At 38.1% G+C, this 72,089-nt stretch overlaps 5 protein-coding genes and 1 long non-coding RNA gene across 12 annotated transcripts; 1 reads left to right on the top strand and 5 right to left on the bottom strand.

The window, feature by feature from the left end:
- Nucleotides 1-22,156: 22,156 nt before the first annotated feature.
- LOC141617131 (E3 ubiquitin-protein ligase SPL2-like) lies at nt 22,157-24,466 on the bottom strand. The gene is made up of 5 exons (XM_074434330.1): nt 24,016-24,466; nt 23,160-23,222; nt 22,813-22,950; nt 22,565-22,701; nt 22,157-22,412 (listed from the first exon to the last, which is right to left on the bottom strand). Exons 1-5 carry the CDS (start codon nt 24,346-24,348, stop codon nt 22,253-22,255), a joined length of 831 nt encoding a protein of 276 aa, XP_074290431.1. The 5' UTR covers nt 24,349-24,466; the 3' UTR covers nt 22,157-22,252.
- A 745-nt stretch (nt 24,467-25,211) lies between these two features.
- LOC141613732 (uncharacterized) lies at nt 25,212-28,385 on the top strand. Of its 6 annotated transcripts, XR_012529272.1 has the most exons (6): nt 25,225-25,476; nt 26,376-26,479; nt 27,116-27,248; nt 27,816-27,910; nt 28,018-28,069; nt 28,173-28,385. It is a non-coding gene; the product is annotated as an uncharacterized LOC141613732 (long non-coding RNA). The 6 variants fall into 6 exon arrangements; XR_012529273.1 differs by adding an exon at nt 27,639-27,718 and having other exon boundaries at nt 25,212-27,248; nt 27,798-27,910; XR_012529270.1 differs by having other exon boundaries at nt 25,220-25,476; nt 25,983-27,248.
- Nucleotides 28,386-37,496: 9,111 nt separating this feature from the next.
- Nucleotides 37,497-41,866, bottom strand: LOC141617071 (E3 ubiquitin-protein ligase SPL2-like). Its single transcript, XM_074434264.1, has 5 exons — nt 41,436-41,866; nt 39,031-39,117; nt 38,719-38,856; nt 38,056-38,192; nt 37,497-37,858 (listed from the first exon to the last, which is right to left on the bottom strand). Exons 1-5 carry the CDS (start codon nt 41,769-41,771, stop codon nt 37,708-37,710), a joined length of 849 nt encoding a protein of 282 aa, XP_074290365.1. The 5' UTR covers nt 41,772-41,866; the 3' UTR covers nt 37,497-37,707.
- A 734-nt stretch (nt 41,867-42,600) lies between these two features.
- LOC141613723 (E3 ubiquitin-protein ligase SPL2-like) lies at nt 42,601-46,536 on the bottom strand. Of its 2 annotated transcripts, XM_074432470.1 has the most exons (6): nt 46,137-46,536; nt 44,559-44,642; nt 43,863-44,054; nt 43,638-43,759; nt 43,012-43,131; nt 42,601-42,920 (listed from the first exon to the last, which is right to left on the bottom strand). In XM_074432470.1, the coding sequence occupies exons 1-6, from the start codon at nt 46,452-46,454 to the stop codon at nt 42,824-42,826; spliced, it is 933 nt and encodes a 310-aa protein (XP_074288571.1). In that variant the 5' UTR covers nt 46,455-46,536; the 3' UTR covers nt 42,601-42,823. The 2 variants fall into 2 exon arrangements, with proteins under 2 accessions (XP_074288571.1, XP_074288575.1); XM_074432474.1 differs by lacking the exon at nt 43,863-44,054 and having other exon boundaries at nt 46,137-46,517.
- A 3,608-nt stretch (nt 46,537-50,144) lies between these two features.
- Nucleotides 50,145-50,612, bottom strand: LOC141589328 (interactor of constitutive active ROPs 3-like). The gene has a single exon (XM_074410266.1). It carries the CDS (start codon nt 50,610-50,612, stop codon nt 50,145-50,147), a length of 468 nt encoding a protein of 155 aa, XP_074266367.1.
- An 11-nt stretch (nt 50,613-50,623) lies between these two features.
- Nucleotides 50,624-51,136, bottom strand: LOC141589312 (interactor of constitutive active ROPs 2, chloroplastic-like). Its single transcript, XM_074410265.1, has one exon. It carries the CDS (start codon nt 51,134-51,136, stop codon nt 50,624-50,626), a length of 513 nt encoding a protein of 170 aa, XP_074266366.1.
- Nucleotides 51,137-72,089: the final 20,953 nt, after the last annotated feature.

The raw sequence follows: 72,089 nt of genomic DNA, 5'->3' as shown, positions 1-72,089 counted from the left end.
TATACTTTGACTTTCGCCTTGTCCAGCCTCAGTCAAAGTGGGGGCTCTGTAGATACCTTATTTCTGCACCTCCCGCAAACCACCCGGTGATGATTGGGCCGCATGTTTGGTACGCGGAACGATTTGTGACAATTCGTAAGATTATCGTCAAGTGATTGCTCAAATATTAATGTCTACCTCTTAGTTGTCATCTACGTCCCGATACGGTCGTTTTGACAGTAATTTGAGTACATTCGGAGTCCGGGCCTAAAACCGTCTCCATTTTCTGATAACCGCTAAATCCCGAGTCAGAATGTTCTGGAATGTTCCGGATATTTCTATTCCATATTTCATAAATTTTATCTTTTAGTAAGCAATTTCCCGTAATATTCACATAAGATATTAAGGAAAACCGAATTATTTCCGTCCTACCAAAACTCAAACACGGAGATCTTTCTTCTCAGAGGAAACCACTTGGGAACAGACGCGCAGCAGTGTGCGCCTCTTCCAAGAGACGCAGTGGCTGCTGCGCCTCTTCCCAGTCCTTTTCTGCATATTTCTCGTATCTTTTTCATATCTTTCCGAGATTCACTTCCAAAGAGTCTCCGAAACCCTAGTTCCTTCACGTGATTAGTATAAATAGGAGCCTTCGCTCCTCATATTTCTCACGCGAGTGTCCGCCCTTCTCTTCTCCCTTTGCATTCTAGACTTTGTTCTTACTTTTTGGCATCTACGTGCTTGAACTTTCGACCACGTAAGCTCGGATCCTTCTGAGTACCAGCCTCCCCGTTTGCATGACCGACCAATTTGAACAACTACACAATAATCAACTTAATTAATTAATCGTTTTCCTTTTACGAGGACACTTTCTTTGCATTCGCGTCGAGCATCACTAATCGATATCTTAGTCCTTCTCGTTTCGTTAACATGTAAGTCTGAGGGTGTAAATCTCTCTTTTATTTATTGTATTTACCTTTTTGTATAATCAAATGTAAGGTTTATGTCGAAAATACCATTAAAACCGATTTCTAAAACCATGTTTTAAAATCTCTTTTTTACGGATTTCCAGTAGATAACCGTCGAGAAAGGACGCAGCAACTGCTGCGCCTCTTCGAAGGAGCGCAGCTCTGCTGCCTTTCGTGAGGCTGCCGCAATTCCTGCTTCCTTTCTTCTTCGTTCGTCCTCTGTTATTCGTCAAAATCCTTTTGTTTGTTTCGTTTATTTGTTAATTCTTCGTTAGGATAGCATATAGTTCACATGTATTACATTAATCATCATCATTAATATGTTTTTATTATTCAAATCCGACTTAAATCCCAAATAATCTCATATTCGCGGGTTTTTCGTCATTAAATTCAATTCCGGGTTGTAGAGATTCAATTCGTCAATATTGGGTTTCTGGGATTCGTCTTTGATATAGTTTTCATCTGCTTATTCACATGTTCATCGCATATTCGTCATTAAACCATCGTATCTAACTTAATCAATTGAATTAATTTGTTTAGTTTGTTAATATTTTTCACTTTTGTCATTATTCCATCTTGTGTTAATTCGTTCAATTCCGTCTCACTCATATTTTATTGATTTTATGACCCATTCATATGTTAAATAACCTGCTAATCACTTTCATCCGAGTAAATAATTTAATCGATCCTTAAAATCACCAATCAACATTAACGACTTGCAATTACGGCTTCACAGCCCGAACTGAGCCAAGGAACAGACGCAGCGTCTGCTGCGCCTATTCCAAAGGACGCAGCTCTGCTACGCCTGTTCCTGGCTGAGTTATGTCCCTGAACTCCATTTCTGCCTTGACCTAGTTTGTTTAGACTACGTATTAATTAACTATTATCCGTAATATCACGCTAATTCCTGTTCGTTAATTTATTTCTTTCTTTTATCCTTTTTATCAAATTATCCGTTTTAAAGGTATTTTCGACATAAATCGCCTAATCCATTGTAATTAATGTAATTTTCATTATTGTAATTTATAATTATTGTATTTCTTTTATTACTTGTATGTTTTCACATGTAATTGAACTTAAATCCTACTTCGACCCAATTGTATGCTAATTACGTGTTTCACCGACTTAGCCTAATTCTCACATGCTAGGATCAAAACAATGGATGTCGCATTGCATGCATACAATCGACGATATATCGAGTACGAATAATTTCCCTAATCATTAGTAGAGGCCGCTATCGAGGCGGGCGGGATTAGGTGTTCGATCAAAAGAGCTTCCTAATACGTACCCTCACCCCTTACTCCAGATATCTGTGAACACCCGTGTTCATTGGCATCCACGAGAGTCATTCTAGACATAGAATGTTAAGGGTAACGATTGCCTAGTGTTCATGTCTTTACTTTGTGTCTTGACATGACACGAGGTACTCGAACGGTTCCAATTTCCCATAAAAATTGGTGGCGACTCCATACAAATGCAAACGCTTGTTTCCCAAGAGCCCCCGTGGCCCCCGCTGTCCACAGTTTGGCGCAGCTCATGCTGCGCCTTTTCCTCAGCTTCACTTCCGTGATTTTCCGCGTTGGATCTTTCCTAATTCCATGACGAATAATTTCCTATTCCTACGGGTTATTATTTTGGTAAATACGGGAAGATTACCATGTTTCAAGTTTCCTAAATTTCGCGGGCACGCATTTTGAGGCGACATCGACATTTTCGCCATTTTTACCACATGTGCACATTTTCTTTTTAAGAAATAAATTTCATTTTCATTTTTAGGAAATAAGTTTCATTTAATTCGTTTATTTTAGCGAATCTCAACATGTATATATTAATTTCTATTTCTTCACTTCATTTCTACATTTTCCCTTTTTTTCCTTTTTTTTAGGGGGTAACCCTCCCTACCGTCCGGTCATTTTCGGCATTTTTTTGCATTTTTGCATTCTTTCGAATCTCTCATTTTGCGCTAATTAAGGCCGTATGTATATACAAATGTATGCTTTGCATGTTTTCTATGTAATTTTCGGCAGCATGACGGCGTAAACCGTCATCTACCAAACCTGTTCGAAATTAACCTGCAGGTACAAGCAACACAATCCAGCAGCAAAGGCACTCAGGCCATCGTATATATACCAAACGAAGGAAATGTACAACAAACTGGGGGCTCGAGCCCCAAACGAAGTCCAAAAAAAAATGTTCAAAATCAATGTACAAATGTGCAAAATACGACGAAAGCTACACGAAATTACTGCTGGGCGCCCTCCAACTCTGCAACTCTTGCCGCAAGAGTGGCATTCTCGGCATCCCGAACCTCGAGCTCCCTCAACAAGCGAGCCGTCTCCTCCCGGGACTGGGCCAACTCTCGCTCCAGCTCGCGGTCACCCTGTAAACAAGAAAATTGGCTCGTGTCAATCGTTTCAATCAAAATCAGAAAGTCAAAAAAAAATCAAAAAAGGATAGGCGTAAGGTTCATACCTGACGACCTCGACCGCCGACAAGTGCCTCGACGGCAGTAGCTCCCATCCGGTTGGCCACCCTCCACAACGCCACAAACCGAGACGGCGCAACCTGCATTTTCAAAAAAAAATCTCAACACTTGAACAAACTCAATCAAATGTGTTCTTACACAAAGGTTATACAAGTTAGAGGCTCACCCTCCGAATCAGATGCTGCCAGTCGTCCAGGCCAGCATCCGTCACAGCTACGTCAAAGTCACGCAGCTCGGAGATCGTCGTCCTCCCGGTCGCGTCAGTGTACTCGAGGGTCTCGGGGTACTCTGGGGGCTCGATGCCCGCCGCCTCGACCTCCTACAAAGACAAATGGTTCCCATCAATCGATGATCTTTCATCATGATTCTCAAAAATCAAATCAAAGGGAAAAATAAAAGATACTCACCACTACCGGCCAGTACGCCAACTTCCCGTAAAGGAATGCCGAGTAGTCCTCGCCAGGAAGAAGAAGGGCGTCGCCACTGGCACCAGCCAAGTCCGCCTCCCTCTCAGCCTCAGAAGGCTCCCTAAACATCGTCCCGGGAGGATCGACGGGAACCGTCAACACGTCCCGCAAGCACTGACGAGCCAAGCGCTCGCCCAAGTACCACACAGGACCCATCGACGTCCTCAACAGCAGTCGGCCCGAGCTTCTAGGTCGAAGGACCTCAGCCACAAAAGGAGGCGCTCCAGCGTACTCCGCCCAAGGACGGGGCACCCACTGAGACAAGATAAAAAGGATCATTCCTACGATCAATTAAAAGCAAATATAAGAAGCACGAGCAAATATAAGTGGGATACTCACGCTACTCAGCTGAAGAGCGTTCACGTCCCGCCGGTAGACGTTATGAGAAGAACGCTTGCTCTTCGTCCGGCACATCACCCAATCCCTCACCACGGGATATGCCCTCTCCAGCGGCTCCGTCCTCTTGGGCGCGAGGCTCGGGAAGTAGGAGTACACCCACGCCTGCAAAGCAAAATAATCAATGACGATCTTTCGTGATTTGATAAAGAAAAGGAATTTACTTTGGTCTAAAGGAAGGTTCATACCTCCAGCAGTAGTCCAGGTCCGACAGCACCAGGTGTGACACCCTTAAAAATAACGATAAATAAAGGCGTAAATTCTACGGAAAAACTGGTAGGATATGTTTGTAATTGGTTCAACTAGATAAAACCTGTAATTTCAAAAATTTTCCTAAACCATTCACAAACATTTCCAGAAGGAGAGTGTCATAACCTGCAATTTCTAACAAACTAATTTACATACACAACTAAAGACGCGGAAATATAGTAATACAAGCCAAAATTGAAGAGGGAGACATATGTCCCTTCAAAATATATACAAAACCAAAAGTCTAAAGGTTTACTACAAAAATAACCAAACTAGGTCCAAGGTTCCTTATGCTCACTAGCTCGCCCTCGTGACCCCAACTAAATCTTCAACTCACAATCGCATTTTATACAAACACGAAAGCCACAATTCAGTGGGGAGTAACTTCGAGTCCTCCCAGCCACGAAACGTCATATTTAATGTAACATGTAGTATAACATGTAAACAATATGATAAACAATGTAATTATCATGTAATCTAACCTATGACCCCTAAACTGACCAAACTAAACTATCATGTGAATCATATAACAAATAGTAATCCAAACTTTATCAACTGTAACCGGCTTACATCTCACCTATAACAGTTCATAAAGTCACCATACAAGAAAGGGCAATATATCAAAGACAGGCATAAGTTCTTAGCACCGTCAATAGTCACTCTCAGAACTCGAGTCTATACCACGAGGTAGGGAAGGTAATCGTACCGGTATCTTGGCTCGGTTTAATATTAATAAAACATGGCCAAGACACAACACAACCCTAGCCTAAAATCTATGCAGACCTAGACATGCGGATACACACCACCGCACCCAAGACCCACAATTTTTCTAAAACAAAGTGAGTACCCTAAGGAGTCCACCAAAGGGTTGGCTAGTACTTAAGCTGACCACTTACTATCAAAATAAGTAACGAGGTCATACCCCAACTTGGATATAAATTCACTAGTCAGGAACACAAAGGCTATTAGGCAGTGAACATATACTCGTCAGAGACTATAAAGACCTATCTATGACAAACACAACAACAACCTGCAAGAGATATTCACTACCCATTCCAATTCTAGCAATTTTAACAATATTAAAGGCTTTAGGGGAATCTAGGGCCATTTTTACAATATAAGAAGCTACTCAAATCAACTAACTACACATGTGAAACATAAATATAATAAATGGCCTAAAACAAGAAAAAGGCCGATTATCCAATTCATATAAAACTTCATCCAACCGAATTTTTACCCGCAACCCCACCGCGACAGTGCGGTTAAATTGCGGTGACCAATCACTCAATTAATCGACATCGAATCGATCAAAGGGACTAAGGCTCGAGTTTTGGACAATCATCAAAACATTACAATTATAACTATATAATTCATTTTGAGCCTAATCGTTACAATTTCATTTTATAATTTACCCTAACATGTGCAACTACCAATATAAACCTAATTTTTACCATTAACATAATTTTTACTACTAATACGATTTAATTCAAAAGTGTACTCATATGTAATTTATACTAACTATAACAATAATGATCCCGAAATGACAAATATTGCATGAAAAACCGTGAAACAAGCAACGGGGTGACCGGCCACCGTGGGCTCGCCTTGGCTCGCTTCCACCCCCACACCTCCATTTCTCCATTTTTGTTCAAAGATAAGACCGTCTCGAACCATAATTAATCGTTCCCAATACTAACATGTTAACTAAAACTAACAAAAATACATGGATTAAACATGCATGCAATCATTTTAACATGTGAAATTAACTACTTAATTAAAAATCACAAAAACATACAAAAATCAAAGCATGTGACGATTTTTCGTCGAGTAACTCGAAATATGTTACCTTAAGCTAGAAAATGAGCAATTAGCACTTTAAAACCCAAACCCTAACAAGCACTAGCCGCTATCCTCGACAATATACGAGTCCCCAAACTCGTCTTCCAATTCTTCACCTAAATAAACAATAAAAACACAATTATAAGTATAAATACCGAATTTGTGCCAAAATTCGTCTTAAAACAACTTCAATAAAACTGAAATTAAATTATACCAGGTTGTAGATCTCGACGAGAGGATTCCGGAAATATAAATTATGCGAAAAACCGATAAGAAATGAGAAAGTTATGGTGATTTTTAGCTTGAAATGTAGAAAAATGGTGTTTTGGGAAATGTTAGAAGGTTGAAGAAGATAAGGAAAATCAGAAAAATGAAGGGGAAGGGGGAGGTGCCGCGTGAAAGGGAGAGGAAAGGATGAAAGGTGCGGGTTTAGTCGGGATTTTACGAGTCGGTTTTGGCTCGTTTCGATAATAATTAAAACCATTGGTCAAATGCAAATTCCGACAAGACCAAAGTTCTTAAACACGAGATTACAAGAAAATTGAGTATTCATACGACCCATTTCCAAAATCGTTTGCCCAATTTTCAATAGAATTGTCATTTTTCCCCGAAAAGCCCTTATTTCGAAATAAAAAGTTTTTACACGGTTTAAACTATTTTTAAACATTTCGAAACTATCAAAATAAATACTTTTCTTCAAAATATAATGAAATTATATTTCTTTGAATTATTTTTACTTTAAATACATTAATATCAAATTTTACTTGATTAATAAATTACTTTCGCAAAATAATAATAACGGTCCAAAATTACGGGGTGTTACAATCACCCCTCCTTTTAAAAAGTTTCGTCCTCGAAACTTAGAAGGAGAAATTATAGTAAACAACATCTTAATAATATAGTTATAAGAAAATATAGGTATCTTTTCAATGAAACGGTGATACTCTCGTTGATCAGACATGAACATCCACATTCATATCAAGATATAAAAACATTTCTACACCAATAAATGAGAAAACCCATTATTGGGACGTCTCCAACAACGAGATTTAACATTCACTAATGTTAAAACCATTAAAAATCATAAAAGTATTTCCAAATTTTAGTTTAAAGTTCTATAATAAGAATAATATCTTTACTAATTATGATTAAACACGGCTTAGTAACTCGGTAAAAAAGTAAGAAAAAGAAATACCATACGGAAATAAATCAAAATTTCATTTTCAAATTTTTAAAAATAGGTTAGGTTTGCAGAAGTGACATAAACTTTTAAGAATAAATCGAAACTGGTAGCTTGAAAGTTTAGAAGTCGTACAAAAAAAGGAAAGTAACTTAGATAGCATAAAAACAAAGTATGTTAAGAGAGCTCAAACTTAACCAAAAAGAGAGCTATAATGAATTTCATGGGGTAAGAATTGAAGTCGAACCTAACAGGGTGTCAAAGATGGAGTTTCATAGGTTACCAACATCAAACTTATGAGAGGAGTATGATGAAGTAAGGAAGAGAGGTATGAGCGGTAACGCTCATGATCAAGGAAGAAGGGAGATAAGACAACAAGGAAACGCCAGACACTCTTATCTCAAACAACAACATCACTCCCTAGGGTTTCCTCAATCGCTTATGTTACCTCTTCCTAATATATTCCCTGGAACAAGATATTTCACTATAAGTGTGATCTCATCGCTCCAAATCCTCAAACATCCCGAAACAACTTTCACAAGCCTAAGGTCAAGGCTTCCAACAAAGTTATATTCGTATACAACTAGTGTCAACTATGGGTTCCTCAGATATTCTACAAGGTTCTCATTTCAAAACAAGGTAGTAACATACCAACCCCAAAATCCGAAAAATCAATAGGATCACAAGTTCCTCTATCCTTTTACTTATTAAGGATTGCCAAAAGCGGAACTACACTCAGCTACAACACCGTCCCATCATCTTAAGTACTCAATGCGACCTCAAGGTCTATAAAACTATAGGATTAACAAATTCTTCTCAATACTAAGTCTCTCTCAACTCAAGAACTCTCAAGAGCCAACTAATACCAAATCACATCACCAATCCATTATGGTCATCAACATCCCCAAGGAGTATTCTTTCAAATTTGACATCCTAAACTTACTTACCATCAAATTCTTAAGGAACAAGGTCATAATTGTAACAACACTTTATCACCTCAGAGTTCCTAAAACCATAAATTGAATTTATGTTCCTTAGCCAACAATTGGTGTCAACCATACCATTACCCTTTCCAGTTACCAAAACAAGTGCTAAAACCTCCCAATAATGTAGCTTACTCTCACTCTCATACCATACCTCAAGTAGTAATCAATATTACTCACTAAAACCAACTAATAATCCCACATTTAACATTTCTCGCACGGTAACATATACCTTATCAAACCCTCATCTCCAAAGTGATTATGGAAGCCAATCACAAACTCGACTACTTAGTCAATCCTATATCCTCAAGTCACATCTCACTAACTCTGTAAACATGGTCAACAAGGTACCAACTATACTAAGGAGATAAGGAGTGATAACGGGATAGAGAAACGGTAAAATATTTTCGAAGGGTGCATGAGCCTGACAAGTTAGGAAACTAAGGAGTCGGACCGTAAAGATAACGGTCGGCAAAAATATGAGGTATTCGAGTTAAGAAGATATCTCGGGCAAGAAGAAGACACGTAAACTTTGGCATAAAAACAGGGTTCAATGATCGTTAAAGAGAAGGAAAGGAGAACAGAAGCAGCATAATGAAAGGGTTACTGCTTACTAAACACTCATCAAAGCTTATGATCAATGTGATAAGGTTACATCACTAAGGTACTCAACAAAGCCCCAAAAGTCTACCAAATTATAAGACTAACAAGGACTCCACAATGGTAGGTATTCCTCAACTCAATTGGTTCTAAGAGCCAAAATCAATTCACCACACAAATTCATTTGTTACCACCCATGTCCCAAAGTATCTTCTTTACAATTCTCGTCATTGAACTTCACTTACTATGCCATCCCCAAGTACCATAGCTTGTCTACTCCATCATCTCACCACTTAATACTTCTAGTCTCCGATACCATAAATTGGAATCACATCTTTGAACTCACGAACTACAACGAACAATATTCCACCAAAATTCCCAAATCTAGATATGATTAATAAGGTCAGCCACGTGTTCTCAAATTTCGAGAGGTCAACAAGGGCTATTCTATACTAGATTTGGTCAACTCAAAAGGTTTAACAAACTAACTAATTTCCAAAGTACGATACCAATCCATTAAGCAACTTCAATGTCCTATTGTATTCCTTTCAAGGCCTACAAGGATTAGTGCTAACTATCATTCCTTTAATTCTCCACAGGAAACATCGAGACTCTCAAATGAAGTAGCTCAGGTTCATTCCATATTATGTGCTAAGGTAGTACCCATACTCAATCATCTATAACAAACAAGCTCTCAATAGACATAAATCCCAAGGTGTTTCTCATTTCACTAAGTTCTCATATCAAGCACAACTAACAAGACTAACCAAAGGATCCCAAGTTATATTCTCCTATACAACTCAAACCCTAAACAATCAATTTCTCAACTCGTTCACGCCCTCTCATGATACATTCTCTCAAAACTGGGTTCTCTTGAACAAGGGAACTATCCTGCGGATTAAAAGGAAGGTGTCCACAAGGACTCTTATTATAAGAAGAAAACGAACCAAGGATGAATCGGGAGAAAGAATAGAAGAGTAGTTACCAAGGCGAGAGAAGAGGAATTAATAAGACGAATAAACAACGAGATTGGAAGATTAAGGTAGGATACACTGAATACGAAAAGAAGTATCAAGAAAGTGGAAGCATTCTTCATTTGGCATAACCAATCTTCAACATTCGGCAACGGCCACTCAGTCTTGGTCACCAACGAGTAAGATCACGGTCATAGCTTCAACGGCACAAAAATTAATAACTAATTGCGTTATCAACGTTTCTTGGAGAGCCATCTTGCAAAATAGAACATTGGTTAGAACCTAACAATTAGCAATCACAAACAGACTACCACATAAAATCCTAAATCTACCCATCCTACCCATCTCTCAAGTTTATTATTTAAAGGTCAAGTGATCTTAAGTGGGGTGCACAAACGTGCGTCGGGTGCAACAAGCTCTGATACCAACGGTGACACCCTTAAAAATAACGATAAATAAAGGCGTAAATTCTACGGAAAAACTGGTAGGATATGTTTGTAATTGGTTCAACTAGATAAAACCTGTAATTTCAAAAAATTTCCTAAACCATTCACAAACATTTCCAGAAGGAGAGTGTCATAACCTGCAATTTCTAACAAACTAATTTACATACACAACTAAAGACGAGGAAATATATTAATACAAGCCAAAATTGAAGAGGGAGACATATGTCCCTTCAAAATATATACAAAACCAAAAGTCTAAAGGTTTACTACAAAAATAACCAAACTAGGTCCAAGGTTCCTTATGCTCACTAGCTCGTCTGTGACCCCAACTAAATCTTCAACCTGTCAATCGCATTTTATACAAACACGAAAGCCACAATTCAGTGGGGAGTAACTTCGAGTCCTCCCAGCCACGAAACGTCATATTTAATGTAACATGTAGTATAACATGTAAACAATATGATAAATAATGTAATTATCATGTAATCTAACCTATGACCCCTAAACTGACCAAACTAAACTATCATGTGAATCATATAACAAATAGTAATCCAAACTTTATCAATCAGAACCGCTTACATCTCACCTATTACAGTTCATAAAGTCACCATACAAGAAAGGGCAATATATCAAAGACAGGCATAAGTTCTTAGCACCGTCAATAGTCACTCTGTAACTCGAGTCTATACCACGAGGTAGGGAAGGTAATCGAACCGGTATCTTGGCTCAGCGGTTAATATTAATAAAACATGGCCAAGACACAACACAACCCTAGCCTAAAATCTGCGCAGACCTAGACATGCGGATACACACCACCGCACCCAAGACCCACAATTTTTCTAAAACAAAGTGAGTACCCTAAGGAGTCCACCAAAGGGTTGGCTAGTACTTAAGCTGACCACTTACTATCAAAATAAGTAACGAGGTCATGCCCCAACTTGGATATAAATCCACTAGTCAGGAACATAAAGGCTATTAAGCAGTGAACATATACTCGTCAGAGACTATAAAGACTTATCTATGACAAACACAACAACAACCTGCAAGAGATATTCACTACCCATTCCAATTCTAGCAATTTTAACAATATTAAAGGCTTTAGGGGAATCTAGGGCCATTTTTACAATATAAGAAGCTACTCAAATCAACTAACTACACATGTGAAACATAAATATAATAAATGGCCTAAAACAAGAAAAAGGCCGATTATCCAATTCATATAAAACTTCATCCAACCGAATTTTTACCCGCAACCCTGCGACAGTGCGGTTAAATTGCGGTGACCAATCACTCAATTAATCGACATCGAATCGATCAAAGGGACTAAGGCTCGATTTTTTTCACAATCATCAAAACATTACAATTATAACTATATAATTCATTTTGAGCCTAATCGTTACAATTTCATTTTATAATTTACCCTAACATGTGCAACTACCAATATAAACCTAATTTTTACCATTAACATAATTTTTACTACTAATACGATTTAATTCAAAAGTGTACTCATATGTAATTTATACTAACTATAACAATAATGATCCCGAAATGACAAATATTGCATGAAAAACCGTGAAACAAGCAACGGGTGACCGGGCGGCCAGTGGGCTCACGCCTGCTCGCCGCCACCCCCACACCTCCATTTCTCCATTTTTGTTCAGTATAAGACCGTCTGAACCATAATTAATCGTTCCCAATACTAACATGTTAACTAAAACTAACAAAAATACATGGATTAAACATGCATGCAATCATTTTAACATGTGAAATTAACTACTTAATTAAAAATCACAAAAACATACAAAAATCAAAGCATGTGACGATTTTTCGTCGAGTAACTCGAAATATGTTACCTTAAGCTAGAAAATGAGCAATTAGCACTTTAAAACCCAAACCCTAACAAGCACTAGCCGCTATCCTCGACAATATACGAGTCCCCAAACTCGTCTTCCAATTCTTCACCTAAATAAACAATAAAAACACAATTATAAGTATAAATACCGAATTTGTGCCAAAATTCGTCTTAAAACAACTTCAATAAAACTGAAATTAAATTATACCAGGTTGTAGATCTCGACGAGAGGATTCCGGAAATATAAATTATGCGAAAAACCGATAAGAAATGAGAAAGTTATGGTGATTTTTAGCTTGAAATGTAGAAAAATGGTGTTTTGGGAAATGTTAGAAGGTTGAAGAAGATAAGGAAAATCAGAAAAATGAAGGGGAAGGGGGAGGTGCCGCGTGAAAGGGAGAGGAAAGGATGAAAGGTGCGGGTTTAGTCGGGATTTTACGAGTCGGTTTTGGCTCGTTTCGATAATAATTAAAACCGTTGGTCAAATGCAAATTTCGACAAGACCAAAGTTCTTAAACACGAGATTACAAGAAAATTGAGTATTCATACGACCCATTTCCAAAATCGTTTGCCCAATTTTCAATAGAATTGTCATTTTTCCCCGAAAAGCCCTTATTTCGAAATAAAAAGTTTTTACACGGTTTAAACTATTTTTAAACATTTCGAAACTATCAAAATAAATAATTTTCTTCAAAATATAATGAAATTATATTTCTTTGAATTATTTTTACTTTAAATACATTAATATCAAATTTTACTTGATTAATAAATTACTTTCGCAAAATAATAATAACGGTCCAAAATTACGGGGTGTTACACCAGGAGAAGTCCCCTTCTCCATCAACTCCGGACGAACCATGACCCTCATGAAGCGGATGAGGACCGCAAAACCAGCAGTGACCCAGTCCCAACGTCCTAGGGAACTCAGGTCAGAAAGGAAGGGAAGAAGCTTCGTCGACAGCCTCTCGCCCTTGTCTCCGAGGTAAATCGAAGACAGAAACCACCAGAGCCACAGACGAGTCCTCTTCTCAGCTGTACAGGGAGGAGGAGCCGTCTCCCTCCCGTCAATCGTCACCAGCGTCGGGGTCTTCCCCGCAAAGTAGTCTCGAACGTAGGAACTGGGTATCAAACCCAAGATCAGAATGACCTTCGGCGACAAGTTCCAGCCGATCAGTCTCCTCGCCTCGGCCGAGTCCGCCCTCATGGCAGTCTCCGGCCACACCACCTCCTCGGTCCCGCACGGCAGACCATAAATCATGCCGTAATCCTCCAAAGTGACTCCCACCTCACCAAAAGGCATGTGAAATGTGGAAATCGTATCCCAGAATCGGTCCAAGAAAGCACGGACCAGGCTAAGGTTAGCCCGCAACTTCCTCTTCGCGATATCCCTCCAGACCTGAACCAAAGGACCGAACTTTCCACGCTCGATCATGGCCCTCTCCTCCGCCGACAGCCGTTCGTAGTGCTCCATCGCTGTCGTGTAACCCGAGAATGACCTGATGTTCCCGGCCTCCTATTGTGATTTGAAACAAAGCTATCTTTAGTTTTGAATGAAATTTGAAAGAAATTTGGACAAAAGAATGAAAGGGGATGAGTAGTGAGTAGTGAATTCCTATTTACCAAACTCTTCACCGTCCTGTAGGACAGGTGACCCTCTGCAGCCCACACCAGGTGCCTGCTCTCCCAAGTCTCAGCCCACGCAGGAGCTCCTCTCAGCTGACGACCTCTTCGTCCGACGTTGGCCCGTCTCGGGGCCTCCTCCTCCTCGACGGCCTCCTCCTCGTGAGCCTCGTCCCCGGCAGCCATCACCGCAGCGGTGAAGGCCTGTTCTAAAGCCTCCTCGACAGTAGCAGTGTCAATCTCCATGGGAGCTCTCCCAGAAGTAGAAGCCTCATCACCTGCAACATTAAAGCAAATTTAGGCCGCGTCACATGACGACAAGCCTTGGTTAAGGGATTTTCGAGCCTTCAGAAGCCCTGAAACCGCTCCTTTTTCGCCATCCTTGGCCATATTCCCACCTACCCGATCACTCATGTGATAAATTGGGTGAAGTCAAGCCTAATTCGAAGCCTAGTTCCGGGTTCGAGTCTAAATTTCGGCAGCATTTCGTTATAATGGCGATTATGCCCTAGAAAAGTGTCCTGAAAAAGCCGTTACGAACCAAAATTCCGAGATGGTAGAAAGTTTACCCATCATTCAAGGATCCCAAATATCAAGTTCCACCGCAAGTGGGCATTCCTAAGGCTACTTTCGAAGCGATTTACGGTTCAGCTGTAAAACCGTCTCAACACTCGAAGGCTCAAAACTTGATGAAAATTCGAAACAAATACATGGTTATGTTCCTAATATTACATACTATCCATTTCTGGTGTCAATTTGACAAGGCAAATTCATTTGGGGGAAAAACCCCAAATTTTCGATCAAAAAGGTCATAAACCCTAGATTTTTCGGCTCAAAATCGGACGAATGTGGATGATTAATGCAAGATTGAGACACATACCTCGATTAGTCATGATTAATGCAAGCTTTTGAATCAAACCTTGGCGGAAATGGTGAAGATTTGAGAGAGAAATGTGTGATTTATGTTTCGAGCAAATGAATACAAAGCCTCCTGATTTTCGCGTTTTTACGCAGGAAAATCAATTTGGGGAATAGACGCAGCAGGCGCTGCGCCTCTTCCCAAGAGACGCACTCTTCTGCGCCTCTTCCTTTTGTTCCCTCCATACGGATTTTCAAAAATTCGTTATGAATTCGTTATTTGTGGGCCCATCTTTGGTGCGCCTCTTCCCCGATGTTATTTTCATTCTTTTGGTCCGTTTGACGATTTTCTTTCGTTCCGGCCCGCATTTCCAAGCCCGCAGCAGACTGTTGCGTATTATTTATTCCATCCAAGACCTTTTGCTTGTCACAACGAACATTCATTCCTTCACAAAATTCGACACACCTTCATTATGTCTCCAGTGAGAGTAAGCGGATATACTTTCCCTCTCATGACAAGAAGAATAAAATTCCCAATCGTGTCTCTAGCGAGAGTAAGCGGACGTACTGTCTCTCTCAAGACGTAAGGATTGACGATCTACCTAAGCAGATTTCCTCTCAGCAGTTCCCGCCTGTGTCCTGCTACTCGCAATTATTTCCCAAAGACTACCCAAAGCAGTTTTCTCTCAGCAGTTCCCGCCTGTGTCCTGCTACTCACAATATTTCTTGTTTCCCCGCGGGGTTCGACAAAGGTGTCGTTCTCCAGAAGTTCCCAAACCAAAGCCTTCTTTCTTAGGTTCGTAGACCCGAAATTAGGATTTTTTAACTATAGGATCCCAATCCTTTTAGGTTCATAAGCCTTCAAGTTCCCAAACCAATAGAGTTCCTATACCCAAGCTTTAGTTACCCTTAAGTTGAACTTACTTTAGGCCTCATTCCCGCCGATGCTTTCCTTTAGGGTCCCATACCCTAGCGCCAATCCTTATGTATCCTTTAGGTCTTACCCTTAGCTCCTACGCACCTCCGGAAGCATCTCGAGAAAGAAGTCTCAGGTATGGTCTCTCCTTATGGCTGGCGAACCTCCTTACGTAGTCTAATGGACTTTAAACGACCCTCCCCGATAGTCGACAGACTCTAAAATGTTCCCGACGACAGGTCCTTGGCTCAGACCCCTTGAGCCGCCTCGCGTCGCCATAGTCGTCAGGTTGTAATCTTCGATTGACCTGATGGCTATACTTTGATTTTCGCCTTGTCCAAGCCTCAGTCAAAGTGGGGGCTCTGTAGATACCTCATTTCTGCACCTCCCGCAAACCACCCGGTGATGATTGGGCCGCATGTTTGGTACGCGGAACGATTTGTGACAATTCGAAAGATTATCGTCAAGTGATTGCTCAAATATTAATGTCTACCTCTTAGTTGTCATCTACGTCCCGATACGGTCGTTTTGACAGTAATTAGAGTACATTCGGAGTCCGGCCCGAAACCGTCTCCATTTTCTCGATAACCGCTAAATCCCGAGTCGAATGTTCGAATGTTCCTTATATTTCTATTCCATATTTCATAAATTTTATCTTTTAGTAAGCAATTTCCCGTAATATTCACATAAGATATTAAGGAAAACCGAATTATTTCCGTCCTACCAAAACTCAAACACGGAGATCTTTCTTCTCGGAGGAAACCACTTGGGAACGCACGCAAGCAGTCTTTGCGCTCTTCCAAGAGACGCAGATGGGCTGCGCCTCTTCCCGTGCCCTTTTCTCGCATATTTCTCGTATCTTTTTCATATCTTTCCGAGATTCACTTCCAAAGAGTCTCCGAAACCCTAGTTCCTTCACGTGATTAGTATAAATAGGAGCCTTCGCTCCTCATATTTCTCACGCGAGTGTCCGCCCTTCTCTTCTCCCTTTGCATTCTAGACTTTGTTCTTACTTTTTGGCGTCTACGTGCTTGAACTTTCGACCACGTAAGCTCGGATCCTTCTGAGTACCAGCCTCCCCGTTTGCATGACCGACCAATTTGACCAACTACACAATAATCAACTTAATTAATTAATCGTTTTCCTCTTACGAGGACACTTTCTTTGCATTCGCGTCGAGCATCACTAATCGATATCTTAGTCCTTCTCGTTTCGTTAACATGTAAGTCTGAGGGTGTAAATCTCTCTTTTATTCATTGTATTTACCTTTTTGTATAATCAAATGTAAGGTTTATGTCGAAAATTCCATTAAAACCGATTTCTAAAACCATGTTTTAAAATCTCTTTTTTACGGATTTCCAGTAGATAACCGTCGAGAAAGGACGCAAAGAATCGCCGCGCCTCTTGAAGGAGCGCAGTTCCTGCTGCGCCTCTTCGTGAGGCTGCCGCAGTTCCTGCTTCCTTTCTTCTTCGTCCGTCCTCTGTTATTCGTCAAAATCCTTTTGTTTGTTTCGTTTATTTGTTAATTCTTCATTAGGATAGCATATAGTTCACATGTATTACATTAATCATCATCATTAATATGTTTTTATTATTCAAATCCGACTTAAATCCCAAATAATCTCGTATTCGCGGGTTTTTCGTCATTAAATTCAATTCCGGGTTGTAGAGATTCAATTCGTCAATATTGGGTTTCTGGGATTCGTCTTTGATATAGTTTTCATCTGCTTATTCACATGTTCATCGCATATTCGTCATTAAACCATCGTATCTAACTTAATCAATTGAATTAATTTGTTTAGTTTGTTAATATTTTTCACTTCTGTCATTATTCCATCTTGTGTTAATTCGTTCAATTCCGTCTTACTCATATTTTATTGATTTTATGACCCATTCATATGTTAAATAACCTGCTAATCACTTTCATCCGAGTAAATAATTTAATCGATCCTTAAAATCACCAATCAACATTAATGACTTGCAATTACGGCTTCACGCCCAGAATCCGAGCCAAGGAAGGAACAGCGCGTCTGCGCGCTATTCCCAAAGGACGCAGCTCTGCTGCGCCTGTTCTTGGCTGAGTTCTGTCCATGAACTCCGTTTCTGCCTTGACCTAGTTTGTTTAGACTACGTATTAATTAACTATTATCCGTAATATCACGCTGATTCCTGTTCGTTAATTTATTTCTTTCCTTTATCCTTTTTCTCAAATTATCCGTTTTAAAGGTATTTTCGACATAAATCGCCTAATCCATTGTAATTAATGTAATTTTTATCATTGTAATTTATAATTATTGTATTTCTTGTATTGCTTGTATGTTTTCACATGTAATTGAACTTAAATCCTACTTCGACCCAATTGTATGCTAATTACGTGTTTCACCGACTTAGCCTAATTCTCACATGCTAGGATCAAAACAATGGATGTTGCATTGCATGCATATAATCGACGATATATCAAGTACGAATAACTTCCCTAATCATTAGTAGAGGCCGCTATCGAGGCGGGCGGGATTAGGTGTTCGATCAAAAGAGCTTCCTAATACGTACCCTCACCCCTTACTCCAGATATCTGTGAACACCCGTGTTCATTGGCATCCACGAGAGTCATTCTAGACATAGAATGCTAAGGGTAACGATTGCCTAGTGTTCATGTCTTTACTTTGTGTCTTGACATGACACGAGGTACTCGAACGGTTCCAATTTCCCATAAAAATTGGTGGCGACTCCATACAAATGCAAACGCATGTTTCCCAAGCGCCCCCGTGGCCCCCGCTGTCCACAACATGGATCAACCAAAAGGGTTTGAGAGTTCTGATCAACATTATGTATGTAAGTTGAAGAAAGCTCTTTATGGATTGAAGCAGGCGCCACAAGCATGGTATGGTAAGATAGCTGAATTTTTATTGCAAAGTGGTTATTCAGTTGCTCGTGCAGATTCGAGCTTGTTTGTGAAAGCTCGAGATGGAAAGTTATCAGTGGTCCTTGTTTATGTGGATGATCTTATCATCACTGGAGACGATGAAAGAGAGATTCATCAAATAAGATCAAATCTCTCAATAAGGTTTCATATGAAAGAGCTTGGAGAGCTAAAGCATTTTCTTGGTCTAGAGGTAGACAGAACCAAAGGTGGGATATTTCTTTGTCAACAGAAATACGCCCAGGATATTTTGGAGAAGTACGGGATGCTCGATTGCAAACCAGTGTCGACTCCAACCGAGATTAATGTTAGACTGTGTTCTACAGAGGGAAAAGATTTAGAGGATGTGACGATGTATAGACAACTCGTGGGAAGTCTTATATATCTCACATTGACTCGACCTGATGTCGCTTACGCGGTAAGTGTGGTTAGTCGTTTCATGCAAAATCCAAAGAAGTCTCATTTGGAAGCAATACGACGTATACTGAGGTATATTAAAGGAACAGTTGACTATGGAATATTGTACCCAAGTGGTGAATTGTCTGAAATTCACGGGTATTGTGATGCTGATTATGCCGGTGATCACGACACACGTCGATCAACTACCGGGTATGCGTTTAGTCTTGGTTTCGGTCTTTGTTTCGTGGTGTAGTAAGAGGCAACCTCTTCGTATCATTGTCGAGTACAGAGGCGAGTATAGGGCGGCGAGCGATGGCGGCACAAGAGTGTGTATGGCTAACACAACTCCTGAAGGATCTATATCAACCAGTTTATTCTGGAGTGAAGGTTTATTGTGACAACATGTCAGCAATGAGATTAGCAGAAAATCCAGTTTTTCCTGCTAGAACAAAACATGTTGAAGTACATTACCATTTTGTACGAGAGAAGGTTTTAAGAGGTGAGATTCATCTGGACTATGTCAAGACCGATGATCAAGTGGCAGATATCTTTACCAAGGGTCTCAGTGGACCAAAGTTTGAGAAGTTCCGAATGCAACTTGGTATGACTTCTAGACTAACTCTGATATGAGAGTAGTCGTTGAGGAGGAGTGTTAAAACTAATCAACTCCTACTCACTAGCTTAGCTATTCCACCGTCCATGGCAAAGCAATAAAACAAGGTAGCAGCAAAAGTATGGTAACTAAGTCAAAGAAGTGAATAGCATTCATCTACCTTACTTATTTTACACATGTGTGTAAGACTTTGTGTGTAGAAGCCAATCAAGCCATTATTTCAATAGTGTATTGTGTAGTATAAATAGGATAGCTTTGTGATGTGCAATGTACTCAGAACACACAAAAACAAAACAAACAATAAGAGAGTTTGTGAGAGTTTGTGAGTCGTAGAAATATTAGTGAGTTAAGAGTGTGAGTGTTTATTTGTAATTGGTATATTTCCAATTTATTTGGGTGATAATAAAATTATTGTAAGAGTGCAGTTTATTATTATCGTCTTACTCTTTTCACATAATATTTTTCATTACGCTTACGTATAAAATACACTCTAATTCGCTACAAATATAACCTGTAATTAGGAGAAAACTTATAATTTTGGAGAGAGATTAAGTGTTTCATAGTACAACTAACTTGTTTTAGAGGAACAAGGTCTTCGTTACCGTCCCAATTAACAAATACATATTCGTTGCATGGTTTCGATATTTGTCTCGCTATTATAAAAGCAACCTCTCAAACAAATACATATATCATGTCTTTTTCAGATAGAATGATTTAAGTATAACCATAACAATGATCCTGGGTAGATCTCATAATATCTTGTACACCTCGATATTATTATTATTATTATTATTATTATTATTATTATTATTATTATTATTACAAATTTTCTAACTTGTGTCCTAAGGACACATGTTAATAAATTAATTATAGAAAGTTTGTTGAGAATATTTCACTAATTATGGTAAATATGAGTTTGTACATCTATTTTTTATGATTTATTCTCAACAAAGTTTCTCTAATTAACTTATTAACATGTGCTCTAAGTAGGGCTGAGCAAAAAATCTGATTATCCAAACTGATCCGATATCTGATCCGGATCCGATCCGAAAAAGTGGATATCTGATCCGAAAGCAATTCGGATCGGATAACCGATCTGGAACTTTCAGATACGGATCAGATATCGGATAGTAGTTTAAAATTTTTCAGATATCCGATATCCGATAGTTTATTAGATTTATGACTACATATGATTTCTACCACTAGATTTTGTTTTAGTCCAATGTCCAAAAAGAAATTTGCTGGGATGTAAAAGTAAGGAAGATTTAGAGTCAAATTATTGTAAAAAGTTTACATTGAAAATGGATTTCCAACATAAAGAAAAATACAGATAAAGTAATAGTCTTTAAATCGGATCGGATAACGGATATTTGAATATTCGATCCGAAATTTTCGGATACTAAAAATTGGATATCCGGATGTTTCGGATCAGATATCGGATAATGAAATTTGTGAGTTTCAGATACGAATATCCGATCCAAAATCGGTTTCAGTTCGAATATTTGGTCCATGCTTTGCCCTAGTCCTTAGAGCACATGTTAGAAAAACTCTTATTATACTAAGAAGATAAAAGAAAATTTCAATGCTTGGTTCATTAACGCCATAGTTAAAGCAATTTTAAAGCTCTTCATCAACCAAAGAAGACCATCTGATCTTTCCATTGAATAATGATGGATATATATATATATATATATATGATCAAATTCATGTGATGGAGACAAATTAATACCAATTACCAATACTTAAATTTACTAGTTAAGTGACGTTATCTACTTGTGCTTGTGTGGGTATGCAAACCTGTCAAATATACGGACAATAATTCCGACCCGATCGATTTGTTTCAGCGTCTTATAATTCACCTGTGAATTATATTAAATTTTCTCTTTTGTTGGCTGGCTTGTAGATAAAGATCCATTAGATGAAAAACGAAGTAGATGAATTATGTACAACGTTTGGTGATGAGAAAACGTAATTACTGGCGACGATCAAATTGGTGTAAAAGTTTATTTAGAAATTTGATTTAGTCAAGTGTTTGATTTAATGGATTAGATATAAAATTACACAATTACCCTTAAAATTTGGCACAAAAACGAAAATAAATAATCTATTTTTCATTTTATTGTTTTTCTAAAAATTATGGTGACGTCGAGATTCGGCGCCAGGTGGCGCATCACCACCTTTTAAGTATCAAATACCTAAAAAATAGTAAAACGTAGGATAGAATGAGTAGATCAAACGTAATTTTCTTTGCATATAATAATAATAATAATAAATAATAATAATAATAATAATAATAATAATAATAATAATAATAATAATAATAATAAACTTTGTTATCGTTTATAAATCACTAAAGAAATGCAAAACATATAAAATATGAGATATATAGAAAATTTGATGGAATAAGTAGGATTAGCTACTAAAGCAGGTTCTAAGCACAAATTCTTATTTAAGACGGGTACATCCGTTTTAAGATTATGCTAACCTTATTTTTTTTTTTTTAAAGGAGACTTAATAATAATGAATTCGTTTGCAGGGAATTCCAATGAAGGTGCCGATGAGTAAGCCTACTAAACAAGCTGAAATCCCAGCACACATACGCTCCTGGAATGATATCTCTTCGACTTGATTCGATAGTTCTTCGATCATTTGCTCCTTGCTCTTGGTTGTGCTACATGAATAACTTACTTGTCAAAAACTCAAAATTATGGTATTGTTACAATGTTACACTTATATACACGTGAGTACGTGACATAAAGTAAATAAATGATTAAGACGGAGAAAATACTCTACAATACAATAGGGAGTAATTAATTTGCTTACAGGAAAAAAGAGTGTAATTCGGAGGGCTCGATAGTTGGAATTCCTTTGTCTGAATTTAGGTAGCCCAAGGCAGTAACAACCGTGCCTTGAGGAAGGGCTTTCTCTTCATTTACCTCCTCAACTGTCAGATCGTGTTCCTATTATACATGCATATTTATATAAACATAAAACGGTTTAATATTCGAATATTTAATCTCAAATATAGGAGAATATACAATTATCCAAACCCAAAAAGTTTATACCCTTACCCTGTGTGAGAGATTAAGAAGTTCTTTCTTACTATAATTAACTTGTTCAAGAGGAATTCGATCTTCTCTACCCTTCCAATTAACAAATACATATTCGTTGCACGATTTCGACAATTCTTTCGCTATGATAAAAGGAACCTGTCAAAAAAGATTATTAATTAGATTCATAAACCACAAATTAGTCTATTACTTTAGTGTCTTACAACATTATGTAATATTTCATGTACCTCATTTTAATGATATACTCCGTGATAAATAAGGTTGGTTATATGTTATAATATCATTATTATATGTTGTACAACGGTGCTATTTAATTTGAGGATATGTGATGACGACAATGATAATACCTGCTTTCGGGAATCCGATATAAGTTTGATTTGGGGTCGTGAACATCCTCCGTTGTATATGTGCTTCATTAAACGATTAATAGAAAATTAGTGTCAGATTGTCAAATCAATTCACATATAAAACAAAATAAATCACTTATACACTACAAAAAAATATAGTAAAATCGCTTAATAAATAAGCAGTCGATTTTGCTACAAAAATATTGTAATTATCTGTACATGTGGTTAAAGTTTGGGTGAAATTGCTAAGAGTGTCAGGTTCAAATCTCATGAAAAACTATGACTTAGAGGAGGCCTTCTAAATTTCGAGTTTGCCACGTGGTAACCAAACAGGTTAATGCAATTCACGTGAATTGGTATATTTATGATTTGAGTTTATTCCTTCTAAATTTTGAGTCTGTTAGCGGGTAACCAAACAGGTTAATGCAATTCATGTGAATTAGGATATTTATGACTTGAGGCTATACCTTCTAAATTTCGAGTCTGCCACCTAACAACCATCCATGTGAATTATAGGTATATTTATGACTTGAGACGATATTTTATAAATTTCGAGTCTTGTCCACTAGTAACTAAACAAGTTAATGCAATTTATGTGAATTAATATATTTATGACTTGAGGCTATGCCTTCTAAATTTCTAGTATGCCACCTAGTAACCAAATACATTAATGTAATTCATCATGTGAAGCTATCACTTTTAAATTTCGAGTCTGTCATGTGTTACTCAAACAATTCATGTGAATTATAATGTAAGAATTAAAATCATGTAAATTACAAATTAACACATGATTTTAATTCCTCTATGAACTAAACGATGCCCAAGTTGTAGAAAATAGGAGTATGAGTAAGCTAACCTTGGTTTGGCTCACAATGACTACAGCCTCAAGACCATGAGTAGTATCTGATACAAGTGCATTATCATCAGACGTCTGCGAAGGAGAAGCCGCGTCACCAAGATTGTCGACAGAGGAAAGGGGCAAGACGACACCACGTAACAAAACTAGTCTACTCTTGGCATTCGGGTTAGGTACCATTGCGGAAGCGACACCAATAGGTACATCGGGAATGGAACTTAGGTTAGCGATTTGATCGAGAGTTCGCTTCGCTTCTGCGTTCATCACCCTTGATGCACAGAAGGTTCCTATGCTTGATACAAAGGCAGCTATTTGCACTAAAGTCACGTCCATCTCTAGGTTAAGTTGAATTGATAGAATAATACAGAGTAATAATTATAATTACGGTTTTTCTAAAGTATTAGGGTAATATTATGGAAATTATATGATGTAGAGGAGCTAAAAGTATTATGGTTTGTGTACGATGTTATTTGAGGAGTATTTATAGGTTTTTGAATTTGAAGTTGTGTAAACTTCTTGTTCAAGAAACCTTAACACAATTGGAAATTATATCAAAGATAGATAAATTAATTAAACAAATATTACAATTATTTAGTATTTTTTTGTTGTTTCTTTTGTCACAGAATTTTTTAGGAAGATTTATTAAATTCATACTTTTTTTGACGGGGTATTAAATTCATACTTTATTGCAAAACAATTTCTTTTGGAAAGATTTAGCAAAAGACGGAGGTATATATATTGTAGTATTGTAGACAATAGGTTACGATTTCAAATCATCCATCCCTTCTATTGTAATGCGATTAGATGTGCATTTCGTTAGACTAAAAAAAATAAAAAAAATCAACCTTTTGTTTTATATAACAAGGATAACCCACTAAAGAAAAAGTAAATGTCTGAATTTATAGAAACGTTTTTTTAATAATGTAAAATTTGAAAAATTAGCCAAATGGTCACTAGTAGAAAAATGACATTAGGCAAGTAGAAAAGGCTACGGTTGCTGAAAATAACCGTAGCCTATTTGAAAAGGCAACGGTCATTGGTAACAACCGTAGCCAAATATATAGATAAAAAAGAAAAGGCTACGGTTCACCCTTATAACCGAAGCCAAAACTACTTTATACACACTAAAAGCAACGGTTATTCAATAACCGTAGCTAATTAGCCACTGATAATAAAATAAGGGATACAAGGCCCACAATCCATTAATTTACTTCTCTTTAAGTCGTATATGAAATCTGATATCCGATAAGGTTAAGGGCCACACAATCACACTTTTTTCTAATTCCCCTGCGATGACGAAGAACCTTCAAAGCACTCGAATCCACCGTTGTCCGGTCATCTATTCCGAGTATTCATCACCTTCAATCGTCGACCGCCTATTCTCATCTTTAATGCGCTCGAATTCCGTTGCCGATATCGTCACCTACCTTTACCCGATATCGTCTTTTTGTCGTCTACCATGTATGTGTTTTTCTTTTCTTTTTATAATAAAAATCATTGCGATTCCTCTTTTTCCCTTATTTGTTCTAATTTATCTTTGAATTCAGTTTTAAAATCATGTAGGGCTTAGGAATTTAGTTTTTTTAATCGTGTTAGAGATTAGGGTTAGGGTTTTTTAATCATCCTAATCGATTAAAATCAAACATTATGTGTAGTGTAACTGTGTAAGACTGCATTTTGAAGTGCGTGTTGATTTAAGCAGAATTATTTTAGTTCTCAAAGGGATTTGTGATTATTTATATAAATTACTCTGAATTATGGATAAGCATAACATTTCAATGAGGTTTGATGAGGTAGTGCCATAGTAAGGTGGAAGATAAAGCAAAGGTATAGGTTGCATTTACTCACTACGAATTTAATCAATATACTACTCAGTACGAAATTAAATCAAAGTGTAAGACATTCTTATTGATTTGGGCTATAATGGTTATAAACACTGTTTTTATATTAGGATTTGAATAATACAGGATGTTCGAGCTGGCTACCGCTGTCCTAGTTAACTGTACTTTATTAGGCAGGTTGCGTCGTCTAAACCTTGTCTATTGTGAAACATAGCGCCTTGCTTGTGACGGACACTATCCGTCACGTCCGTCACAAGCTTGTGACGGGTAATGTCCCTCTCACAATAAGGCAAGTGGGAGGGCAATTGGGGGAGAAATGGAGCACCCCATATATAATGCCACTTGCATATTGTGAGAGGGGCACTATCCGTTTTCAGCTTGTGACGGATAGTGCCCGTCTTCAATGGGAATTTGTGATTGTGAAATCCTCTTATGCTCATATTATGTTTCCAACCCCGGAAGTTAACTTCACACCCCACAATTACACCAATGCTGCTCCATATACTTATTAATTAATAGTGTAAGCTAATCAAGAAGAAGCAAGGAAAAAGCTTGGACCACTGGAGATCAGAGTTATGTGCCAAACCGCCAGCTCGTATATTGACTCCAAGTTAAGGGCATAGGTGAATCCTCCTCTACCGTCTTTTTTTTTTCTCTCTCTTTTTCCAACATCTACTTTTCTACTATGCATTGCTTATACTATATTGACTCTATGTTTTTAATAATCATATCCCAACTTTCGATGTTACTTCCTTGATGACTTGTATGGACATTAGTACACTATTGTGCACAACAGGGATACTATTGAAACTGTATTTGAGAGGTACTCTACTGATGTGTTTAGACTAGTAGTGGGTATACTTTTCAAAAGCTCACACTGCACAAAAGTATTATTTGTGCTCTTTTATGATTGATTCGGATCAACGGTCGACGGATTTAATCCCCTTATTGGCATTTCTTCATTCATTCACATATTTACAATTTGTCTTAACTTTGGCTTGTTATAGGACTCACCGGTCCATTAACTTCTAGCTTGTGTGAACCTTTTGCGAGCTTAGTTTTGTGTTATTTGAATTCATAGTGAGGTATTTTGGCATGCTTTTAGTGTCACTTTATTACCAGGTGTTGAGAATGTAGCGTGCTTCATTGACAACCCATTTATCGATAGGTTCTTACTTCATTTCTGCCCGGACGAGCAATCTCTTAAGTGCATGTACTTTTGAATTGATGCTACTAAATATAATTTGTTGCATTTGCAGATATGTTTTCCCACATAAATTAAGCCAACAAAGAGATGATACATGGACAATAAATCCATACTAATGATTCTTTCCAGTGAGAATTAAGCATAATGTTTACTCCATTCAGATATAATCTGGACTGATACTTCAGGTACTAAATTTTTCTTGTTACTTCTTTTGGTTAATTCATTTCCCACAACTTACTTCCACATGCTTGATCTGAGTCCATTATGATAAAAATTTAGATTTTATTTCTTGTCTTTTGTTAAATGTTATGAGGTCTTTAACTTTCAAGTGTTGAGTTGAAAAAGTATATGTTGTAAGAACAAGAAGCCGTAATTTAGGTTGTATGCAATGGAAGTAAGCTTTAGAGGCAGCATTTAGAGTTCTTATTCTATTAGTCATTAGTCATTACAAAGAAACTTATGCTATAAGTTTACACTGCAAAATGCAGTAGAAGATCATATAGAAATAATATATCTTAACCTAGTTAAATCATATATTTAATTTATATTCTACCCTAGTAATTAATGTCTTTTAGGTTGTGTTCTTTTCTCGCGCCTCCTTTGGATAGTCGATTACGGATGCCTTTACCTTCATTCAACTTGTTAACTCGTTGAAGTATGTGGATTTTTTTTTTGTCGGCTGATAGTTTATCACAAAGTTTATTTGTGTGCGGTTTGTATCCTACTGACGTTAGGACCTTGTGAATTTGCAGCATAATGTTAATATACTTGGAGGATTCTGGCTAATTAGGTTGGATTTGTCCGAGACTACATTCATACCTATCTCGGCTACTACTGCCTTCATAATGTATGTGTGTTCTTCGTTATTTGTTGTTTTATTTGTGCCTACAAACTCCAAACTATGTTACTGAATTTTTATTGTTGTACATTTAATTTGTTTACACATTATTATAGGCTATCAACTCGCGGGTAGTGATAGGATCATGAGGCAATAGAATTGGTCTAGGTGAGTAATTACGAATAAATTCATGTCGTCCTATTTCTATCAAGTAATGAAACTATATACACTCACAAATGAAGTCGGTATCTTTAATTTGTTAATGTTGCAGTCTTGCAGACGAGTCTTTTGTTGCAGACGAGTCCTCCAGATGGTAGATGCTGTCTCATGAAGGCTTACACTTTATGGGAAGAAATATTGTAGATAGTTTTCTTGTACTCTATTTGAAGTGTGCAAAGTCGTTGATTAATTTATTATTTGCTTGTAATAGAACGCAAAAGAATAACATTTGTCTAATTAATTTAATACTGGTTTCTAATGTTCTTACAGATTGTAGGCTCGCATTATTTTTTTTTTAATTTTTTAATTTAAGAAATGGCTACGGTTGTTCATATATAACCGTAGCCTTTTCTCAACTTTTGGCTACGGTTGATTGCTAAAAACCGTAGCCTTATGTTTACTTTTGGCTACGGTTCACAACCGTAGCCTTTTCTTCTCCACTTAAGGCTACCCCCTGATTTGCTACGGTTGTACAACCGTAGCCTTATGTCCATTTTAACCGTGGCCGTATGTCATTTTTGTACTAGTGGGTGCTGACTAGAAAATATTTATCGAAATAGGGTCCGCAGATTGGAAATTTACAAAGCCGAGGAAGAGATGTAATCTCGTACACGCCATATGGTTGGCCGTAGATATGGCAATCGGGTTACTCGGGTTGGTCATGGGTCGGGTCATATCGATTTCGGGTTATTTGGAGTCAATTCAATAAAACGCGTTTTGGCCGGTTACAATTTATGTCGGATAGTCATTATGTTAGATAGTCTAACATATATATTTTAGAGAAATAAAATCTCGTAGATAATAAGATCATCAGAGAGATGAGAGAGAGAACTTTCTAGAGAAATAAAGTAAAGTGATATGAGTGATTCCAATCCGCCTAACCCCACCGATCATCCTGAACCACCATTACCGCCGCCGACCGCTGCCTTTTCGTCTCTCTCAGCATCTAACCCCCCTTGTCCCACTATCAACACCCCAATTAGTCCCTTAGTGAGCGCCGCGCACGATGGTCGGCCACCCCAAAACCCACCTAACATGCAGTCACCTACCCCCAAACAAACACCACCAAATTCCACCACCAAACCTCCGATCACCTACAAATCCGCCCTCACAAATTCCCTTCTCGACACCCCACAAAAAACCCTCACAACCAAGTTCCCCATCTTTTCCCCCAAATCAATTGCTCCACTTCCCCACCCTGACCCGACCGTTGATTTGCCTCAACACGTGATCAACTCCTTCAAGCTTCAGTGGGAAAAAAAACCCTGATCATCAAGCTTACTGGTAGATCGCTCGATTCAGGTCGTCTCGCATCAAGTGTCAAAGCTCTGTGGAACTGCAAGAGCAAGGTCCAACTTATTGGGTTAGGTAAGGGCTTCTACTCATGCAAAATTGATTCCAGTTCTGATTGCTCAAACATATTAGAGAACGGTCCTTGGTTCATCCAAGGCCACTACCTCCATGTTCAACCTTGGGTACCTAATTTTCAACCATCAAAGGCGTCCATCACAAAAATCCCCACTTGGGTTATCCTCCCGGAGCTCCCAATCGAGTACCATCGGCCCGACATTCTTAGAGCCATTGGTAATTCCATTGGTGGGTTTATAAAACACGGCCCCAATGCATGGAATGAACAGAAATAATGTCAGATTTGCTAGAATTTCCGTTCACCTCGACCAATCCAAGCCAGCACCTACAAAAATCTGGTTAGGCTCTTTTGGAAATCAAGCTCGCTGAAAAGCAACTTTTTTGCAGACTCTGTCACGGGTTTTGCAATGGAACTTGTTTGCCCTCAAATCATCCTGGGCCCCAGCCCAAGTCACCTAACAAAATTCCTAACGTGACCTTGAGCAGAGAGTGTCCTGACTTGTCCTTGTCTAACTCTGACTCTTGGACCATCGTATCCTTTAAAGACCATCGTATCCTTTAAAGATCTGACCTCCACTTCATCCTTGATAATATCCATAACAAACTTGCCTCGTGGAAATCCCGCTTCCTTTCCAGAGCTGGCAGGATCTGTCTCATCAAGTCCACCCTTAATGCCATCCCCTCTCATGCGATGCAATGCATCCGTCTCCCCTCTTCCATCCTCCGCGACATTGATAGAGCTACTAGAAGTTTCCTTTGGTCCGTTAGCTCTGCTAAGAAACTCCATCTTGCCAACTGGGACACCGTCACTCCCCCTCTTACTCTCGGGGGCCTTGGTATCAAAGCAGCCAGACCCCTAAACGATACCCTCTCGACCAAGCTGAGCAGGAAACTTCTTGTCGATAAATCTTCCTTTGGCGCCAAAGCCATTCACAGCAAGTACATATCCCCCTCCCCCCGTTCCTTCTCTGCTGGCTCCCATATTTGGAGAAATGCGGGTCTCGGGTGGGCTATCCTCAAAAACCACCTCATTTGGTCCATTGGCGATGGGTCCTCTATCCGGCTTTGGGATGATAAGTGGCTTAGTCTTGGCCCCCTTCGTCTCGCCATCGCTGGCCCCCTTACCATTTCTTCCTCCTCGGCCAAATTATGCTCCATCATCTCTAACGGTGAGTGGTCCCTTGACTCCCTTGATTTCGTCCTCCCGGACCTTTCGGAAATCCTCTCCACCCCTATTCCCTCTGCCTCCAGACCGGACAAGCGCACCACCTCCCTCGCCCCCAGGGGCGATTTCTCCACCAGGGACACTCATCTCTCTCTCTCCGGCCCACCGCCCCCGTGCCCTTCCTATGCTACTGACATGATGTGGCTTTGGAATCTCCCCACCCTCCCTAGGATCAAGGTCCTCATGTGGTTAATCTGGTGGGACAAACTTCCCCACAATGCCCTCCTCTCCTCTAGGAATTTCATTCCTAGCCCCGCTTGTACTCTCTGTCCCAACCCTTCCCTGCCCGAATCCTCCCTTCACGCTCTCCGAGATTGTAGTTTTGCTTCCAGCATCTGGATTCTTCTTAATGTTACCCCGAATTTCTTTTCTTCTGACCTCAAGAGATGGATCTTCAAAAACTGTACCACTAATGACCACCACTGGAACACCGTCTTCTCCTTCTTCATCTGGCGCATCTGGCTTAGACGTTGTGATTCGATTTTTTCCTCCCATAACCCCCTCCCCTTAACCGCCTTTTGTCTCTCCGTGTCGTCTCAGGCCTCGGCCTGGACCCGTGCTCATGACCACACCTTTGTTTCACCGTGCACCACTACCTCTCTTGATGCCTTTTGCTATCCTATTAGTTGGGCCCTTCCTCCACGTGGTTGGCTTAAAACCAATGTCGATGCGGCCTTCTCTTCCTCCTCTTCCTTAGATAGCCTTGGGTGTGTCATTAGAGACTCTGACGGTTCTTGGGTTTTGGGCTGGTCTACCCGTGTTTCCGCTTTGAACCCGTTTCAGTGCGAGGTCCTTGCCATTCGTGATGGGATTATGCGGTATAGTGTCCTTGTAAACAACGTCTTGATTGCTTCTGATTGTTTGAATGCCGTTCACTCTATTTTGCGTCCTGAGGCTCCCTGCGGTCCCCTTACTAACATTATTCTTGAGTGTAGGGATCTTCTGCAGGACTTTCCCCAATTGAAGCTGGTTTTTGAGAAGAGATCGGCCAACCGCGTTGCCGATGCTATTGCTCACTACTCTATTGTGGACTCTAGTCTCCGGCGGGGCTGCTTTGAGTGGGGCTGTCCCCCCCCCCCCCGGTGATGTATTGTAACTGATTTCTTTCTGTGAATTGATTATGTTCCTTTTATCCAAAAAAAAAAACATATATATTTTTTATTTATTTAATATTGAATCAATAATTTTATGTTAAGAACAATATATAATAAGTGTTTTTATTTTACTTTTAACTAGATTTAATGCCCGTGCAATGCACGGACCACTTGTAATATTATGTTTTATAAACAACTGATAAACGTCACGTTATAGAAAATTACTACAAATCTCAAAGTCCCTCTCATGTTGATTGCGCGTCCTAATGCATTTTTATTGTGCAAGATGTGTAGTTAATGCTTATACGTCGTATTAGTAAAGTATAAATTCAGTAACGACGATCCTCCCGTAAAACACAAGAATTTTTCGTAACATTAACTCGTCTCTTGTAAACCTTTTATGTTAATAACAATTTATTCAACCAAACATTGTTACGCTAATATTTTTCTAAACTTACACAATCAATGTTCACTTTGTTTAACATTACGGAGTGCACTTTATCTCTTATAATAATTATCTTATTTTTTTGTGGGTCTGTAATCTGTATACACCTTTGAGATTCGATAAGGTAAAAAAAAGTTTATCATAAAGGTTACTATTTTGTCCGCTTATAAAAAGGAAAAGAAAAAATATTTTATAAGGAAATACTTTTACTACTAATCTTTCAATAAAAGTATTTTATAATAATCGTAATATTACTAATATACTACTCCGTAAATCGTAATCCGTATGATCATATATTCGCCACTCTGGGACCTTTATATTGTATCTTTATTGATGAATCCTTTCAATACCAATTATGAAATTTTTTGTTTGTAATTGTAAGTTTGTAACTAATAAGTTATATTGGGCTAGCTATCAAGGCCCGTGATTATTTTATGTTTATATCGTATTATTAGTTTGGGCAGAAACCCTCATTTGCTATGTACTATAAATACCGGTCGAATTATCAATGAAAGGCATAATTGCTTTTACCTAAATTACAAATCTTAGCAGTAACCCCTCCATAATCGTATTATCCATAACATGACTAAAATTTATGATTTCATACCGATAAGCAGAATCATAGTAAGCATATACTACCCTAACTCCAAATAAAGAGGTGGATTCTTCATTAAAATTAAACTCTATAATATGGTAGAAATCTTGCATAATAATACCAATAAGTAGACATGAAAAACTAAATTGAGTTGCAATCAAACAAACATGAATAGTGGAACATTCATCTAGCTATTACTCTATATTTTTTTTTGGATTATTTAATGAGAATACTCTAAACTATTGGGGTGCTTCTCAAAATACTCCAAACCTTATTCTAACTATCAATATACCCAACTTTTACACCCCTCTTCTTATATTAAAACAGGTGAACAGCTACCTGTTGAACCGGTTGCTTTTTCTTTTTCTCCTATTCTCGTCTACTTTAGATAAACACCATTATTTTACTTTATTTTTCAAAACACCAAATACGCCATAGATATTCTTTTATTCTCATATTCTCCAAAACGCGGAAAATCATTGAGTCCTAGGCAACCATTTTCGCCTATTTTCCGATTTCAAAGATTAATTATTGAGTAGTGAATGTTTAACCTTGCAATATGTTATTATTGGGTATTTTAATTCAAGGTACACAAATGATTGAGACGAAGTGAGTATAAGGTGCTATTTTTATGGGTGTACAGATTTAGGGATAAAGTAATTGACTTTAAGTGGAAGGAACTTAACTTTTGTTGAATGCAGGGATTTGCGGGATTAAAGTGATTTAACTCATTGTTTTAATTTATGCTCTCACAATTAGCGATGGGATACGGTGAATTTCATATTTTGCTGCTTGTTTTTGGGCATTTCTGACCAATTTAGAGGGTCTTTTAGCTTGAGGAGTAGGTGCATTGTGCTTCTGGATGCTTAACGATCTCTCTGCTATGTTTACGAAAGTCTTGGTATTGTCCCATTTGAGCTGCATTAGTTTAGATTTAGCATATAGAATAATTTGTAGATTGTATAATCTGGGTAATTAATGAGTAATGAGCCCTATGTGTAAGTTCGGCAATTATGGCGTCCACATTCTCGCCTAGATTCCCCCAGGAGCATAAAATATGGGGTTTTATTTGTTGTATCCTATAATTCAACTATGTCAGTAAAAAGATTGAGTTGAGGGGTGGTCTTGTCTGGTGGATTTGAGTTTCCCTGAGGAAATTTGGAAAAAAAAAATTGCAGGTTAGCATAGAAGGGTAAGAGGAGGAAGATGAAGATGGGTTTTAAGAAGAAAGGTTGGACCCACGCTACGTTTTACCTGCTACAACAGGTTAAAAAATGACCAATTCTATTGAAAGCAAAAGGGTATAAAAGTTGGGTATATTGGTAGTAGGGATGTCAATGGGGCGGGGTGGGTGCGGAGGAGGGGTAACCCGCACCCGCCCCGCGAGTCTATAATGCGTACCCAAACCCGCCCCGCGACCCGCGGCGGGTTGAACTTTTCAAACCCGTCCCCGCCCCGCGGGGACCCGTTGACCCGCCAAATTACCTATCTCCTCATAAACAATTTTTAAAAATATAAATCTAAAATCTAAAATATACTAGTCGTACTACTTATACAAATAAGTTTTCGCAAAATATACATTCAATTAACTAGTACACAAGTTTTTCAAATCATGAAAGAGTTTTACAAACAATGAAACGCATGTCCAAAGTAAACAAAGCTACTTGATCAAATTAACAGAGCTTCACTCATTGTTCCCTCAAATCATCTAAAGCTCCGTTAGCATTCTTACCAAGTATCATTGGTTTGGGCTTTTTATCCTCTTGTTATAATTTTCTTTTATTATTATAGTATAATTACTACTACTTATTATAGGTGGGTTGGTGATTTGGAGATGAGTGAGGCGGGTATAAGCGGAGCGGGGACATGCGGAGTGGGGAGGGCGGGGTGGGTGTGGGGCGGGGTGGGTATGGGGCGGGTTTCATGTGATACCCATCCCCGCCCCACGACCCGCGACGAATGATACTTTTGAAACCCATCCCCGCCCCATGACCCGTCAAATCATTACCCGCGCCCGCCCCAAGTGGGGCGGGTGCGGGGCGAGACCCGCCAAAACCCGCCCCACTGACATCCCTAATTGGTAGTTAAAATAGAGGTCAGAGTATTTTGGGAAGTACCTCAATAGGTTGGAGTATTCTTATTAAATAAACCTTTTTTTTTTGGTGCTAAGCTATTACTCTATAGGGTTATGCTAAAAACAACCCAATGGGTTGTATTTAAGAAACTAAAAAAGGAAATAAACACTTAATATATGCATTAATTGCCTTGATTAATGTGTAATTTATTCTCTAATTTCTAAATTAATACCAAATTTGGAAGGGTATTAAATGCTTAAATACAACCCATTGGGTTGTATATAGCATTTCCCCAATAAGTAACCGTCTTATAAACAACGACCATCGAGACATTTATTTTTGACATGACATCAATGTTGTTATAAAATGCTGTTTGCGTGTCTTGATTTTGCATATATTTTTGGAAATGAATAACAGTGGTGTTCACCTGCCTTTAATAATGTGTAATTTGTTAGAATTAATATTCCGTTTGCATTTCTTCAAACTTTAAATTAAGCATTTCTTAGCTGAGTAATCTACACAATTCTTCTTAAGAAGCAACTGATATAGTTTGTAATACCTAGCACATAGATTGTAGATTTGAAAAAGAAAAATTATAGACGATGTTTCTCGTATGACTTTTGTACTCCTGAGTTGAATCGTCGATGAAAAGCTTTATACCTTCCGGGGATGTTGTCCTTGAAGCTGCTACATATAACTGGCCATAACTGAACACGAGGTACCTTCAGTGCAGCTTTAGGCTGTTCAAAAACTATGTTGGGTAAGACGTAAACTGTTTCGTAGATTCAGTCGATATTGTGTAAACTTCGTCACAGCTCATGTGAAATACTTCACCGGAGACCAGAATGGCCATATCAGTGTTAATGAAATAAACTTGTGTCATTTAACCATACATATTCAACTAAAATTAATGTTAGAAATCATGCAAAAGTAGAACTTTTTCACAACTAAGAATTACGAACCCACAGTGATTATCGGAAGTTCATCCGTTTGCAAGGTTATCTACGAACTGTTCTAAATGCGTTCAATGCAAGTAGAATCACGAATTCTTTATCAATTGTGCATATTACCTGCCTCAATATGTCTCATGAGAGACAGTCTCTCAGTAATTTAGTGAGAGACATAATAGGAAAAAAAAAATTAAGTGGGGCCCTAACACCATCATGTGAGAGGTCTCTCAATAACGCTATTGAGAGACCGTCTCTCCGGAATTTTTGTGTACCTGCAAAACAAAGTCAACCAAATGGCACGTAGTTAGAGACCAAAAAATAAGAATAAAAAGAGCAATAAATAAACATGGAGACTCATCATGGTTTTGGTAAACTTTGACATAATAAGGAATTATATATATGCAAATTTAGGTAATTGTATTTGGTTAATGTTATTATTCTCATAAGACATAAAATTGTAGTTTGTAAACAACTCAAATACATAATATTAATCAACTTCTACGTAATGCATAAGATGATAGAAGTTTTTTTAGCATATCTTAATTAAAAGATCAATTAATTATGGTAGAACTTTTCTAATAATGAACTTCCATTATTATCTTTTAGAATTAGAAATACTTTATAGTAAGAAACAGTGAAACACCAATTAAACACACGGGTATCTCTCATTGTAAATTTTTTTATTCCAATAATGAGTTGTATGACAAACATGATGGAATTAGAGTACAACTCTCAACCGCACGACAATTTAATATTTTTTTTTGCTTGAAAGTAGTTCGAGAAAGTTGGACTCTCTATAATCGCTCGAAAAAAGCTTCCTTTAATAATATAAATAGATAGATAGATAGATATTGATTTCTATTATCTATTTGATAATTTTAATCTACTCATATTAGGATAATATTATTAAAATATATTTGATCTACTTATATTAGGATAATTTTATTAAAATTTATTTTAAATATTTAGAAATCTACTTTTATTAGGATAATTTTATTTATTTAAATTTTTTCGAAATCTACTCTTTTTATGATTTCTAAAAAAGTTGGACTCTCTAATATCGCTCGAAAAGTTTCTGCTTTATATAGTTTCTGCTTTATATATATGTATGTATTGATTGATTGAATTTACATCAGTTCATGGGTCAATTCAAATCCTGATTGAATTAGGACAAGTAAGTTACGGAGTACTTGCTACGGAGTATTTCTTAGGTGCACAATAAAGGTAAACAAATAATTAGGATGTGCACAATAAAAATAAACAAATAATTAGGATGGAGAGAATACAATAATATATGCGTTCTATGCATTTTGAGTCAATAATTCTGATTTCAGATTTGACTTGATTGATAAAATTTGTCTTTTAAAGACGGATTTTGATCCTAGAAAAAAGAACTTAGAACCTGGTCCGTGTTACTAACAACGAATCCATGCCGAATCCGTTGCCATCCTTTATTTGTGTGAAACCGTACTTTGTGTGTGAGACAGAGAAGTTGTCTTGCTATGATAAAAGGAGTGGTGACATCGTCTCTAATACTCTTCAAACACGCATAAATAAAATTACCCATAAATATTTGAACAAGACACCCATAAATCGATCAATTTGGGAGACCATGAAGAGAATAGGGGACCACTTGTGATAACAAATGGTTAATCAAATTACCCATAAATATTTGAACAAGACACCCATAAATAAAATAGGTAAACTACTAATGACTAAAATTGAGGGAGTAGAACCCGATGAATAGTTAACTAATTAGTTTCTCATATTAATTAAGTTTAATTATAAACTTGTAACACTAAGATCGCCATGAACCCGTAAATTTGAATATCAATCTAGTCTTTGGTTCTTAGTATTAGAGAGACGCCAAAGAGGAAGCCAGCAAAAGCAAATGACATCTCACGATATAAACGCTCTTTGTGTGATAATGTTGTTTCGATATCGTCCAATAGTTCTTCGATCATCTGCTCCTTGCTCGTCGTTGTGCTACATGAATATTTTACATACACGTCAAAATTATAGTATTGTTACACTTATATATGACAACATATCTATCTTAAAACATAAAACAGGTCAAATAGGATAGATGAGAAACAAAACAAGATTCTGGTGTTATTTAACGACCCGTTTTAATCTTTAGACGGGTATATATATGTATGTATTACTGTAATTAGTTTGCTTACAGGAAAAAAGGGTGTGCTTCAGAGGGTTCGATAGTGAGAATTCCTTTATCTGAGCTTAGGAGGCCAAGGGCAGTAACAACTGTGCCTTGTGAAAGGGCTTTTTCTTCACGTTCCTCCTCAACTGTCAGTTCACTATCCTGTAATTCATGAGTATATATAAGTATGTTAGAGTATAAAAGCCGATTTAGGACTTTAGCTATCACCTTACACTTTTGGTTGATATGGTTTCAGTCGCCAAATTTAGCGACTACTTTTAGTCCCCCGATTTCTATTAGGCGACTAAGGCTCGCGACTGGTATTGAGCGATTATATGCGGTAGCCAAATTGACTTTGGCGGCTGTTTTTAGTCGCCCTTTGTAGTGGTATCAGAGCCGGTGTGACCAAAAGGTTACGGATTCGAATCTCAGGTATGGGGAGACATGCAGACATGCAGTTGCATTTTGGGCATTCGTGTGAGGAAAAGTGTTAGAGTATAAAAGCCGAACTTGGGACTCCAACCATTAGCTTAAGCTTTTGGTATGGTTTGGGTGTATACTCTTTCCGTTCCAAGTCATTTGCTTACCTTTTTATTCTCTGTGAGGAAAACTGACTTGGACAAACGTGTATATCGAAAAATAAATTATAATATTAATATAAGGAGTAATTAATTAGGAGAAAGCTTACAAGTTGTGAAAGATTAAGAAGTTGTTTTCTACTACAACTAACTTGTTTTAGGGGAACAAGGTCTTCGTTACCGTCCCAATTAACAAATACATATTCGTTGCATGGTTTCGGTATTTGCCTCGCCATTATAAAAGGAACCTGTAAAACAAGATTAATTAGATTCACTAATAATCAAGTGTTTTAGATAAAACGAATCAAGTATAACCGTAACATTAATCGTGCATATACAAGTGCACAACATCGCATAATATCTTATGCACCTCAATTTAAATGATAACAATAAGTAATATGTTTTGACGACGATGATAATACCTGTTTCTTTGATTCCGATATTAGTTTCGTTTTCGTCATTTTTGAGGTGCCTCCGATTATTTCTGTTCCTGTTCTCTTGCATATGTGCTTCATGCATTAAATGATTAATTAGATATATATTAGTGTCAGATTGTCAATTGCTCAAATCAGTCTCAAATAGACCTGGCAAACAGATCGGGTCGTGTCGGGTTCGTGTTCGTGTCACATGTAAACGGGTCACAAACCCTACAACCCAAACCCGACCCAATTAAATCTCGTGTCGTGTTCGTGTCGACCCACTTACATAAATGGGTCGTCAAGCCTCAACCCTAACCCGTTAATTTCGTGTCGGGTTCGTGTCGTGTTTTCGTGTCATGTCCATATTTGGAAAGTTTAAGTATATTTATGTGATAAAGGATAAAAAAAATTAGGATTAATTTAGTAAATGGGTCATTCGTGTCGGGTTCGTGTTTAGAGAGCTCAACCCAAACCCAACCCAATTAAATATCGTGTCGTGTTCGTGTCGACCCACTTACATAAATAGGTCATTAGGCCTCAACCCAAACCCATTAATTTCGTGTCGGGTTCGTGTCGTGTTTTCGTGTCGTGTTATTGTTTGCCAGCTCTAGTCTCAAATAAAACACAATAAATCGCTTACAGTATCAAAAATTTAAAATATAATATTACGTATAACCCTAGTAAAATTAATAATAGTTGGCTTTAAGGTGGTTTGAAAGCCTTGGCTCCACTACAATTGTACCTCAGCTAATTCCTCTTGGACCACCCCTTTTGAAGATTGTATTTGAGAAGAGAAATGCAAACAAGGAATTAGCACTCAGAATGGTTATTTTGCCTTCAAAGACACTAGCACTCAGAATGGTTATTTTATTTGGGATATTTCTCCTTCTTTTGTACTAAATTTATGTAATTCGGATTTTATTTCGGCCCCCGACCCTCCCCTGTGATGTACTTGACTTTCTTTCCTACTTTATTTTAATGTGTTCTTTCCGTCCAAAAAAAAGAAAGACGGATTTCAACCTACCTCGTCCATTTAAAAGGATGAGATAGATTTGTCCTACCCTAAAGGAGTGGTGGAGCCAGGATTTGAACCCAGCGAGGGCGAAAGCGAGGCGAACGGGTTATGGTATAAGGGGAACTAAATTTTTTTTCGAAAATACGAAAACTTTTGCGATTTCCATCAGCTGGTGAGGTGGTGGTGGAGCTAGACGGATGAAATTTTCAAAGTTTTAGTTAAATTTTTCGAAAAAAATTCAAGTCTACCTTATGAAATTAGTCACCTCCTAAAATTTTCCGCACTCCTAAATTAAAATCCTGGCTCCGCTACAAGGCGAGCTGCTAGCCCCCTAGCTCTATCACTGTCCTAGGGGATCAATCTAGCTTCCATACCAAAAAAAAAAAAAATAGTCGACCTTAGGATAGAAATAGATAATCGACACTAATTTCAAATTAATTAGTACGAGTACAATAAACTCTTCAAGACATTTTGCTATTTAAAATTAACGCCGTGGCTATCTGCTTTTTTAATCTAAGTTCCTATTTTACCAAAAATTAATTACTACGAATATTATTATTATGTGAACGATCTCATGATAAGGATCCCCTATTACTAAGAGAATAAAAATTCTCTTAGTTTTCCTTCCAAAAAGCATCTAGCTAAATAAGGTAATAAATAAAATTTTCTTTCATTACATTATTATCTTTTCAATAAATATATTCTTATAAATAAACTCTAATTTTTTAATAAATTCATAATTATGATTTTTCCGTTAAAATAAAATAAAATTGATATTAAACTATAGAGTAGAAATTGCTAAAATTTTCAGTAATGCAATAATTATTACTATAGAGAATAACTTGACACATGCTTACTATTAGTTTCGTGCCAAAAAAACATTCACTAAAAAAAATCACGGCTTAAATTAGTTTTCCATTTCATTTTTTCTGTTTCATATCAAAATACAATTGAGGGAACTGAGGTGCAAATTTAAAAATATATTAATCCTCTCATATACTAAGATAATACAACTTCTCTAAAATTTTCCTTCCAAAGTGCTCAAATTTATGTATGGAAACAAATTATATTTTCATTTATTAAACTAATTTCCATTTAAAATAATCTATACATACAAAAAATGTATCTCCTATTATTAACTTTGTAGAAAAAAATAATTTTTTTAAAATAATTTGATATAGTTAAAATATTTTCATAAAAAACACAATTCATGGAACTATGCAATTCTTTTGATTAATTTTAATATTAGTTATTTTTTATAAAAATTAAAATCTAAAATTTATAACTAACACACTAAAAATTAAAAGACCTACCGCGCATTTGCGCGAGATCTACACTAGTAACTAATTAAACAAATACGTAGAGTAAAGAATACGAGAATGAGTAAACTAACCCAAGTACGATCCACAAGGACAACGGGCTTAAGATCAGTGGTATTATCTGATACAAGTGCCGTATCAACCGTCGATGAAGACGACTCGTCGTCAGAGTTGTCACAAAGATCATCGACAGAGGAAAGAGGCAAGATAACACCGCGTAACCAAACAAGTCTCTTGGTATCCGGGTTAGGTAGCATTACAGAAGCGACACCAATTGGTAAATCGGGAATGGAACGTAGCATAGCGACTTCGTCGTGTGCTTCTTCCTTACGTGCCCTCATCCTACTTGATGCATAATAACATCCTACGCTTGATAACAAGGCGACGACTTCGATTGGCGCTACTCTCATCTCTACGTTGAATTGATCGATGAATAATGTTGATGTATGTTTATCGGAATTACGGAGTATATACTATGATGAATGAAGAGGAGAGTTTTATAGATTGTTTGAGTTCAAAGTTGTGTAAACTTCTTAATCAAGAAACGTTGATATACAATGGGATTTTATGTTTTGGAAAATTATCAAAATAAATAAATAATTAATGTTACCATACAATCTTCTTTTTGTCATTTATTAAGGAAAATTTAGCAAAAAAATTAGTCAATGTATATGAGATTTACTAGAAAATAATTATCGGAATAGGGTCCTCGTAGATCGGAATTAACGAAGTTGAGGAAGAGGGAGAGATGTTATCTCATACACGCCATATGGCTTGGCGTAACAGGGTGGCAATCGGATCACTTGGGTTTGTTATGGATCGGATCTAAGTGGATCGAGTTATATCGGTTTCAGGTTATGTGTGTCAATAACAAGACCTGGCCGGTTATAGTTTATGTCATATCAGCATCGCGTAAGGATTGGCTTTGAGTCCGCTTAGTAATGGGTCGAGTCAAAGGGTTTGGATATGTAGATTTCCCGTGCCCATCAACTTGTATGGTACTTTTATATTTATATTTAATTTTGGAGTGATAATTTTATGTTTAGAACAATTTATAAGTGTTTTTTAGTTGAGTGAAAACAATTGAAAACAATTAAGATGAACGAACGTCAATTTGATATTAAGCTACATTGTAACAGTCATTAACCTGGTTGTTTAATATCAGTTTACGAGTCGATTCATGTCGGTTTGAGTTAAAAGCACAGCAATTGTTCAGAAGCCAATTAAAAACAACGGATATGAAGAAATATATGACCTCGATGCATCCTACTACCGGCGTTTTTAGGGGTGCAATGGTGCTCCCAGTTTTCGAAGAAGTACCGGCACTATGAACCTCTTCACGAGGTGACGAGTTACCCTCCATTTGTGTTAGAACAAACCCAGAAAGATTTATTTACAGACACAATTTGATGTTAACCAACTACTATGAAACAAACCAAGTGCACGGTAGATCACACATTGATCATACAGAACCTCTTCCAAATCCTCGTCTTCTAGAAATACGGTTTCGCTGTTGCCGCCTCCTTTCCAGCCATTGCTTCTTCCATTTGTTCCACTTCCTGAAACACAATTAGTAATCTACTATCAACCCTGTAAGCTTAAACAATTTAATTTTGGAACCAAGATTCGATAAATATGAAAAAACGTTACCTCGTAATGACATAACCTAGTACAGCAATTGACACGAACCCAACAATAATACCACTCATGAATAAGATTTCTGACTTGCATGACAGATCAGTTATCATTTGATCCTGGGTCTTTTCACCCCTGCAAATATAAAATAAAAAATACAGCATGATAATATAGCTGCATGATAAATAGCAGATCAAATTTTAAAATTGGAAGCCCCCCCCAGCCCAATGCTTTTCCAAAAGAAATCCGACTCTGCAGCCCACGGTGTGTTGACTAGAAATGAGTGAAATGACTAAGCCTCGTTCTTTTGGACTAAAATTACCTAAAATGAACTATTGAACTTATAGAAGCTAACCCGACTTGAACTGAAGAACAAAAATGAATTGAATTGAGCTTGTAGGACCTAATTTGACCTCAATTGAAATTAAGGACAAAAGGACAGGACCTAAGTGTGCCTAGCAACCAAATTTCGAGTAATTATCCTGAAACATACTAGTGAAAAGTGCCCTGAAATTGGATTGAAAATTGAAATCTCTGTTGAATAGCTCAACAGCATCGTCGAATATGAAATACTTTCAAAATATTGCCATCTAAGCATAAGAGCTGCATATAAAACAAGTTAAAGTAGTCGGTAGGCTTACAAAAAGTATGGAAGATCTTCACATGACTTGATCCGTGTAACCCCATCTTTTGAGGAACAAACACCAACTGCCGTGACATCCTTTCCCAGTGGAAGAACTTTCTCCTCGTCAACCATGCAAACCTTCACATCAATTAAATTTAATGAATAATTGGGAAGGAAGGGCTTCTTCATACATGGAGATAGGAGTTTGGATGAATAAACCCGAAGTAAATAAAAATTTTACAGGATATTCATGTACACGTAGTGCCTCTTCATGTACACGTAGTGCCTGTTGACAAGTAAGCGGGGAAGTTGGCATTGGTAGCATTTTACGGTAGACTGTAGTAAGAGGCAGTGGGTGTTTAGACCCGTTCAAATCAACAACAACATAATCTGATAATGGCTGTTCTCGACTATCAACAAGAACAAAAGGAACCTGCAACAACATACATCAAACGCATGAAGCCTGGGAGGACCTAACTGAACATTTTCAGAGAGACCCAAGCAGAGAATAGATAAGCAGTTTGAATTACACAAAAGTGTAGTAATACATACGCCTATACGAGTATATGATAAGAACTTATGTTTCTTTATTGAAACGCTCACGAATTTCTCAGGTCATTATTGATGAATGATTCTCAATCTTCCTAATCCCAGTCCTTCCAGCATTTTGGTATTACCAAGCAGAAGTATCTTAAATTAATATAAGCAGAAGTATCATACTCAACACAACCAATAATTTAGGGCAACCTTATCTTTGTGTTAGCAGTTTCCGAATGACCCAAGATGAAAATTGCGTCAAGAACATAAGAGGAAAAAAAAAAGGCAAAAATTCAAGAGAATATAAATCATGATAGGCTAGTAATTCTAATCCATCAAAAACAGAATGGAAAACAACTGAAATGTGAACTCACAAATTACACAGAATCAAGAATAATACCGCTTGTGTTAAGGTAGACTCCTGGTCTCTCAACGCACTGGCCACGACTTCTTTCGAGTTAGGATACCGTTCATTGAAGAGAAACTTGAAGCATGCAAATGAACAAAAAACAACGATAATTAGGGACAACTAATACAGACTCAGCAAAATAAGATTTATGAAAACACGACCCGTAGCAAGTTGTATCTCACTTCTCGCCAGGCCTGGACTTTTGGAAAAGCACAGCCAAGTATGAGGATTATGTATTTATGTAACCACTAACATGTGTAAAGTTATCAAATATGATATGGATACCCATACAGTCCTGCACCTAGGAATTGTTCATCTTAGAGACTCAAAGAAACAGAAGGATAAATTTGAACATACTTGAGCGCATAGTAGGGAGTATATAGCCACTATCGTTTCGTCTACTTGACAATAGTTTTGCCTAAAGCACCATTTCAACTCCAATTTCATTAATTCAGCAGCTAAGTACCTTCCAGAAACTAGTTTGACTTAACATGGCTAAGGATTCACTATGATTCTTCGGCTTTCTCATTCTACCAAGTAATTTACAAGAGAACTAACGAATCACTTGCACAAGCTCGTATAAAAAGACAACCTGGATTTTGACTCACAATCTTTTACCATTTCACCTTATCGCAAAATTTCCACGCCAAAACCTACTCAACGACTCACACAACCTCAATTTCTTACAGCACAAATTTCTCTACATTGCATACTCTTCAAAAAAAATTCCACCCCAAAACTCAATCAATGACTCACGACCTTAAATTCGTACAACAAAAACTTCACTACATACTCTTCACGAAATTTCCACCATAACAATCAACGACTCACACAAGCTCAAACTCCTACCCCACACCATAAACTTTGTTGTATACTCTTCACATTCCATAGTAAAACCCAATCCACATTCACACAACCTCAAATACCTACCCTAGAACAAATACTTTGTTATATACTCTTCACGAAATTTCCACACTAAAATCTAATCAACGACTCACACAATCTCAAATTCCAACACTAGAACATAAACTTGGTAGTAGACGCTTCACGTTCCAACCAAAACCTAATCAACGACTCACACAACATCAAATTTCTAAACTGCAACATAAACTTCGCTTTGCTGTACACTCTTCACAAAATTTCCACACCAAAACCCAATCAATGCCTCACATAACCTCAAATTTCCGACATTACAACATAAACTTAGCAGTATACTCTTCACGTTCCATACCAAAACCTATTCAATGACTCACACAACCTCAAATTCCTACAGTATAATATAAATTCCGCTGTATATTCTTGACGGAACTTCGACACCAAAACCTAATCATCTAGTCAGACAAGCTCTAATTCTTACAACATAAACTCCGCTACATGTTCTTCACAAAATTTCACACCAAAACCTAATCAACTGCTGGCACAAACTCAAACTATTTCGCTACGAAAACCTAATCAGCGACTCACAGAAGCTTAAACATGTCAACACCATACATATACGTTTTACAAGAACATCATATTAACATTTAACATACAAACTAATCAATACACTAATTAAATTCAAACAATTACCTTCTGCGAACTCTGAATAACGACAGCGCGATAGCCGGATTGTTTAGAAACAAGAATATCAGGCCAAAAGCTCTTACAGCTCCCTTTAATGGCGGACTTTGACTCAATTACTCCCCTCACAACTACCAATCTCTCTCCGCCGCCGCCGTTGAGGAGTGATCGTAGGTCGGACACGTGGACGAACGGCGCGTCGCGGATTTTTTGGAGAGCGGATGACGTGGCAGCGTAATTTCCAAGGCATCCGATTGCCACAAAAGCGAGGGCTACGCCTATGCCTATGACTACGCCGTCAGGGGCTATTTGGTCTCCACCTGACATGATAATCACGGATTACTACTGTAGTTAATTATTCTTTCGGTTTCCGTCCCGATTAATTGTTATCCTTTGTTTATTGATCTCTTTTATAAGGAAAAATATTTACTCCCTCCTATTCCAGATAATCGTCTCATTATCCATTTCCGTCTAGTCGGGTAACTGTCTCATTGTCTATTTTTGGTAAGTGTTGTGTGGTCCAAATTCAATTCTATTTCCGTCTATTCACATAACTGTCTCATTGTCCGTTTTGTGTGGTCTAAACTCACTTTCTTAATTCTTGTGTCATTTTCACAATGGGACGGTTATGTAGAATAAGAGGGAGTATAAAATTGCTGGATACTTTTTGGAAGCAATAGAGTCCAACTCTTTTAGGATTACTATGATTTAAAAAACATTAATAAAAGTATTCTAACGAGAGTAGACTTCGAAAAAAGTTTTAATATAACTATTCTAAATAATCCTAATATAAGTAAATTAATGGCCTGTTTGGCCAAGCTTTTTAAGTACTTTTCTAACTGGAAGAGGAGAACTCAGACCAAACAGTATAATTTATACAAATGTAAAACTACTTTTGAAAAGTCAAAAACTCATTCTAGGCCCCAAAAAGTAGAAGTAACAATTTTCTACTTCTCATTCTACTTTTCAAGAAAGCACCAAAAAATCCAAATGTTTTACGCTTTTTTTTTTCTTTTTCCTCTAGAAAATCTTTACCTCTTTATATGTTGTGTTATTGGTGTTTCCATTTGCTCTCTTCTGCACAATCTTTTGTCTCTCTCACATACACACCATTAAAGTACCATTTAATCAATCATCAACTCCAACTATTTATCGGCGTAATTTTGATTCGACAAAGGTGTATAAAACTATTTTGAAGAGTAATCATATGTTTTAGTACAATTCTCGAGTGATTACAGTAAATTTTTAAAAATTAGTTTTTATTCAAATAATGATTCTACAAACAAAACGAGTATTAAAAAAATAAAAAAAAAACTAGATGGAAAGTTAGGCCAAACATATAAATTTGATAAGAAGTAGTTATTACAAAAGTATGGTCAAACAAATAATTTTTTTCCAAAAAGTAGCATGTGAAAAAACTCCTTCTAAAAAGGAGAAGCTCTTTCACACAAGTAAGGCCAAACAGCACCAAATTATCAAACAATAACAGAAAAAAAAAAATTATCGAGTAGATATCATAAATTCATAATAGTTCAAGTTGTCGTTTTTATTTTCCCCCACCTATGTATTCATACATTTGTGGTTTGTATTCTCGTATCAAAATTCAAGAACCTAACGTATATATAATGAATTTATTTGATTAAAGTGTTATGTTAAGATAATGTAGTATAATTTTACGTAGTTACACGAATTATAAACTACGAATCAGTCAAAATATAATTACCAAATAATCATTGAAGTGTGTATATAAATCATAAATGCCTCCATATTCATTCAAGTGATCAATACATATAAAACAATTCACTGATCTATATATGTTACTATTTCGTTTCATTAATTTACTCTCTATAAGAATGTGGAGATCATTAATGTAATACCCGTCTTTTTAGGAAAACTTACAGAGGACCCCTTATATCTAAGAGCATGTACAATAGAGAGGATTGTGCCTCCTCTTAGAGCATGTACTATAGAGAGGAGTTTTTGTTCCTCTTAATTTTCTTCTTCTCTTCTATTTTCTTGACACATAATCCACTTTTTAACCACCTCAATTTCCACTATCTTCATCCTCTTCCTCTATATTTTTCTTATATTTTTCCACAATAGAGAGGAAAGCTTTATCTTCCTCTTTATATTAATCACTACACACTAACTTTCATTATTTTTTTTTTAAAAAAATATAAGAAAATAATAATATATGACAATAATGATTGGTTGAATAGCACAAGGGCCAAGACACAACTTCCTCTAAAATTAGAGGAAGTCCTTTTCATCCTCTTACTAAGAGAAGCCTCTACATTAGTTCCACAATAGAGAGGACCTCCTTTAAGAGAGGAGAGTGTGAGCACAATCCTCTCTATTGTACATGCTCTTAGAGCACCCACAATAGAGAGGATTGAACATCCTCTTAACCCTCTCTCTCTTCTAAGAGAACATCCTCTCTATTGTGAGGCATATGTTACATGTCCTCTTAGCAAGAGGAAGATGGTTACTTCCTCTACTTTTAGAGGAAAGTAGAGGAAAGTAAACATTGGCCCTAGTGCCCACTAACCAACCATTACTTTCTTTGTATCTAATAATTTATTTATTTATCAAATATGAGATTATTTAAAGTAAGATTAATAATTTAAGAGGATTCTCTCTATTGTGGTAAGAAAACTAGAGGAGGTAAAGAAAGAAGATGATAATAATGAAAAATAAGGTAAATGAAAAGATATTAAGGTGTCATAAAAATATAGAGTAAGTGAAAAAATAAGAGGAAGGTAACCTCCTCTCTATTGTGGGTTTAGAGCACCCACAATAGAGAGGATGGTTTCTTCTTATTATTTTTTCTCTTTCTTTCTATTTTTTTGTACACTTCATTCCATCTATCATCCGGTGAGAACCAGTAGTATAATGAGAACTGTGAGAACCATTCATAACCCCTTGTATCTTTAGTAATACCATCCCCGAAATTGTCGCGCATCCACCAACCCATCCAAACATAATTCATTTCCCAATTTTCCATCTCTCTCATATTTCTTTAAAAAATCGACCATCATCCATGCTGCCACTCACACCTCTACCAGCACCGCATGTCCGAGCTCCATCGCTTACTACTGCGATGACCGCCATCCTAACCTCGACCTCCGTCGTCTCCTGTTGTGGCGACCATGGCGACAAACCCAATCCATATCAATCTTATTTGTTGTCACAAGTTCGGTGTCGATTTGCTGCTTCGAATTGATTTCTACGCAGCTATTGGTTCAAATCTGAGTGTGCGAGTGTAGTAATTGATTCAAGGAGGGTTAAACTGGCATCCTATCTCCAATTTCAGGTGTCTTCTAATCCCTAATTGCTTTAATGCATCAATTTGTTGAATTTTTGAAATTAGGGTTTCAGAAATTCGTTCTTTGGGTTCAATTAGTTCAAGTTATGGTCGACTTCTAGAGGATGTTACTCTCATTTTGTGGGAACGAATTGAGTCGATTATTGAGCGAAAATTGCAGGCCTTATCTGAGTAGATTTTGATGCTGATTTAGGTGTTAAATCTGCTAGTTTGCTTTCGTTTTTGCTGCAACTGTAAATGGAAGCCACTAACAACTGACAGACATTTTCCTATAATTTTGTAACATGGGATGATACAAATCAGAATTTACTCCGATATTGCCAAATATGGAAATCAAAGATATCAAATCTAAAGAAAAACGTGATTCCGCTAAACGTGAGTTACTAGGCTGCAAAACAAGGTGCACATTTTACTTATTTCGAAAGCCAATTAGCTCAAACGGCAGAGCATTGTGCAATGCACAAGATGTGGGTTCAATTCCCACATTGGCTAAGAAATACCGGTGTTTCTTATATATTCTTTTACATTGTGATTGCCTAGAAGGGGTCAGATTTGGTCAAATCGGATCTCGATCTGTAGTCAGGGGTTAGGTTGATCTATTCAGTTGCAATTAGGAGCGGGTTATTCAGGTTAGGTCAATTTTACTATGAAATCAACAATAAACTTTATAAACTTGCCTGGTTTAAAGTGTTCTATTTTTGTGGCTTCTTCCAAAGAACTTCGATTTTCTTCAAGACATTCCCATTCCCATTCTTCTTCTTGAAGGAATCTTCATCATAGTCATCCAAGTAAGGTGAAAGAGGCAGTGGTCCAGTTGGGTCGACATACTTGCCATTGCTTCCCGGTGAGAGCATCGAAGCAGCAGCCTCTGCAGCCTTCCTCCATTGATCTGACTGCACTTTAAGTCTCCTTAGCTCAGCCTCCATTTCTCCATTTGTTGCCTGAGCCCTCTCGAGCTGCTCTGTCACCCTTGCTACCTTCGCCAAAGCATCCATCTCAACGGTTCGAGAAGCGTTTAGTTTAGTGATCTCTAGCTTGAGTGTTTCATTCTTTTCCAAAACATTTTGTAATTCAATCTCCTTATCCGTCAAATTTGCCTTTATCTTCATCAGCTCAGCTCCCAGTTCCTGATCTTTGTTGGGCTCCAACTCGAATTTCATAAGCTTCGAGTTTAGGATATCATTCTCTTCTGAAATACCCTGCAATTCTGTTTCTTGTCCATCAAGCTTCCCTTCAACTCCTCGATATTTGCAGCCGCTTTTCTCAACTCTTCCTTCAGATCAGCCTCTCTTAAGTTGAACTGATCTTTGATCTGAGCCGAGATTTCAGATGCACTCCTAATTTGCGCCTCGCTAAGGGATCGTTCTTCCTCAGCTCGCGTCTCAACAACTTCTAGGGCAGATCTTAGCTGCCTTACCTCCAACTTAGCAGCTTCCAAATCCATTTGACACTGATCACTATTAACCGTCTTGAGATTCTCAAAAAAACTTTCCGGAAGCTTACATGTGCCCTTGATCGATCTGTAATCGGACACAACTGCATCATAAGCCTTTGTCGAATTTGCAACATCTGATCTGAGTGCATTGATGGTGTCCTTAGCAGCTTCTAGTTGGGCTAAAGTCTGCTTGATTAAATTCTGGGCCTGGGCTTCAGATTCTTTGGCCTGCACTAGCTCGTGTTTCATGGTATCAGCAAGAGAACGAGTTTCCGCCAAAGTATTCTTCAAGTTCTAAAGCTCAACCAGGGAACTATTTTCCTCCGATTCAGAGGCCTTCTCAAGTTGTTGTTTAAGCCTCTGGATTTCATCCAAAACTGACGCTAACGAAGCAGCGTCATCAAGTTGTTGCTTAGTCAAAGCCTCGATTTTAGATTCCCACTCTTGGTCCTCTTGAGGATTGTCCTGGAAATCTGTGGCAGTAGCGCTTTTAGAGGCACAGAGGTCCGAAAGTTGCTTCTCAGATTCATACATAGCATTAGCAGAGCCAATATTTACAGTATGGAATGCCAAGGTGTAGATACCCGTATCCGTCGATATTGGAATTTATAGAGAACCCGACAAACACCCGATAATGATAGGACACATGTATTCATTAGTTGTCATTGTCATTATTTGGAGCTCGTTTTACGGCGTAGAATGGGCGTAGTCGATGAAGTATTTTATTAATTTAAATGATATTTAAATTAATGTTTTTTTAAAGTGAATTCATTTTATTGTTTTAATTTGAATTTATTTTCTTAAATTTATTTTATTGAAAATAAAATATATATTTTATTTGAAAAATCATTCTTAAGTTACTTGATTTGAAAAATCAATTTAAATCGTTTTATAAATCGTATTTGAAGAACTCGATTTTTACGACGATCTTATACACGATTTGTGAGCTCGTTTTATGCTTGAATTGGGCTCGATTTTCGACGCACTTTCGGCCCAATCCCCTCTCCTCCAACCCGTGTTCAAATCCCAGCCAAATCCCCACGCAAACCCGCGTCCGTACCTCCTTATTTTCGAGCACCAAACAGCCCACACAACCAGTCCATACCCTTTCCCGTGTTCAGCATTACCAAGCCCCAAACCCGCTCCAAACACCACTTAAACCCGTGCCCATTAACCCTAAACCATACCCTAGTATCCTACCCATATTACCCTAGCTTAACCACCAAGAAACACCCCTCCTAAACCCTACACCAGCTCACGAAAGCTGCTGGACAGCAGTAGCGAAACAGAGCAGTCCGACTGCTTGTTGCCTACTTTTACCCTACTTTAACTACCTATAAATACCTCCTCTCCACCACACCTTCATTTCTCTAAGTTCTCCATACATACTACCGTCACTAACCAACCCTAATCTCCACAAACAAACCCTAGTTGCCTCTCAAATCTCTCGACAAAACCGAGACATCCAAACTGAGAAACAGTTTGTGTCTCTCTCGAAATACCATTCGTTTCCCCATCAAATCTCCATTAAAATTCGAGTTTCTTGATCCTAATTAACCATATAACATCCATCTACATCTTAGATAAAGATTCACGAGCCAAATTGACCTTGAGAGTACACGAATCCCTTTGAAAAACAAAGTGTCATACACTCTGTTTTCGCGGCTTTTCCTGTCTGTCCAGTTCTGTTTGTGCTCATTTTTCGTGCCCAGTAACTCAGAACGAGTGTGGTTTGTTTTAATATATTTGTTCTACTCTCTTTCTAGTTTTCAAAACATCTTTTAAATCTAATTTTCACCGAGAAACGAGTGCGAAATTGCAGTTTGAAAGTTGCTGTCCAGATTTACCAAAAATTGCAGTTTTAAATCTAATTTTACCAAGGACTACCCTAGCATGAAAGGCTGTTACCATCTCGGTTGTCCGAGGTTAATATATCAAAAACAACAATCCAAAACAACTTTATTAAAGTATAAAGAGTTTTAACAATTACATTATCCCAAACCAACTCAAAAGGAAAATATAAGATCTCAATACAACAGCAATCAAGACAGTTAAACTCGTAACAGCGGAAGCTAAACTCGAAGTGATGACTCCCTATGACTGTCCCATAGCTAAACATCCGCATTACCTGTCACAACCTGCTCACCATCCCCGAATGGATCACCGCAGTTTTATAAAACAATAATGGGGTCAATTACTGAATAATTAAAATAAGACAAGCGTATAAAGCAATCAGCTGATCACCCTCCATCCCCAGTCTCCCGATCTCACACAGTAACCATTTATAGATTATTTTTCATAAACTTTTTACCAACCATTTATAGATTATTACGCGATAAGAACAAACTTTAGAAACTTTTAAGAGTTCTCTATAAGACAATACTTAAGAGACTTAAAAGATTTTGAGTTGATATCTAAGTTCCAAGGATTACTCCTATTTATAATCATAAGATCACCCCGCCTTATGGTAACCTTTCGATGTGAAATAATTATAATATTTATACATAGTATATTCACCACACTTATATTTCTTTTTAATGTGGGACAAATAACATATTAAGTACACCGTTTTCTTTTCCGCACTTACTTTGACATCAACCCGATTTAATAATGAGAAAATACAATACAATCTACACTCTAATGATAACATTTTTTTTGTCACAATCTAATTATATAATTTTCATACGATACTTTTTTTGTCAAATGAAATATAAAGTTTTTATATCAAAACTATAAACATCACTTTAATATACTCCGTAATATAGAAAATGTATATATATGGACAGTTCTATTATTTATACATAGTATATTCACCACACCTACATTATTTTTCAATATGGGACATATAACATACTAAAAAGTACATATCTTTTATATCAAAAATTTTTGGGTTAATACCTAAGTTTTAAGGATGCCTCCTATTTATATTTATAGAATCACCTACCGTATACTATTCTTTCGATGTGAGATATATAATTTAATTATTTAGACGTAGTATGTTCACCACGCCTACATTATTTTTCAATGTGAAAGATATATAACATACCAAGAAGTACATGCCTCTTCTTAAATAAACCACTATTGTATACATTTTTTTTTTTCTTTGAAGGTAAAACCACTTAGTTTTGATCATTAGATGGAGATCTCTACATCGTACTTATAACGACTCATTAACGCTCTATTATTACATTCAGGAGACAACCATTAGTAAAATCTTTAGTTTTGTACTATGTCAGGAGACAACCATTAGTAAAACCTTTAGTTTTGTATTTTTTGCGTCTCTTGTTCATGTTCTTAACTCTTTCCCAGGTAGTTCTCCACAATCTCCACTTTATTTTTTATATCATATCGTAAATAATGATAGAAAATCTTAAGAGCTCTTTAAATATGTCTCCTATTTATAATCATAGGATCACATCATCTTATACTAATCTTTCGATGTGGGACAATTCTACTATTTATATGTAATATATTCACCACACCTACGTTATTTTCCAATGTGGGACAAAACATACTAAAAATTACACAATTTTACATACTAAGAAGTACACCATCTTTAATATGTGCAAATAATATGAAATATATACTCTAATGATAGCATTTTTTACCACGAAACCAATTATATTATTTTCATAATTTTTTCAACGATACTTTTTTGCCAAGTGAAATGTTAAAGTTTGATATAAAAAATGTAAATATCACTTGAATATAATTTAGGAAATATATATATTATAATAATTAAAAGATTCTCCACCTTATTTTTTACATCAAAAATTATTATTTATGATACTTTCCTAAAATAATTTTTGATGATGTGGACGCTCTCAGATCGCTCGAAAATAATACTTTCCTAAAATATATATATATATATATTCGGGATCATATGAGAACCATCAAGATAATGAGAACTGTGAGAACCACTTACAACCCTTAGATCTTATAAAAAAACTGACGGCTAAGATAAACTCGCCTATTCCCCCAATCCCCAAATCCTCCAACACCGTCATTTTCTACAATTGCTTTCTCGCTCTTTTTTTTTTCTCGCACTTCGATAATTGCGATAGATTTCTTCATTCACTGATTTAATCTCCCGATTATATTCGCAGATTTCACTGTAAGTTCATCATCTTCGCTCCAATATTTCTCTCTTTTGTATGCAATTCACGTATCGTTTATTTCTCTAATCCATGAAACCCTAATTTTTGCAATTTTTCTATGTTAGAATCTTCGATAATTTCTGTTTCTTCCGACTTAGGTTGGTTCTGAATTCTTCTGATGAATAAAATTTTTAAATACATAATATTCTGCACAAAAGCCATATTGAATTCCTGTTACTGAAAAGCAAATTTACCAAAGAAATATTCTTTTTGTTATAATTTGCTTTACCTTGGTATTTTTGTTTGATTGTTTACTTAATCTAATGTTATCAGGTTTACTGGGATGATTCGTCGAAGCAGGTTTACTACTCAAATTCCAGCACTTCAAAAACAACCGGGATGAGATCAACACGATAAAGACTTTTAACCAAAAGACTGTCTATCCCATCTCAACTTTTACGGTGTTGATATGATCCATCGTTGCTCCATGTAGTTGGTGGTAATCTCTGTGTATAAAGTTTTGTGTTATTTGTTTGAATTAGCCTTAATTTTGTTATACCTAGCCCTCTCTTGGAGAATTAGTTACTTTTGTAGAAGGTGAATTGAAGAAAAGGAATCCTAGAGCAAAGAGTGGGGGCAACGAAAAGAGATGTCTTCTCTCAGGGCTGTGGTTCTAAACATTGTCCTTGTAATGTGGTTTTGCATCCTTTTTGTTTCTTGATCTTGTGGAACTCAAATTCGCTAACAAGATGATTTTTTGGTTACCAGTTTGTTGGTTGGGTTTCATTTATGTTAATTTGAGGGTTTTAGATCTGGTTAGTGGTTGAAATAATTGAATCTTTTATGTACGCCATCTTGAATAAGACTGCGATTGTGTATGTCTTTGAAGTTATTATACAACCTGCTGCTGCAACTACTATTGTGATTAATTTTGTGGCACTATCAGTTAAGCCATCAATGCATATTTATAATCGGAGATTGACCCTTTCTTATGGATAGGAAATGGTCTATGATGGTTTCGTCTCTTGTAGAGTGAGCCAAGTTTCAGGTAGTTAATTATGTATGCTGATTCATGGTTATCATTTGTTAAATAACTGCGCTTACAAAGTTAATTTTGAGCATATACACACTGCTAAAACTTTTATATGTGCTAGTCATGGAATGAAGCATGAAAATTTTTAGTTACATTGCACTTGGGTTAAAAAGAAAGTCGGCGGATTAAGGTGGAATGGATGTATATGAAATACAATACACCTATAAATATGTATAAGAAAGTCGACGGATTAAACTTATTTTGAGCATCGTCCGGCCCGTCTTACCCTCACCCTCCAATTTTACTTTCCTGTCTGATTCAGTTTTTGTTATATCTAGCATCATGCTATTCTTCAGATAAACCTGATATCGATTTTTGCGCATAGTTCTGTATGTTTCAGTCGAATTTTCTTTCGCTTTCATCCAATTTTTTGTAATTTAGACTATATAGTGACATGTTTACTTGGCTACTTAACTTATTTATAGCGAATTGTAAAGGTTATTAGCTCAATGGTAGAGCGATGTGCATATTTTGCACAAAGGTATGGGTTCGAATCCCATATAACCTATTAAATAACAAATCCCATGATTTTAGGATAGTCGTCCTGTGTACATGCATGAAATAAGTGTTATATGTGCATGAAATAAGGTTCTATATGCATGAAATAAGGGTTCTATGTGCATGAAATAAGGTTCTATGTTCATGAAATAAGGTTCTATGTGCATGAAATAAGGGTTCTATGTGCATGAAATAAGGGTTCTATTATGATACTAATTTGTGTTGGTTAAGGACATTAATTTTATATGGGCATAAAATAAGATTTTATGTGCATGAAATAAGGTTCTATATGCATGAAATAAGTGTTAAATGAGCATGAAATAAGGCTCTATGTGCAATGAAATAAAGTTCTATGTGCATGAAACAAGGTTCTATATGTATGAAATAAGGTTCTATGTGCATTAAAAAGTTCTTCAGTTGCACCAGTTGGTTATATTATGTTGTAATTACTGTTGGTTAAGGACATTAATTTTCATTATATGTGCATGAAATAAAGTTCTAAGTGCATGAAATAAGGTTCTATGTGTATAAAATAAGGGAAATGACAGTGAAGGACATTTAATGTATTTAACGGCCTTTTCAAGGCATTTTAGGCTTATGCATAGAAACTACCAGTCCTTGTGTGGACAACACCCGCGGGAACTGCGTCCGCGGGATCCACAGGAGGCATAATCGACTCGAGGTTCTTTCGAATCGAATTAAGACAAATTAGAGTCGCCACCAAGTTTTATGGGAACTTGGAACCGTTCAAGTCAACTTTACACCTTTCATCGAAAAGCATAAAGCCAATCGACTACGAGTGATTAAAGATAAAGACTTGTACCCTATATCACTCGATTTGAATGACTCTCGTAATCCAATGGTATTTAGACGGATCCGCAAACCATAGATCTTGAGTAAGGGGTGAGGGTACGTGTTAGGAAGCCCATAAGGACACCTAACCCCGCCCGTCAATAACGGCCTCTATTAAGTCAAGTATCGGATTTCAAACAAGGTCGTAGCTACTACGATATATGATATGCAAACATCGTTTTAAAACCCTAACATGTGAGGTTTCTATGTCGATTTAGATGCAACTAAACTAACTTTGTCAAAGTTGTAATTTAGCATGTTGGTTGATTGATCAAACAACATACAAAACAAAGCAAACAAGGCTTAAGTGGAATGGGGGAGCCGTTGGGATCTATCCTATTACAACCCAGGCATTTCATGCCGACGCAACAAGAAATTAAAGATACAACTCGATCTAAATACAATTGCTATATACGACACCATACACGACACATGGCCATTCGGCCTAGGAAAACGTGCACAAGGGGTGGCCCACGGTTTACATAACTCACGGCCTTGGGTCACTCCTCGTAATGCGTGCTTTCACTTAATCTCATCGAATTAGACATTAGGTCACACACCAAAGCTTGCATTAGCATAAATCGGGCCACGTTGCTTTAAACAACATGCGATTTACTACGCTCCTACATGAATTGGAGCACAACTATCTAACCAAATAAGACTAAGGTTTTTATAAATCATTTGACTCGACCAAATAGAAAACTAATTACAAACGAATTACAAGAAACGACTCGATAAACAAAATGTAATTACAAAATACAAAACAACGATGAACAAATGATATAAAGAATAATCTAATTACAAATGAGGTTTAAGTAAACCCTCTTTCACTTATGAGTGGACTGTTCCAACTGAAACTCTCATCATGGTATCTCTTAGAGAATGATCTAGTGACTTTATGTGCTCAATGTTTGGTAAGATTTTTTTCCTATTTTTGTTGCCTATCCTACCACTCTTCACATCTAATTTCTCACCTACTAACCTTGGTTTTTTTGCTAGTCTCCATATGTTAGATATGCTTCTATCACTCAAACCGTACCTTGCAGCTACCTCTTTGATGGTGCAACGAGAAAGCTTACCATTTTGCGACTTTTCGAGCAAGTAAATGGCGATTTCTGTCCGCTGATCTTCTGTCATGCATTTGAAGCCCATTTTGCTGTAATTTAATGTTATGGACTGTAAGAATTTATGGATTGTAAGGTTTTTTCGGTTGTGTTGTTAGTGAATGGAGAGAAAGATATAATTTATGGGCAAATTTGTTGTAAATAATGGTGAAGTAGTACTGTTATATTGCTGGAGTTCCTTGGTTTTGGTAATATAGAGTTGACAGGAAGTGTGGAGGGAAAATGTAAAGGGAAGTTTTGGTGGGTTTTTTAAAATGTTGAGCATTTTGGTGGGAAGATTATCCCATAATCAAATCAGGTTTAGAGCCACACTTTGTCATTTAATAAAGCAATATGCACAATCTCAAATGTACTTCTATTGTTTCTTTAATTTTTCTTAATAGTTGTGCAAAACTCCAACCGGTAGAGTGGAGTTGAATGGAGAAAGTATAAAGTTGGGTTGCAACAATATAGATTGGCAAATTCTTATTTCAGACCGCCATATCCGTCTGAAATTGTCAGACGGATACCATTTTCTCTCACAAAAAACTCATTTAGGGTGTGAGTGGGAAAGCAGGTGGGGGTGTCCCACCGCCCATGTGCTTCTCATTTGTGAGAAGTCTTATTACGGTCTGAAATAAGGCGGTCTAAAGCAAGACGAATTGAGACTCCCTCACATCCACACCAAAGGTTACATTGACTTTATCATACTTGTCGAGACGTGTTTTGCAACGTGAATATCTTTAGTTATACATTATTAAAAATTATAAAAGTTTGATATTTTTATAGCATTCATGACGATAAACCAAACAAGATCTCACATGACTATATTTTCTCTTATAGATTAAGAGTAATATCAAAGATTCTCTACGACCATGAATAGTGCCAAAAAGTCAATGTAACCTTTGGTCTGGATGAGAGGGAGTATAGATTAGGCATGCGGCATGCAAAAGAAAATAAATAATTGGAAATTAGAAATAATATACTTTGAAATATACTACGCACACTCCAAATGTATGATTTATCTACCAATACTCCGTACGAGACTACGAGTATACTATTATGTGCAATATTTCAATGTAATGTCAAAAACAATGTTGAACGCACATTTTCCCAATTTTTCATTTAAAAGAGTGGTAGACTCATCATTGAATGTAACCCATATCTTTTCATTAACTACCTTCTCTTTATCCACTTTACCGTATAAATTTATTTCTCTTATCAGATTTGAGTCACATCCTTCTTTTTCTCTTTATTTTCAGAAGACTTGCAAAAGTTTCAAATAAAAACTTAGCATTTACAGTAGTCACATTGATCATTTCCTAAATGTTAAATGTTTTGATCATTGATTTGAGTATCATCGTCTAAGATCAAGATGATCCATTAAAGAACTTCACCGAACTCGACCTCGCTCCTGGCAAAATGACTGCCAAATGCGTCGGAAATGATAATCCTTTATTTCAAGGAGAAAACTGAAATTGGTCATACTTCCTGTAGATACCTCATTTCTGCACCTCCCGCAAACCACCCGGTGATGATTGGGCCGCATGTTTGATACGCGGAACGATTTGTGACAATTCGTAAGATTATCATCAAGTGATTGCTCAAATATTAATGTCTACCTCTTAGTTGTCATCTACGTCCCGATACGGTCGTTTTGACAGTAATTAGAGTACATTCGGAGTCCGGACCTAAAACCGTCTCCATTTTCTGATAACCGTTAAATCCCGAGTCGGAATGTTCTGGAATGTTCCGGATATTTCTATTCCATATTTCATAAATTTTATCTTTTAGTAAGTAAATTCCCGTAATATTCATATAAGATATTAAGGAAAATCGAATTATTTCCGTCCTACCATAACTCAAACACGGAAATCTTTCTTCTGCAGGAGGAAACCACTTGGGAATAGACGCAGCAGGTGCTGCGCCTCTTCCAAGAGACGCAGTGATGGCTCAGCTGCGCCTCTTCCCGTGCCCTTTCTCGCGTATTTCTCGTATCTTTTTCATATCTTTCCGAGATTCACTTCCAAAGAGTCTCCGAAACCCTAATTCCTTCACGTGATTAGTATAAATAGGAGCCTTCGCTCCTCATATTTCTCACGCGAGTGTCCGCCCTTCTCTTCTCCCTTTGCATTCTAGACTTTGTTCTTACTTTTTGGCGTCTACGTGCTTGAACTTTCGACCACGTAAGCTCGGATCTTTCTGAGTACCAGCCTCCCCGTTTGCATGGCCGACCAATTTGACCAAGTACACAATAATCAACTTAATTAATTAATCGTTTTCCTCTTACGAGGGCACTTTCTTTGCATTCGCGTCGAGCATCACTAATCGATATCTTAGTCCTTCTCGTTTCGTCAACATGTAAGTCTGAGGGTGTAAATTCCTCTTTTATTTTATTGTATTTACTTTTTGTAATTATCACGATTGTAAGGTTTATGTCGAAAGTACCATTAAAACCGATTTCTAAAACCATGCTTTAAAACCTCTTTTTTACGGATTTCCAGTAGATAACCGTCGAGAAAGGACGCAGCAACTGCTGCGCCTCTTCGAAGGAGCGCAGTTCCTGCTGCGCCTCTTCGTGAGGCCGCCGCAGCCTTCGCTTCCTTTCTTCTTCGTTAGATCTCTCGTTATTCGTTCCAAATTCCTTTTGTTTGTTAATTCTCCGTCATGACAGATATAATTCACATGTACATTATTCATTCATCATTAATATGTCTTAATTTATCACGAATCCAACTTAAATCCCTTATAATCTCATATTTGCGGGTTTTCGTCATTAAATTCAATTCCGGGTTATGGAGATTCAATTTGTTCATATTGAGTTTCTAGAATTCGTCTTTGATATAGTTTTCATCTGTTTATTATCATATTCATCGCATGTTCGTCATTAATCCATCGTATCTAACCTAATCAATTGAATTAATTTGTTTTGACTCATTAATATTTTTCACTTCTGTCATTATTCCATCTTATGTTAATTCGTTTGCATCCGTCTCATTCATATTTTACTGTTTTTATGACCCATTCATATGTTAAACAACATGCTAATCACTTTCATCCGAGTAAATAATTTTAATCCATCATTAAAATCACCAATTAACATTAACGGCTTGCAATTACGGCTTCACGGCGGAGGCGAGCCACGGAATGACGCAGCGTCTGCTGCGCCTGCTGTTCTGGCCGAGTTCTCGCCCTGAACTCTGTTTCTGCCTTGACCTAGTTTAATTAGTCTACGTTTAATCAACTATTATCCGTAATATCGCGCTAATTCCTCTTCGTTAGTTTATTCATTTTAATTCTTTATTCTTTTTCTCAATTTGTCCGTTTTAAAGGTATTTTCGACATAAATCGCCTATTCCGTTGTAATTATTGTAATTTTCATTATTGTAATTTATAATTATTGTATTTCTTTTATCGCTTGTATGTTTTCACATGTAAATGAGCATTAAATCCTACTTCGACCCAATTGTATGCTAACTACGTGTCAACCGACTTAGCTTAATTCACATGTTAGGATTAAAACTTGGATGTTGCATTGCATGCATATAACCGACGATATATCAAGTATAAATAACTTCCCTAATCATTAGTAGAGGCCGCTATCGAGGTGGGCGGGATTAGGTGTTCGATCAAAAGAGCTTCCTAATACGTACCCTCACCCCTTACTCCAGATCTCCGTGAGCACCCGTGTTCATTGGCATCCACGAGAGTCATTCTAGACATAGAATGCTAAGGGTAACGATTGCTTAGTGTTCATGTCTTTACTTTGTGTCTTGACATGACGCGAGGTATTCGAACGGTTCCAATTTCCCATAAAAATTGGTGGCGACTCCATACAAAAATGCAAACGCTTGTTTCTCTTTTCCATCCCAAGCGCCCCCGTGGGCGGCCCGCTGTCCACAGTTTGGCGACTCCGCTGGGGATAATACACTTACGTGTAGCAAGGGTGAAACTTGAACAAGGTTAGGGAATAATTTTGTACAAGACAATTGTCGGTTTTCATAACTCGGTCTTCCTAGACCGTTTTATTCGGCCTTCCTAGGCCCAACCCAACCCATTCGACCAATCGTCCCGTCTAAACGGTCCTAATTCTTATTTGGGCCTAAGGATGGATAGCGATTGACGTCATCCATACCATGATGCTTACTCTTGTTTGTATCAAGGGCCTTCACTACTTGAGGAAATGGACTAGGAATCGGCCTTACTCTTGTTTGGCACGAGCCTCTCCACAGACTTCGGGTTTGATGGTTCGGTATGGCAACCCACCCTTTAAACCAAATCCCTTTTAAATGTACTCAGCATCCCGTTATAATGCTTGTATAAATATGCATACCTTACGTGATCACCATTTCTAAACAAAACCATGACGATTTTTCAAAAGATCAAAACCCTCTTTTCAAACAGGAATTTCGAAATAGGCTCTTAATTAGCGCAAAATCCGGTCAAAACTCTGTCCGTTTGTCGCGTCAAAATTCGGGCCACAAGCCCATTTCAAAACCTCACTTCGGGTCCACTCCTACAACTACACTATAGTTGACTAGGACACACATTTTCAAAGACCTTGTCTTTCTTCAAAACTCACTCAACACAAGTGGCACACACCCACTTCACGAGTCAAAGCATTTCTTCTTTTAGCAAGTGTGTTAGAATGGCGATCGTGTTTTGATTCGTCGCCGATCTCTTATCCAGTTTCCAAGATGCCCGGATCAAGTGATGAAACAAATCTCCACCAACTTCAAGATGGTAATGATCGAATCCTAGCCGCGCTAGCCCAAATGCAAATTACCCAAGAACAAACCTATGACCGCCTTGAGCTCATCGAGGGCCGTATCTATGCCGTAGAGGGAAGGTTGCCTCCTCATGAAAGTGAAGTACTACGTAACTCCGATGATGAATCTAGGGATGAGAACCCTCTCATGGGGACGACTGCAGCTGAGAAAAGACTCCAATACCTAGAAGAGCAATTGATGTACCTTAAGGGGGATGACATTTATAGGGAGAACAATCGCAAGTATGAAGCCGTCAATTCCAAATTGCCAACTAACTTTAGTATGACGGATATCCCTAAGTTCAAGGGACACGAGAACCCTTTGAACCACATTCGTGCCTTCAAGGATTACATGTCTATCAAAGGCATCAAACCCGAGATGTTCTTAAGGATCTTTCCTTCATCTCTTGACACCATCCCGAAGCAATGGTTCTACACTTTAGATCACAAGAAGGTCGCTACTTGGGAAGACGCCGCAATCGAGTTCTCTAAACAATATGCGGATAATGCCGAGATCCAAGTAAACATGCGTACTCTAGAGGTTCTTACCCAAAATGACAAAGAAGGATTCACCGACTTCCTAAGTAGGTGGAGGAAGACTAGCACTCAACTAGTTGAACGTCCGGATGAGGCTACTCTTGTGGAAAAGTTTGTGGATAATCTCAAACCCATCTATGCCAATCATTTGAGATACCAAAACATCAAAACCTTCAAGGACTTGACCGTACTAGGAACAAGGATTGAAGATGACATCCGTAAAGGACTCTTGTCCAAAACGGTGGGTCGAGGATATCAAGGGTCCACAAGTCGTTCATACGGCTCTACTAGTAAGACCGATGAAGTTAACCTTCTCGAGCCATCCAAGAAAACTACCCCACCAAGGAAGTTCACAAACCTTGGGGACACTTACTCCAACGCTCTAAAAAGGCTAATGAAGCAAGGTAAACTCCAACCCATTGGACCTACTCCCGAACCCGAAAGGAAGTCCAAGTTCTGGGACGAGAATTCGTACTGTGAATACCATAGGGGCAAGGGGCACGACACAGAAAAATATTACAAGTTGAAAAACGTGCTTCAAGACATGATCGAAGATGGTCGATTGCCAATACCACCGGGAGGTAAGCCCAACAACACTCAGAATCCTCTTGGAGTTCTAGTGATCACAAGTGATGAATCTACCTTAGATTGCTCACACCTCATTTCTCCCATCAAAAATGAAATCCATGCAATCGAGAATGAAGGGTTCTACTCTACCATCTCCCCTACCATTTCCGACTTCATCACATGGGCCAGGAGTGTGGATAGACAAGTTTGGGAACTAGAAAACATGGTAACAACTTTACGCGATCCCAACGCAATACCCGAAGAACATGTGCCACTAACCTTCTCTCAAAACGCCACTATGCAAGAAATAATCACCGTGGTTGATAAACTAGTCGACCAAATCATACGACTAGAAGATGATATCATGAGAATGAGGGCACTAGCTGCAATCAATGGAGTTTGGGCCGACGATGATGAGGACGAGTATCTCATTGAAAACTCCTTAGTCAAAGAAATAGTCCAAAATGGCGAAGACCAAGATGTGGACCACCTAACTCGTTCGGGTCGTCCATATCAAAGTACTACTCAAAATGGTCCAACCAACGTCATCACACCAAATGACAACGAAGATGACTCCACTGATCATTTGCTCAAGCAATTACAGAAAACAAAGGCTGATCTTTCAGTCTGGCAATTAATAGCAAGCTCATTCCCATATCGCCAAGCTTTACTGCAAGCTTTGGCCAAGCTAAATGTAGCACATAACTCCACTCCTGAAGATGTAGTCAACTTGGTCTTCCAAGAATCACCGAAGCTAAGTAATCCTATTACTTTCTCGGACGAAGATTTGCCACCTTTTGGCGCTAGTCACAACCTTGCTCTATACATCACTGTCATTTGTATAAAAAAGAATGTGCCAATGACCTTGGCGGATGATGGCTCCGCGGTCAACGTCATACCTCTCAAAACGGCATACAAGCTAGGCATGAAAGAGTCGGATTGGACCCCTACCAATCAAGGTGTGCGTGCATACGATGGTACACGACGAAAAGTAGTAGGACTTGCTAGCTTAACCATAGCCACAGGGCCAATTGAACGAAAGGTTAACTTCCAAATAGTGGACATTGAAGCTTCATTCAACATACTTCTGGGAAGGCCTTGGATTCACGCTTCCAAAGCGGTAACATCCACCCTTCATCAAAAGATCAAGATCCCACTAAATGGCAAAGTAGTGACGGTCACTTCGTCACCCATCAAGGCAATAATCGAAAAACAATCGAACAATCAAGTCCTTGCGGATCCCGTATACGAACTTGGGGGCTTCCAAAGTGTAAGTGTCATAGAAAGTGAGTTGGCACCCTTATACTACAATCCCTACTCTAACTTGGTGGTCAACCACATACTCAAATCCCAGGGATACTTCCCTGGAATGCCTTTGAACCCTATTCGGAAGAATACCTTCACACCATACAAGGAAGGCAACTCAACAAGGATACCACTTGGACTAGGGTACAAACCCACAAAAGAGGAGGTTCTCAAAATGCTCGCCCAAGTCCAAAACCGCAAGCACGTAGGAGTCCAAATGAGGCCCTATCTCCCTACTTTAAACGGGTACTTTGTTCAAGAAGGAAGTCTAGAACTCTTTCACGGATTTCCCGAACCTTGGCATTATCTCGAGAGGAAGTTAGCCGGAATCGAGATCTTTCACGATTGCTACTTCATCCCTCCAGAAACGGTTCCTACCGTCAAAACCCGTCAAGCACCTTGCTTGGATGAACATGCTGTTAGCCTATTGTTTGGAGAAGATCGATTCGTTAGGGCCGCGCAGGATGAGATCATTACCATGATACTTCAAGATGATCACTTCAACCCCACCGCATTGATCACAGAAACCAACGTAAGACAGCAGAAAGGATGGAGAAAATCTATCAAATGGACCAACAATCAAGGAAGACTCTTCAAGCTCACCACTGGAGAAGGAGAGATGTTCAAAGGAGAACCAGAAGACGATGAATTCGAGTCGGAGTCGGAGTCAGAGTTGGAGTCTAGAGAAGTTATTAGAGAGTCTACTCCTGTCGTCATCCCCACTCCCTTCGTTTCTCCCAGCTTAGCCTCGAGTAGTCACAGTAGTTCGGGAAATGCCCCAACCACTGTCCCTTTGCCGCCACTGACTATGGATTAGTTGGCTTCTTTGTTTCAACTTTACTCAAATTTTAATATGAATAAATCAGGTTCTGCTTACTCTTTGTGTTATCTTGAGTACAATTCTGTTTACGATGATACTGAGGATGACCGAGACCCAGACTCAATCGAAATACCTCCCTACGTAGCCAAAGAAATACTGCAGGAAGGGGAAGGGGGACCAGTAATAGAGGACACCGAACCCATCAATGTAGGAACCGAACTAGAACCCCAAGAACTTAGGATAGGGACTACCTTGAGCTCTACCGAAAGGGCCGATTTCATAGACCTCCTAAATGATTTCAAAGACGTTTTCGCTTGGTCCTACAAAGACATGCCAGGGATCGACAGGGATATCGCCGAACATAGAATTCCGATCAAACCAGGTTTCAAGCCTGTGAAACAGAAGCTTCGACGAATGAGAACAGAATGGGCTCTAAAGATTAAGGAAGAAGTTGACAAACAATTCAAAGCCGGGTTCATCAAAGTTTCCGAGTATTCTGACTGGGTAGCTAACATAGTACCCGTACCCAAAAAGGATGGGAGAATCCGTGTTTGTGTTGACTTTAGGGATTTAAACAAAGCAAGTCCAAAAGATGACTTCCCTCTACCACACATCGACATATTGGTAGACAATACTGCTGACCACGCGTTACTATCCTTCATGGATGGGTATGCAGGTTATAACCAGATCAAGATGGCCATGGAAGACATGCATAAGACCGCATTTGTCACCCAATGGGGAACCTACTGCTATACGGTAATGCCGTTCGGATTAATCAACGCTGGAGCTACGTATCAACGCACCGCGACTACACTCTTACATGACATGATGCACAAAGAAGTTGAGGTATACGTAGACGACATGATTGTCAAATCCAAGGAAAGAGAAGGGCATATTGCGAACCTTCGCAAATTCTTCGCAAGGCTTCGAAAGTACAACATGAGACTCAATCCTCAGAAATGCACATTCGGGGTAACATCTGGCAAACTCCTGGGATACGTCGTTAGTCAAAGAGGTATAGAAATAGATCCTTCCAAAATCAGAGCTCTGATCGAAATGCCACAACCTCAAACAGAAAAAGAAGTCAGGGAATTCCTGGGAAAAGTACAATATATAAGCCGATTCATATCGAAACTTACGATGATTTGCGAGCCTATCTTCAAGAAACTCAAGAAAACAGACCACACCATGTGGGATGACGATTGTCAAAAGGCATTCGATCGAATCAAGGAGATATTGGCTAAACAACCAATGCTCATGCCACCACAGCGAGATCAACCTCTTGGTTTATATCTCACAAGAATGAAACAAATGACCATGGGTGCCATGTTGGCTCAAACTGTAGGAAGTGAAGAAAGAGCTATCTACTACCTTAGTAAGAAGTTCTTGGAATACGAGTGCAAATACTCACAACTCGAAAAGACATGTCTCGCTCTTGTGTGGGCAACGAAGAAGCTACACCATTACATGCTTAGCTACTCCGTCAAAATATACTCCAAAATGGATCCAGTCAAATACCTCTTCGAGAAACCCGTCCTCAACGGACGTCTAGCAAGATGGACCTTGATGCTCTCAGAATTCGACCTCAAATACGTACCACTGAAAGTTATAAAAGGTCGCGCCATCGCCGAATTCTTCGCAGAAAATCCTATCAATGACGCACAAACAATAGATACCTGGTCATTTCCAGACGAGGATATACTCCAAACTGATGTAGACTCCTGGGACCTGTACTTTGATGGAGCATCAAACTTAAGAGGATTTGGAATAGGAGTGTTGCTCATTTCTCCTGAAGGCGAGCATACACCAATTGCTGTCAAACTCGACTTCGAGGTGACAAACAATGCCGCAGAATACGAAGCTTGTCTCATTGGACTACAAGCGGCAGTGAGCTTAGGCATTAAAAACCTCCGAGTACATGGGGATTCATCACTGATCATCAACCAAGTTACAGGATCTTGGAAAATCCGAAGCGAAAGCCTAGCACCTTATCAGGCTAGAATAGACCAAGTCGCTCAATTCTTTGATCACGTAACTTACCTACACCTACCTCGGGAGGAAAATCAATTTGCAGACGCTCTTGCGAAACTCGCATCTTTGATTAATATGCCAGATCACATGGTGGAAATGCCTTTGTGCATCGAACGACGGTCAGAGCCGGCTTATGTCCACCAAATCACCGACGAAGAGGAAATCTCGCAAGAACCATGGTTCCAAGCCATCCTGAATTTTAAGCTTAATGGTACCTATCCACCAGATATGGACAAGAAGGGACAACGTGTTATACGCCTACTAGCTTCCCAATACGTCCTCATGCAAGGAGAATTATACAAAAGAACACCTCTTGGTGTAGTCCTACGTTGCCTTGATCATTCACAGGCACGAAAGGTGATGGAAGAAGTCCACGACGGAGAATGCGGTCCTCATATGAGCGGGCCCATGATGGCAAAGAAAATCACACGTTTGGGATATTATTGGACCACAATGGAATCCGATTGCATCAAATACGTAAGACGTTGCCACAATTGCCAAATCTTCGGGAATGTGCAACATGTCCCTCCTTCATTGCTCTATACAATGACATCTCCTTGGCCATTTTCTGCATGGGGAATTGACATAATCGGGAAGATAACCCCAGCCGGAACAGGAGGTCACTGTTTCATTCTAGTAGCAATCGACTATTTTACCAAATGGGTAGAAGCGGCTTCCTACACTGGTCTTACAGCTAAAAATGTGGCAAAGTTCATACAAAACAACATCATCTGTCGGTATGGGTGCCCACATGAGATCATTAGTGATAATGGATCACATTTCCAAGCTGAGACCGAGCAATTGCTAGCCAAGTACAAGATTAAGCATCACCACTCTTCGCCCTATAGACCACAGACTAACGGCGCGGTAGAGGCGGCAAATAAAAATGTTGTCACAATTCTCAAGAAAATGATTGACAACTATAGAGATTGGCCAAGCAAGATACCCTTTGCTTTATGGGGGTATCGTACATCTATTAGGACACCCACTGGGGCTACTCCTTTATATTTGACCTACGGCATGGAAGCTGTACAACCAGTCGAGCTAGAAATACCATCCTTGCGTATTTTACTCGAAAGACAAATCCCGGAAGCCGATTGGAAAAGGGATAGATATGAAGAACTCATCCTCCTGGATGAACGTAGGCTGCGCGCCTTCTATAATGTCCAAACATATGAAGCACGCATCAAACGAGCTTTCAACAAAAGGGTTAGGCCAAGGAACATCAAAGAAGGAGACTTAGTGCTCAAATCGGTTAGAGCTCTTTTACCTGTCGACCCACGGGGAAAATTCAAACCTAATTGGGCCGGACCATTTCTAGTCAAATCCATACTCCCAGGGGGTGCGGTTAGAATCACAGACCTAGACGGGAATGAGTTTTCAAACCCAACAAACCTTGACCAACTGAAACGATACTATGCCTAGAATAGGACCGAAAACGCGCCTCGCGTAACCCCACGTGTCGCTCTTGTGGCACTAAATAAACGACCCCTGGCCAAGCTGAAATAAGCTAATGTCACTATGCTCTTGCATTTTGACAAATTTGTCATCCTCATATCATCAAATAAACTAAATTCGCACCTTCAGAGTAAGCAAAGGCTCATGCTTCTTTTCTAAGTTCATTACAAGCTCTTGCTTAGAACAATTATTCTTTTACATTTACTCGAACTACGCGCAAGGGTTTGATTTCGCTTTTTAAGTGAATACGTAGGCAATCCTTCACGGGATTCAACCCATCATATCTAAAATGTAAATAGAAGGACATTTGCATTGCATTTGAAATTCGACAAGAATAATAAAAAAAAGAAAATCACAACGGTTTCATAACCATTTAACCTTTTTATTTCATTCATTTTTCTAATAATAATAGTACGCTACATAATAAAAATAGAATAGGCTAGGATTCTAAAAACCCCACCTTTTATTACAACAACAATAATAATGATAATAATCAAATAATAAATAAAGACTCGGGCTATTCCTCCATCTTCCCCTTGCCCTTGTCATTCTTGTCATATTTTTTGTCACGACCTCGAGCCGGACGTTCTTGCGCCACTTCAGACCTAATCACCAACGGTCTTTCTCGAGGCCCAGCTTTTCCATTCTTGCCAATCACCATTTCCGCGACAGGAGCAGTCTTTGGTTTCTTCGAAGGATGAATGACTTGAAACCCGGCTTCTTCTTCTCCCTCTGTCAGATGCTTCTCCTTCTCTTTCTCTCCCTCGCGCACCTTGTAGTCAATGGGCTCGCGTTTTCTCAACTTCTCGCGTTCTCCCGGAGTTGTAACCTTTCTCCACCTCAGATAAGAATCCGACACCCATAGAGCATTGGCGGAGAAATTCAAGAACCACATGTTTCGTTGGGCCCATTTGATAGCCCACTCTCTTCGGCTCTCTGTAGTAAGCGCCATAGCAGTCTGCGGGACGGTATCAAGCCTAGGGATCGTCTGTTTCAGCCCAACTTGTCTCATCAGCCTCTCCGGGAAGATGCACACCATAAACTCCAATCCGGGAATGCGCACCGACCTAGTGGGATCCAAAGAAGACACTCCAGTGACGGACTTGAGGTGCCACCACGGAACGACCCACCTGATCAACGGGCCATCATCACTCTTCAGCTTGTTCTTCCAATAATCACAGACCCGGGTGAAGTCCACCATGTACAACCGCGTCCTCATCGCTATCGAACGAGCATGATAGGAAAGCGCATGAACTGGGGGCTCGATCAATCGGAGCCGTTCCATAAGCCAAACCTACCAAAAGCGGGTATTAGACATCAAGAAAAAAAAAACGAAAAAAAAAAGAACGAAAAAAAAAACGAAAAAAAAAACGAAAAAAAAAACAAAAAAAATGAAGCAAAAAAAAAAGAAAAAAGATGTCTTTTACCTGCAGAATGACGGGACTCCCCAAGAATGGCAGATCACGGTTGGATTTCCTATTATCCAAGCCTAAAATAATCTCTCCTAAGCATAAGCAAGCCGGGCTCCTACGCAGTTCCATCTGCTCAACAAGGCCCAGAAGACGGGGATCACCTCTCAAGTCTTCGTCAACATGCCCTTGGAAGACATATACATGCAACAAGCAAAAGCCAAATGCCCTCCGCCTAGCAACATGAGAAACGGTGGGGTCGGCCCTGTTGATGAATCGATCTATGAAGTCCAACATTCTCACACCTTTTGAGGTAACTAGACGGTCCACCTCAAGCCTAGTCAATCCGAGCAAATCTCTAAATTTGCTTTTGTACCCTTGAGAAGTAGAAGGAATAGCAGGCAAATGTCCGGGGTCCCATCCACCAATAGCAGCAATTTCTTCAGGAAAGGGGCAAATATCACCCCCAGGGAACGCAAAAACATGATAGCTCGGGTCCCAATAGTCAAGACAAGCATCCAAGAACGGTTTCACAACCTTGATGAGTTTCAAACTCAACAAGGACCCAAAATTATAAGAGCCCATATCATGCTTCTCCATATTTGAAAACTCGTTGGTCCATTCCTTCAAGCGGATCTCCAAAGTATTCATGATGAAAATTTTG

This window comes from Silene latifolia, chromosome 1, assembly GCF_048544455.1.
Source record: "Silene latifolia isolate original U9 population chromosome 1, ASM4854445v1, whole genome shotgun sequence".
Taxonomy (NCBI): domain Eukaryota; kingdom Viridiplantae; phylum Streptophyta; class Magnoliopsida; order Caryophyllales; family Caryophyllaceae; genus Silene; species Silene latifolia.
The sequence above is the reverse complement of the archived record's forward strand: the minus strand, read 5'-3'. Positions and strand labels throughout refer to the sequence as shown.

What these genes read in the sequence shown, in the direction of transcription:
- LOC141617131 (XM_074434330.1), bottom strand. Translation starts at nt 24,348, where the DNA reads ATGGACGTGACTTTAGTGCAAATAGCTGCCTTTGTATCAAGCATAGGA. An exon ending in TCATTGTGAGCCAAACCAAG is followed by an intron (nt 23,223 to 24,015) that starts GTTAGCTTACTC and finishes CGTTTAATGAAG; the next exon opens with CACATATACAACGGAGGATG. An exon ending in TATCGGATTCCCGAAAGCAG is followed by an intron (nt 22,951 to 23,159) that starts GTATTATCATTG and finishes CTTTTTTGACAG; the next exon opens with GTTCCTTTTATCATAGCGAA.
- LOC141617071 (XM_074434264.1), bottom strand. Translation starts at nt 41,771, where the DNA reads ATGAGAGTAGCGCCAATCGAAGTCGTCGCCTTGTTATCAAGCGTAGGA. An exon ending in TTCTTAATCTTTCACAACTT is followed by an intron (nt 38,193 to 38,718) that starts GTAAGCTTTCTC and finishes CATGAATTACAG; the next exon opens with GATAGTGAACTGACAGTTGA. An exon ending in GAAGCACACCCTTTTTTCCT is followed by an intron (nt 37,859 to 38,055) that starts GTAAGCAAACTA and finishes ATATTCATGTAG; the next exon opens with CACAACGACGAGCAAGGAGC.
- LOC141613723 (XM_074432470.1), bottom strand. Translation starts at nt 46,454, where the DNA reads ATGTCAGGTGGAGACCAAATAGCCCCTGACGGCGTAGTCATAGGCATA. An exon ending in TTATTCAGAGTTCGCAGAAG is followed by an intron (nt 44,643 to 46,136) that starts GTAATTGTTTGA and finishes GCATGCTTCAAG; the next exon opens with TTTCTCTTCAATGAACGGTA. An exon ending in GAAGATCTTCCATACTTTTT is followed by an intron (nt 43,132 to 43,637) that starts GTAAGCCTACCG and finishes TTATATTTGCAG; the next exon opens with GGGTGAAAAGACCCAGGATC.
- LOC141589328 (XM_074410266.1), bottom strand. Translation starts at nt 50,612, where the DNA reads ATGAAATTCGAGTTGGAGCCCAACAAAGATCAGGAACTGGGAGCTGAG.
- LOC141589312 (XM_074410265.1), bottom strand. Translation starts at nt 51,136, where the DNA reads ATGAAACACGAGCTAGTGCAGGCCAAAGAATCTGAAGCCCAGGCCCAG.